At 49.7% G+C, this 69,754-nt stretch overlaps 6 protein-coding genes across 6 annotated transcripts in view; 3 read left to right on the top strand and 3 right to left on the bottom strand.

The window, feature by feature from the left end:
- Positions 1-10,512: 10,512 nt before the first annotated feature.
- Positions 10,513-22,915, top strand: ngfb (nerve growth factor b (beta polypeptide); the record flags this gene model as incomplete). Its single annotated transcript, XM_079748061.1, has 3 exons — positions 10,513-10,591; positions 21,242-21,402; positions 22,212-22,915. The coding sequence occupies exon 3, from the start codon at positions 22,223-22,225 to the stop codon at positions 22,913-22,915; it is 693 nt and encodes a 230-aa protein (XP_079604187.1). The 5' UTR covers positions 10,513-10,591; positions 21,242-21,402; positions 22,212-22,222.
- A 1,883-nt stretch (positions 22,916-24,798) lies between these two features.
- Positions 24,799-27,677, top strand: cUnh1orf50 (chromosome Un C1orf50 homolog). Its single transcript, XM_079748062.1, has 5 exons — positions 24,799-24,927; positions 25,584-25,699; positions 26,184-26,270; positions 26,579-26,710; positions 27,463-27,677. Exons 1-5 carry the CDS (start codon positions 24,879-24,881, stop codon positions 27,646-27,648), a joined length of 570 nt encoding a protein of 189 aa, XP_079604188.1. The 5' UTR covers positions 24,799-24,878; the 3' UTR covers positions 27,649-27,677.
- A 752-nt stretch (positions 27,678-28,429) lies between these two features.
- ap5b1 (adaptor related protein complex 5 subunit beta 1) lies at positions 28,430-32,486 on the bottom strand. The gene is made up of 3 exons (XM_079748048.1): positions 32,179-32,486; positions 30,807-31,607; positions 28,430-30,401 (listed from the first exon to the last, which is right to left on the bottom strand). Exons 1-3 carry the CDS (start codon positions 32,314-32,316, stop codon positions 28,431-28,433), a joined length of 2,910 nt encoding a protein of 969 aa, XP_079604174.1. The 5' UTR covers positions 32,317-32,486; the 3' UTR covers position 28,430.
- Positions 32,487-32,922: 436 nt separating this feature from the next.
- Positions 32,923-40,684, top strand: nuf2 (UF2 component of NDC80 kinetochore complex). Its single transcript, XM_079748054.1, has 13 exons — positions 32,923-33,122; positions 34,034-34,108; positions 34,212-34,288; positions 34,405-34,466; positions 34,589-34,686; positions 35,091-35,164; positions 35,480-35,573; positions 35,697-35,759; positions 36,183-36,320; positions 37,475-37,615; positions 38,300-38,475; positions 39,431-39,566; positions 40,394-40,684. The coding sequence occupies exons 1-13, from the start codon at positions 33,000-33,002 to the stop codon at positions 40,499-40,501; spliced, it is 1,365 nt and encodes a 454-aa protein (XP_079604180.1). The 5' UTR covers positions 32,923-32,999; the 3' UTR covers positions 40,502-40,684.
- Positions 40,685-41,362: 678 nt separating this feature from the next.
- On the bottom strand, positions 41,363-56,273 carry efcc1 (EF-hand and coiled-coil domain containing 1; the record flags this gene model as incomplete). The annotated part of the gene is made up of 8 exons (XM_079748049.1): positions 41,363-41,604; positions 41,885-41,954; positions 42,745-42,903; positions 45,116-45,290; positions 46,018-46,153; positions 46,328-46,482; positions 54,843-55,324; positions 55,563-56,273. 8 exons carry the CDS (start codon positions 56,271-56,273, stop codon positions 41,471-41,473), a joined length of 2,022 nt encoding a protein of 673 aa, XP_079604175.1. The 3' UTR covers positions 41,363-41,470.
- An 11,349-nt stretch (positions 56,274-67,622) lies between these two features.
- acad9 (acyl-CoA dehydrogenase family, member 9) overlaps positions 67,623-69,754 on the bottom strand; it is a 12,030-nt gene continuing 9,898 nt past the window's right edge. Inside the window, exons 17-18 of the mRNA XM_079748050.1 lie at positions 68,926-68,998; positions 67,623-68,675 (exon numbers count right to left, since the gene is read on the bottom strand). Of these exons, the coding sequence (XP_079604176.1) occupies positions 68,575-68,675; positions 68,926-68,998 (174 nt within the window). The 3' untranslated portion in view covers positions 67,623-68,574. The remainder of the gene's footprint in view (positions 68,676-68,925; positions 68,999-69,754) is intronic.

Raw genomic sequence — 69,754 nt, forward strand, 5'->3', positions numbered from 1 at the left:
GGAGGTGCGAAGCAGCCGAGATCCATCAGCAGCACAGTTTCATTCATTACTATCGGCAATAGTAATGAAGTAAGCTGTTGTCAACCATTAAGTTTGAATTCAAGATTTAAGAGTACAGTCACATCTTTCTTCCTCTCTCTCTCTCTCTCTCTCTCTCTCTCTCTCTCTCTCTCTCCAGCCAGCCAGCCAGATGTATGAATTGATTGATCAAAGTGAATTGATTGACAGTGTCCCCAGAGTAACAAAGTACATTTTCACTTTGACCGATCACTTTGACCGGTTGACCGGTGGGTCATTCACCCTGCTATAAAGCTCCATGTTAACTCAACCTAACCAGTTTTCCTCTGAATAATTTCCCTTCCCAGCCACAGGAGGGCAGGGCATGGGTGAGTAAGGAAGTTGTGTCGCTCTCTCGCTGAGGGGATGTGGGAATTCCTCTGAGGCACGTCGTCCCCCTTCTCAACATCTTCAGCGGAAGATCACCCCCCCCCCCCCCCCCCCCCCCCCCCCCCCCCCCCCTTCACCCCCCCACGTCCACATCCCTCTTACCCACTTACTGTATGTTGAACATCCTGGCACTTAATATACACAGTTAAAATAGTACTTAGCATTGTGTAGCATCTTATCCTAGCTATCTTTGTTACCCATTCCCTGTACGCAGGAAATGGGTTAACCTGATAATTTTTAGTGCTTGGCACTTGGTTCTATGAGCATCCTTACTGTACCGACAGAGATATATTGTTTCTTCTCTTTCTTCTGACAAATGGACTTTTTCTAAGTAGTTTTGGATAAAGGCGTCTCCCTAAATGTAAATGTTAATTTAGGACAATAAAAGGAGAAACCTGAAACCTGATTGGTTAATAATCACCTGGACATAGGTATAAAGCACCAGCACTAATCCAATGCACAGGTTAACCCGTGGAAATGTACGAGCTGGAAGGACCCAAGGATATGAACTGTGACCCTTCCATTCTGTAATAGCATGGAAAGGTCAAGGGTCACACGGAGGAGTCATGCAATTCAACATATTATAGTAGTGTTCGAAATGTCCTGCTATGCTTGGTATGTAGACACACGCACGCACACACACACACACACACACACATGCATATACATTGGCTATGCATTAAAGATGATACTGAGGAAATGGCTATGTACGCAACCACCCTCCCCAACTCACATGTGATGTGTGCAAACACATTTTACTATTGTGTGTGGCAAATTGTAATATATATATATCGATAGTAAGTTTGCCTTGCATATACATTGGATATAAGATGATATGGAGGAAATTGCTTCATACATGATGCACACACATACACATAGAAACACACACACACACACACACACACTGAAACACTAACACACACAACGACACACACACACACCAACCCACGCACACACATACGCACACAAACACACACCAACCCACCCACCCGGCCAACCCCCCACAAACACACACCCATTGCCGTGAATAATAATAAGTGTATCCCGAGATGCTTATGAAACACATCAGACTGGCTTCCCATGTAATACCTCCCAGAGTACAATGTTGACTTGTCACTCTACAAAAACAGAAACCCAGACTGTTTCCTGTCGTCCAAAAGTGTACGGGTTGTGTGTGGGTCTCTGAATGATGGATTCACTAACTTCACTAACAGTTGGCCGCTTTTAGAGGCTGGAAATCGTGTGGTTCCTCAGCTCGGAGATAAGGATGTGGAATTATGGTGTGAGGGGACCCACACCAGTGCTCGTGGTTGTTTTTCATGGCATGGAGACTCAGGGACCCGGGGAGAAGCAATCAAACCCGAGCACGCCCTCGATGATCCATCACTCGTTCAGAAGGCTCACACGCCCACCTGGGAGCTCAAGACCTCATCCGTCTCTGATACGATGGAGACGGACATCCCAGCTGAAGACCGTCGCAATGTCAACAGCACAGCATCCGTAGCCCGGTATCAGAGACACACACAGGAAATGACTTCATAGCCGCCGCCGAGGAAGAGAGAGGGAGGCAGAGAGAGAGAGAGAGAGAGGGGGGGGGGGGGGGAGGGAGAGGGAGAGATCGAACGAGACAAGGAGGGAGACAGAGAGAGAGAGGGGGGGGCATAGGCAGAGAGAGATAAAGATAGGGGGAGAAAGATGGAGAGAGAGAAAGATGGAGCACGACAGTTGAAGAGAGAGCACTGGAATAGAGAGACAATGGGTGGGAGAAGTGTGAGAAACACAGACTAAGACCAAAAGATGAGAGATGGGGAGAAAGAGAGAGAGAGAACCATTGAACAAGAGAAAGAGAGACAGACACGACGAGACACTAATGCTTTTGGCTTAGGCGTATCTACGTATGTCCCTAGGCACGGAACATAGTTGGGGAACTCTTTGGGGGCCACTTGGGCTAGAAAACAGGACTAATTACACAGGAATGTCCCTCCGCCTCCTCCCAGCGGCCATCACTGAACAATGAACAAGAAAGGGGGGGAAAGGTATCAGGGGAGGGGGGGAGGAGGAGAGAAAAGGGGGGAGAGAAGGGGGAGGATGAGAGAAGGGGGGAGGAGGAGAGAGAAGGAAGGGAGGAGGAGTGAGAAAGAGGGGAGGGGGAGAGGATGAGAGAAGGGGGGAGGAGGAGAGAGAAGGGGGGAGGGGGGAGAGAAGGAGGCGAGGGGGAGAGAGAAGGGGAAAGGAGAGAGACAGATTACAGAGAAGGGGGAAAGGGGGGAGAAAGAGAGAGAAGGAGGGGAGGAGGAGGGAGAATGAAGGGAAGAGGGGGAGATGGAGGGGAGAGAAGGAGGGAAGGGGGGAGGAGACGATGGAGGAAAGAGAAGGAGGGTAGGGGGGAGGAGGCGAGCGAAGGAGGGAGGAGGAGAGGAAAGATAGGACAGGACTCCAGGGAGAGCACGAGTCAGTTCTCGGTGCTGCCGATGGATCTCGGCTGCCTCGCACCTCCACGAGGTTTGAGATATGAACAGAAAAGCTCTCTGAAGACGCCGTCATCCGAAGTGACACCCTGGGGGGAGACGGCGAGGCTCCCCACCTCGACCATCACATCCCCGCCGCACGCCCGGGTGTGAATCACACAACCGCTGAGCCAGATAGCACCAGTTCTAGTGGTTTTCACAAGTGGAAAATAATACTGTTTTTCTTGTTTCCTTTGACATTTTCAGGAGAGAGACGGAGGATTGAGAAGGAGGGAGGATGAGAAGGGAGGAGGGAAGAGGAGGAGGAGAGAGAAGGAGGAAAGAGGGGGAGATGGAGAAGGGAGAAGGAGGGAGGAGGGGGATAATAATGATGATAAATTATAGTAATCACTTTTAGTTGCAGCACCTTTCATCAAACCTAAGAACGCTGTACCTAATGAAGGAGGTAAAAACCAACACAGGTTCAGGCTTACCACAGTTACCACAGTAATGGTGGTCGACAGGTCTCGCTAAATAAAGATGGGTCTGGTTAAGGCTGTTTTTTAGACCCTGGTTTCAGATTTCAGATCAAAAACACGTTTACATGAATTGCTAAGTTGCTCCAGACTTCCTGTGAGCCACTGACACTAACGCACACGCATTCAGTCTTGGGGTCTCACCAGCCTCCCAGCGGCAATCGGGGGGTGAAGCTAACTACAGGAAGAACTCCTCCTCATCGCCGCTCCTTGTTTCGGCCGCCCCGGGTTCCACTCGGGGGAAATATCCCCCGGCAAACCCACGAATATTTGATCACATCCACAATTTCAAAAGGGGTGAAAGGTCAGCCGAGCCTCTAGGTGGAGGCGCTAACTCTCCCCTCCGCTGTTCTCGGGGCCTTCCCGCTATAATGGGAGCCCACCTGGAGGGGCCAATCAGCTCACTGCGCCCGCCGTCTCCCACACACCCACACAAACCCTCCCGCCATATTTTGAGGCCGAGCTACGTGCTAGTCAGCGCTACGTGCTGCTCACCGCTAATGACAGCCATTGAAGCTACATTGATATTTCTCTTTATTCACTGTTGTTTTTAACGGTGGGACTTTTGGTTGGGGATGTGGTTGTTTTTTAAAATATAGTGTTTATTGTTTGGCGTGACACGTACTCAACAACAGTAACTACCGAAAACACTAGATGTAATTTTTCAGTTGGGGTTATTTAATATGTCATAGATTGATATAAACATGTTTTAACATGTTTGTTGAGAAGATTAAATTGAACAAATATTTAAACAATAAATTATATCATGACTCACCCAAACTAGGATATTTTATTCTTGTCAGTGTTTGATACATTTCCCCATCAAACATAATCTCTTTTATTTGCTCTTCAAATACCCCAGAGCTTTGCAATCAATCTGTGGCTTTATAAAGCAAACAAAATGGCGTCATCACATTCTTCGTCTGACCGCAGAGACTAAGACTTCTGTTTATTGGTCGTTTGTTTCACTGGAGCTCAAAAGTGAGCAGTGCGTGTGTGTTTTCCTAAACACACTGACATTTGCTGACATTTGAGTTGTGCACAAGGGAAGTGGCATTTGAGTGGATGTGCATGTATTGCACTACTATCTGAAGTTGTCATCGTTATGCTAACACATGCAGGGATTATATTTTTTTATCTGGATCACTTGTGAAATTTTACAGCCTACATTAAACTGTTGTTTACCAGTATTTGGAACCAATTGGAGACATTTCCGGGATTAAGAAAGAATATGGAAAAACTCCAAAAAAACACTTAGCTACATCCCATTCCTAGCCTTCTCTCTCACTCCAGGCGGAAATGGGATTTGGGGATTTCTCATTGGTGTCCGCCTTTCAATAAGGTCTTTTGATATGTTGGCTTGCATTCCAATCAACAGTGAAACATTCATAAAGCTCTCTTTGAGCGAACGTCACATACCCACGTCTCCCCGGCCAATCAGATTGTTTCCCGCCGATGTGTCACCAACAACCAACCGACATGAACTTGACATCAGGTCATCGCCTCGGGGAAAACGGGCAATTTGGAGCTTTGCCTAAAAACGCAGATTGAGTGTGTTTCGGGGTAAAGGTGTCTTGGGGTAGATATTGTTGTGGAGTGAAGATTGTTGTGGGGTGGTGAGTGTCATGGGGTGGATAGTGTCATGGGTTAGTCAGTGTCATGGAGTAGGCAGTTTGACGGGGTGGATAGTGTCATGGGTAAGTCAGTGTCATGGAGCAGAGAGGGTCACGGGGTAAAGACTGTCTTGGGTTGGTGAGTGTTGTGGCATAGAGATTGTCGTGGGCTGGAGAGTGTTGTTGGCCCAGACTGGCCCAGAGGCGGGCTGTGTTCTCAGGGAACACGCCAGGGTCTGAAGGGCCTTTAGGGCGTTGATCCGCTGGCTGGGAGGGAGCAGGGGTTTAGCGAGGCTCTCTGGGCGGCGGCAGGGGGAACGCACGGCAAGGCAGAAATCTGTGAGCTGCTGGCAGCTCCCTCTGGCCGGAGACCATGGTGGCAGGAGACCAAAGTGGCACCACGCACAAGGAGCACATTTATGAATGGAAAAACCCAAAAGGCAGGTATTTTGGGCAATGGCTATTTCCAACACAGATCTGTAACCTCGGGGTAGAAGGACCACAGGGGGGTATAATGGTGACTCCCGTCTCAAATGTGCTGTTTTCAATCCTTTGTGGCCACATTCTACCTGGAAGCATCCTTGAGACGAGACAGCTTATCCCTAGATGCTCCTAAATGACATGTCTCTCAGAAAGTCATGTTGAATTGAAGCATCAACTAAATGACTCAATAGTAACTAGTATGCATAATATACATGCCAGCATATTAAGTTATTAGAAAGAGTAGGATTTTGCCCAATCTTGACGTAAGGTGGCTTTTAAACAAGTCCCCAGCTGTCTACAGTGACGTCCTATTTAGGCAGACCGCGTCCTACCGACAGACAGATTTCTAAACAAACACTGCGTTAATACATTGAATCACCAGATCATTACGCAGCTTCCTACACAGATGTGCTAAAATCTGGGTGAGTCACAGCAGCACACAGGACACAGACGTACAACAAATGGACATGTATGTTGTGTTATTTTCCTAAAGTCTGACTGTACTGGTTGTGAAACTAATTGATAAAATCCAGCGAAGTCTCTCGTGATTATGGTGTACAAATCCCAGCCAAAAGGTTCGGGGAGTTCTGGATTCAAACCTGCAGGCACCCTTGAGCAAGACACCCTTAGCCTTACCTTCTCCTGAATGATAACACATCTCTGTAGCCTGTGGCTCAAAGCTACAACACAACATGAAGAAATAGTAAACGCTAAATAGATCTGCTCGAGCATAACTCAACAGCAGCCAAAGTATTTGTGAGGAGAAATGTGCAGTTTAACATAGGAACATAGTTTCACATAGGAAGGATTCTGGAGCCGCAGTAATAACGGCGTGTAACGGTTGCATGCGTCATGGGACCATTGGGACAGTAATGTACGTTTTTTATGAACGCGATCGAACACCCTGGAGAATTACCAAGTGGCACACACAAAGACTCAAACAGGCTGACATGGGCAACAAGCTAGGAGATTTGCAGAATTTTTCCACGCAATGAGAAATCTAAGCCAGGCGGAGAAACGATCCTTTCTGTGCGAGACAACCCGGTCATTGTGTGTGTTAGGACTTACGGGAGTCTCTTTCTGTGAGCTGAAAGGCTATCTGGCTACTAGCCCCAGGGCAGTTGGGGCCGCTGGTCTGGGGGGTGGGTGGGGGGGCAGTAATGAGGGGTGAGAGAAGGTCACCGCAGGGTAAGGGTGGGTCATCGGGCGGATGTTTAGCCGGGGTTTAGCTGGTGGTCCTGAGCTGCGCTCCCTTAGATCAGTTGTTAGGTCAGGTGTTCTGCTGGAGATAATCTGACAGGGCAGCTCACACCCCTTTGAATGCCTGGCTCTCTCGGCTCCCTTCGCCCTTCCTTTCCTCCTTTCCTTTCCGATGTTGTTGTAGGAAGTGACAGCAGGGAATCCTCGGGTTGAGGAAGAGGATTTAACTCGGTCAAGCTTTGCTGCTTAACTGTGTTTTAGGAATCGGGATTATCCCTCAAATGTACCCGCCTTTTGGAGCGCTATAAAACTCATTTTATAGCGCTTTAAGTCTCTTTTTTTTTACAGAGATATTAAAGGCCACCCGTTTTTCACATACTATGCTAATGTGATCTAAGAAAACTCTCTGGTAGACACTCTCCCCCAGACACACAGCACAGCCAACCCTTATAAGCTTGATGGCCCATTTTCCGAGCACACTTTTGAAATACACCACCATGATCGCTATGTGAATTGACGGAAGAGGGGAAAACGAAACCACTTAACATGGATCTGACCCTTTCCTGATCTCAGATGAGTTGCGTTTCCAGGTAATCTAATCTCTGTGTTTCCTGCCTTGTTCCGCCCACCCCTCCGTCCTGGCCAGCCGCGGTTCTGATCCACTGTGGCTGAGGAAGCCCAGATGTAAACAGTTGGATTTATGCCGCTTTTTTATGGAGCGGCAAGGATTGTTCAATGGCCCTACAAGAGATTCTTCCCATGCAACGGGCATCACAGTTTAGTAACTAAGTAAGTTAAGTAGCAATGTTAGTAACACAGCCGGATATTTTTTTTTCAGATTTAGTTTTCTCTTTTGAGATAGAGTAAAGGTGTAATATATTTACAACATCTGGTATAAAAGCACACAACATTAGTTTTGTGTGTGAACTTAACCTCCTACTATCAACCCTTGAAATATTCAACAAATATCAATCACTGTCGGCAGTAAAGGGTTTGTATCCTAAGTGAATAAGTAGAGTGTTGATTCAGGTCATTGCAATCCCTCTCTTACCTAAACCATCTGCACATCTAAAGCATGCTAACGACACGGCCATGTATACACCCCCCACCATGCAGACCTGCAGAGCTACCATTATGACTATCTCCTGGTCATCTATCGTGCACAGAATCCTACTCCCCACGCGAGGCCTGCCAAGTCCTTCTCCCGGATACGAGGAAACATTCAGATGCTAGGGTTTCAGGTTCCTCTAATAAAGACGAATGCTAGTCCCCGATGTGAATCAGGATATTGTCATTTTGGATATTGACGTCAGTATATCAACGTAAGTGGGACCACTTGGTGGACGTTAAACGCAAGCCACTCACAGATGGCTTTCGACACTTCCAGACTCCACTTCCAGACGAAAAAACTGTCAACGCTGATTTCCCCAAGCACTGTTCGGCACAATCCCAAAATGAATAAAATAAGGACAGTTGTCTTCTGGGCCAGGCCTTTAATATATCCCTTTTGAATCCACAACAATTGGTTCTCAAGTGACTCTCAAGTGCCATGAGTGGTCAGATAAATATCGTAAACATCGTTTACACAGAGCTCACGTCTGAATCCGAGGGTTGTAGTGGATCAAACCCTTGATGGTTCTCCATGATCCGTCACACAGGGCTTCTGATCCCCGTCACTCCACTCTCCTCCCAGCCAGTCGGACGCCCCTGAGCCCCCTGGTTAACTCTCTGGACCGCCAGGGTCAACACGATGGCTCCAGCAAGACGCCATTCACAGGCTAGTCAGGACGAAGACTTGAAGGAAGATGATGATGAGGAGGAGGAAGGGGGAAGGTGAAAGAGGGGAAAACGCCGCAGGGGCCAAATGATTCCAGATAGCCCTACAAGAAGTTCCTCTGCTGGGTTCTTCGTGGGTCTCATGTGGGGTCTGACGGGACTCCGAGGAGCACCAGGCCCAGGGAGGAAGGGCCCTCAGGTGCCCTTGAGCGAGGCCTTGTGGGTAATGGGTCGGACGGGGTGGTGGAGAGGTCGAGGCTAATCCATTATGTCATGAGGCAGGGGGCCACTGTGAAGAAGCTCCTAGTCCAAAGCATGGTGGCTGTCGGATAACTATGGGTTTGGGTATAGTAGCTGCATCGTTATTGTGACATTGCAATTGTCATTGTCCTTTAAGAAGAGATAAAACCGTTCGATTTAAATGAACACGGCGATCAGTCGCTACTCTTCACGTGGTTGCAGGAGGGGATGAAGCTGTGTTCATTAGGTCGGACGGTAATGAGACATGGATGTGATTAAGCCACCAGAATGGCTGACGTGACCTCCACACAGTCCACCGTGAAGAGGACGGGCCCAAGGAGAAGAACCCGGCATCGGCGCGTTGGTCTTAGTGGGAACCTCGATTTGTGATACCGTGAGAAGGTACCAGATGTTCCGACTTGGCCCCAGATGTTGAAGGGTGGCAGTAGTTTAAATGGAAACACATTTCACATTTTTATTAGGGGAAAGAATTAAAAAAAAAGATTTCCAATATTTAACTTACGCAAGGCAATATCAAGAAGGTCTCATATTCTATCCAAGAAGACTTCTAAATAACCCTTCCTCCAAGGGCTTTAGAAGCACAGTTATACAATCACACACACACATGCACGTCTATATATAAGCACACACGCAGACACAAACACACACACACACACACACCCACCCCCCCCACACACACACACACACACACACACACACACACACACACACACACCCCCCCACACACACACACACACACACACACACACACACACACACACACACACACACCCCACACACACACACACACACACACACACACACACACACACACACACACACACACACACACACACACACACAAACACACACACACACGCACATTGCTGTACGTTGCCTCCCCACCTGGAATAGCTTAGCTTAGCTTGTGGCTCCCTGTCCTTACAGTTCGCATATCCACTCACACAGCAACGCTGGTGTCTATTAAAACCGCGCAGGGAGTCCCTCCCCCATGGGAAAGTGTCTGTGATAACCCGGGTAGCTCACACCACAGGGCTGAGGGCATTAGCCTGTCTCTCTCCTGATTCTAAACACAAACACCTGGGCTAATCTGAGCATGAGGGGAGTAGGGAACGGCTGGATGGATGAAGAAGTACATTGGATATGAGCTGGCCATGTGGTGAGCGTTCATTTACAATACAGGCGGTCATAAATCTCGGCAGGGCACAGATTTACGAGCTGAAGGCTCAGATGTCTGGAAAACCTATGCAGATCCAAAAGAAAACCGGATTTAGATGTTGATGAATTGGTTCTGTAGGACTACGTTCACAACTGCAGCGCTTGTTTCTTAAGGGTATTTGTTTTTTAAAGAAGAAAACAATTCTTCTGCAGAGAAGAGCAGAATTCGATCATACTTCAACAAGGTGTTAATAGAATAAATTAATTCATGACATTTAAGCAAACACCAAGATAGATACCCAATAATGATCCAACACAGCAGTTCTTACCAGTGGAACAATAGCTAGAATTTGTATGGATATCCAATCTGTGTGAGTTAAGGTTGATTATCCTTGAATCTGGATTCCAAACAGCAGAGACGATCAGGCACTAGGACCTGCAGGATTCCTCACCAGAGGCAGAAGTCAAGGAACTTCTCTCATCTACTTTTCAACACAATCATCCTTCTTGCAAGTGCAGGGACCAGAGAGGATTTTACAGGACGAATGACGACACAAGTCGGTCTCATTGACTTATCCTGGGAACACCAACCCATCCTGGAATATTCTCTCAAGCTGACCTGAACACACTCACCTTCTGTGGAAGAGCCAGGACGGGGTTGGCTAAAGAGGTGAGAGACTTTACTGTAGCTTTAACCAACGATTCAGCTCTGAACTAAGCAGAATTATCCTCAAGTTAATTCTTAGATGTTCACCTTTCAAAGTTTAGAGTTTTAAAACTGGCTATTAATCTTCACTATTTACTAAGAAGGTTAAATAAGTTTGACATGTCTTTACCACACGAGCTGGACATTTTTGAAAACGTTCAAATGTTGAGTCCCAGAAGTCTACTTTGATGAAGGCATCTTTCCAAACTTCGTGGCCCTCTTATCTAAGCAGGTCACTGGGTGACGTGAGGTTCTGGAAAACAAATGTTCCGTTCGGAGAAGCCATGGGTAAACTATGTCATGTCTGTCGAGTCTTTAATTGGAAAAAGAAAGAATGGAAATGAAAGGGATACGATTTCAAGGGACCCTATCATTGCTTTTCATTTGTTACACTAACAATTCAAAAACGTTCAGAAACACATTTGATTAGGGATGAATATTCCATGATAGGCATATATATCTATTTATATTCAACTTTAAAATGCCCAGCAAAGAAAATAGACAAATATAGTTATTCTGATTAACTTTGAAGCTGAACTTAACATAAGCATAAGTATAATTAAAACTATACAATTCACAGTAAAATGTTCTTTCCCTAAAGCAGTTCATTCACTGTGTCACTCTATTGAACCACAAAACTCTTTAAAAGTTAAAGTTATTTTCATGGGGGGAAAAAAAACTCTTCAAATGAGATTCAACATTTGATCCCTAAAAACATCCGCTCGCATCAACAACAAGCGACGTTTTCCTCTCCATGTATCGATTGCTTGCGCCTCACATGCCTGGCTGACAGATGAAGCCCATAGGTGCTCCGACATGTAGAGTCAACACCTCAAACGTCTCCCACTCCTTAGCTCAGGAGATGCAGCTAATCCCTTCTGTCCCTCTCCTATCCATGTGTGTGTGATGTGTGTGTGTGTGTGTGTGTGTGTGTGTGTGTGGGGGGGGGGGGGGGGGGGGGGGGGGGGGGTGTTTGTTTGTTTGTGTGTGTTATGCGTGTGTGTCTGTGTGTGCTCCCATAGGCGTGTGGGTGATATGCGTGTGTGTGGATTCTCCCACGTGCATGCGCGCGTGTGTGTTTGTGTGATATGTGTGTGCCTCCACGTGTTTGTGTGTAAGCGTGTGTGTGTGTGTGTGTGTGTGTGTGTGATATTTGTGTGTGTTCATGCTCCCACGTGCTTGTGTGTGTTTGTGTGTGTCTGCGTGCTCCCACGTGTGTGTGATTGTGCGTGTGTGTGTGTGTGTGTGTACGTGCTCCCACGGGTTTAAGCGTACGCATGTGTATGTGTGTGTGCGTGCGTGTGTGTGTGTGTGTGTGTGTGTGTGTGTGCATGCTCCCACGTACGTATGCGTGTGTGTGTGTGTGTGTGTGTGTGTGTGTGTGTGTGTGTGTGTGTGTGCACGCTGCTCCTCCATTGAAGCAAGGTAAAGCCATCAACGGGCAGGATGGAGGGATGATGCTGTGGCCCCCGAGGGGGGAACAGGGGTGTCCCTGGGTCATTTAGGCTCCAGCAGACTAATCAAGCAATTAACCAATTAACCAATTACCTGCTTAGCAGTATCCCAAAGATCTGCTTTCCGGATTAAGCTGTGGAATTGCGGTATTTAAAAGCTGGGTGACTAGCCTTGTATCCTCCGATGACATATTTTGCTTTCCGGCATTCAGTGTGTTAATATTGTGGTATATTCTAGGGAAACATAACAGCGGTATTCGTATTTGGTCCAAGGAATTTCCCCAAAGGCACCCGTATTCAGAAGCATGAAGTGCATGTAGATATATGTATGCTGCCAAGGTGTGGTGTTTTGGCTTGGGATGGGGAGATATTGTGCGTTTGTCTTTCAAACTAGTGTCTTTCTACTACTCTGGCTTGAAATTAATGAACACATTACACACCTAGTAAAAGTAGAGTGATTCAATTTGCCGGGGTTGTGTTTGTGTGGGTCAGAAGGAGATGTGAGGGGGAGGGTATATTGCAGGTGAGGAACATGAAATACAAGCACCCCCAAACACTGTCACTGGGGAAATCTATACCTGGTTCATCATCGCCTCACGCTGGGATGTGTTTTATGACGTCTAGGGAGGGATGCTGGGTGAAATGTCCCCAGCGCTAGGGCTAGGCGATTATTCGAATTTTGATCGTGGTTTAGCGTCAAACGATCAGAAAATTAACACAATCAAGTTTTTCGATAAAAAAAGATAAATAATAATAATATCTATATTTTTTAATTTCATCTTTTATAGAAAGGGCAGAACAGCTGGATACATATCTTTAGATTTTTTTAGAAAAAGAAAAATTTTCTTTTTGACCATTTTGTGTTTTTTTTTTAAGGCGAAATTTCAAAGTTCTCAGTTCCAAAGTTGTTTTTGGGAGAGAGATGCTAAAAAAAATTTCAAACTCAAAAATAATCATTTGAATAATGGTGATTTTAATATTGATCAAAATAATCGTGATTATGATTTTTCCCGTAATCGAGCAGCCCTACCCAGCTCTGGATTATATTTCTGTCCATACATCACTGCGGGGGCTGTCACATCCTCATTGAGCGTACCGTACAAATGTATGGTCCTGCATTCCACAGAGCTGCTGTTGGGGTGTTGTCTCAGGTTCCTGGGGATTGACACTGACTTTGGATGACACATCATGTACACCTCACTCACCTAGCGATCTCTGACCCCAACTCTTTAATCCTATTATTAATCCTAATCACTTGGCCAGAGGACAGTGGAGCTTGACCAAGGTGTGTGCTGTATTTATGTCATGTATATCAAATGTTTTTATGAAATGTTAATATTTATCATATATCGTGTTTTGCACCCATGCATCGATTAAACTGTATTCATATAGCGTGTACGAGGCGCTTGACAACACCATGAATACAATGAGTTGTTTATCCCAGATCAACATTTGAGGGATGTGTAGTTTAGAGGGACAGTAATAATGTGTACAAACATGGAAGATAGGTACAGCAACAGTGTGTCGAAACATGGAGAATAGGTACAGTTATCGTGTGAACAGTAATAGTGTGCATAAACATGGAGAATATGTACGGTTATAGTGTGTTTAAGCATGGAGAATATGTACGGTTATAGTGTATGTAAACATGGAGAATGGGTAAATTAACAGTTTGTATAAACAGGGAGAATAGGTACAGTTATACTGTGTATAAACATGGAGAATAGCTACAGTTATAGTGTATATAAACATAGAGTGTGTACAATAACAGTGTGAATTAACAAGGGCTGTCGAGGTTGTGTGTATAGCCATGCTGTGTATCTCACCGCAGGTTATTGTCATCGTGTTAAACCCAGTGTGAGACCACGGTGTACCTGGGAAACACCGTCTGTCAGTCCCCTCCTGCCAACACACACCTTTAGATTCAAAACAGACTTCTCCCAGTTCTCCATCACTGGCGGCAGACGCTATCGATGACCAAGGACCCCACAGGCCTTCCAGGGGGGAGCGGTCGTCGGTGAAGCCATGGGAACAGACCCGTGCCTGCTCACCTTTCTCTGGGTCTCCAGCGTGCGAATGAGTAGCCCCGCAGCTAGGAGAGAGAGCGGGTCAAAGCAGCTAGGAGAGAGAGAGTCAGAGCAGCTAGGAGAGAGAGTCAGAGCTAGGAGAGAGAGAGGGTCAAAGCAGCTAGGAGAGAGAGAGTGTCAAAGCAGCTAGGAGAGAGAGAGGGTCAAAGCAGCTAGGAGAGAGAGAGTCAGAGCAGCTAGGAGAGAGAGAGAGGGTCAAAGCAGCTAGGAGAGAGCGAGTAAGAGTAGCTAGGAGAGAGAGTCAGAGCTAGGAGAGAGAGAGAGGGTCGAAGCAGCCAGGAGAGAGAGAGTCAGAGCTAGGAGAGAGAGAGTCAGAGCAGCAAGGAGAGAGAGAGTCAGAGCAGCTAGGAGAGAGAGAGAGTCAGAGCAGCTAGGAGAGAGAGAGTCAGAGCAGCTAGGAGAGAGAGAGTCAGAGCAGCTAGGAGAGAGAGTCAGAGCCAGGAGAGAGAGAGTCGGAGCAGCTAGGAGAGAGTCAGAGCTAGGAGAGAGAGAGTCAGAGCAGCTAGGAGAGAGTCAGAGCTAGGAGAGAGAGAGAGTCAGAGAAGCTAGGAGAGAGTCAGAGCAGCTAGGAGAGAGTCAGAGCTAGGGGAGAGAGAGTCAGAGCCTGGAGCTAGGAGAGAGAGAGAGTTAGAGCCCAGGAGCTAGGGAAGGAGCCAAGTTATTGTAAGGCCACACAGGCATTCCGTGTGTTAACAGACCCATAATTCAAACCCTCGCCCTGAGAAGCCAACCGTAAGCCCACTCGCACTTTTTCCACCACAGCCGCTATAAATCATGTGTTCGCTACGACACACAGAACGTGTTGCCGTATGTGGCCCGGGTTTCACACTCAGGTTAGGCTATTCATGGGTTTAACGCATTGCATATTTGGGTCAGAAATGGGATGTGAATGATTTGATATTGTTTATTGTCAATGTGAGAGAGTTATGCTTCATAGCATGGTGTGGAAAGTCGCGGTCTTTCCCATCGACATCATTAGATACTCCCTTTTCGATCAGGGAGCAGATTTGGACCCAATTCTTTGGGAGGAGATGCTCACACTAGACATGCTGACAGGACTAGTGGGAACTCAAGTCAAACAAGGCTTTACAAGTGAGGCTGATAACAATCAAAGCATACGATCGATATCGTAGTCCCTACACAGATTTCAGCTGCTTCCCAACCGACTCTCTTTACAAGAGGAACTGCCCAGTGCAGTGCGGAGCGTCAACGGGAATCAGAACACAGGCTCCGTAGACTTAAGCACGTCAAAAATGATCTAATTTCATCTTCCTTCTTCCATTGCAACCTCGTCCGGTACGGAGGGAGGAGACAGAGGCCACGACCCATTTAATTCATCATCATTAACGTCGTTTGACGTGGTTGTGAGTTCCAGCGCACCTCCACCAAACCCTCTGCCAAACAGACGCGCAGAGCCAGGACATGCGGTTCATCTCAGGCAAGCCCTGCCCGACCTCTTGCCAAGATTTGTGCAGCTGCTTTAAGAGCATAATATAAACTCTGTGTGTGTGCGTGTGTGTGTGTGCGCTGCTGAGTGTGTGTCACCAGACAATGACTACAGAACGGTCGCCCTTGATGCTATGTCACGGTTGGTTGAGCGATGGCTCTGCCTGTCAGTTGAATGTATGGATGGGCGTTGTGTGCTGTACGGCGCTGCTCACACCCAACACCCCCCTCAGACCGGAACGAACCAGTAATGAACCAGTGATGAACCAGAGATGAATCCGTCCTTGTGTTTCCATTGGGCTCTTCACATTTTTGTGCCGTATCAGTGTAGGGTATCGTATTCAGTGAACCTAGAATGGTTTTCACACCAGCACTGATTTTGCTTGTTTATTTAGGTTGATGTGTTGCGTTGGTCACTTGGTTTATCTAAGCTTAGCAAAACACTTCACAAGAGTTTCACTAGACTCCACAACTTAATGAAGATTGGCTCTCATTAAGTACGGATTAAAGGTAGTTTCCTGTGACCTTTGGAACAGGAAGTATAACCACATGATTTCCCGGCCAACACCCCGGGTAACACTATGATCCCTTCCTAGAAAGAGTCGGGTTGCTAATCCCGAACCCAAACCCGTCCGAAACAACCACCTGTAAAACCCGATCCAGTCTGTGGTCTCCAGCGAGCGGCCGGCTGTGAGACGTCTGGGATTCCGCTGCGCTTCACAGTGAAGACCCGGTTAGTTCTGGGCGCCCGGGCGTTCCGCTGAGGTTGAATAGGGCCCCCCTGCCGTCGCGCTGTACGGTCTGGGCTGGCTCGGCTAGGGTTTCAGCCTGGTCTGGACGCTGGCCCTCACTCCGCCAGACACTCTTTCACACATCTGTCCAGTGATGGAATCAGTCTGGATCCAGCCGGGGCTCCACGGCCGCCGGTGTCTCCCGGGCCGCGGCCATAAAGCCTGCTGTCTCTTTCCTTCAAATGATTTTCCGCATAGTTGTCTGATAAGAGACACAGAGAGAATTACCTCAACGAGATGCAACAGGACGGCTGTCAGAGAAAAGGGAAATTATATGCTTGAATAGCACGCGATTATCCATTTTAAACCGCGCCGTTTGACTAGAGGCCAAATCACAGAAGGAGGATATTTCAATTCCCCCTCGTCTCTGAGACATGCGGGGGCATGCGCACATCAACGCAGACCTGTATAAATGTATGCCTGAGTGCCCTTGAACAAAGTGGATCCGGTTTTGGACTTGTGTATGATACATACCGTTCAGAAGAAAGTGGCTCTTCCTAAGTGCAGCCATTCCAGTAAACTGTCCTGTGTTTTGTCATACCGCTGTATGTGTTGGCGGTATCCATGGAGCCTCCAAAACAGAGTGCTTAATCATGGGTGTGCTCCCGAACAATTAGCAAAAAGAACGCCTCGTGCTAGCGACTGCTTCCGATGCGTATTGGGCCACAGAAAAGAATGGCATAAAATTATAACCTGAATGAGTGTTAATTGAATCATACAAATTCACAATGCATTAATTGACAGCTCTGATTGTTTAGTTGAGTGTTGATTCTTCAGATTCTTATATTTGTTGTGGGCTCTTATGCTGGTATATGTTAAAGTCAAATGCCAAGCATATAATTGGAAAGCGATTTATACCTGCGGAACAACATTTGAGTTAACTGTAAGAAAGGGGGGAAGCAAACTCCCATCAAGACGTCTTAGTTTGTGTTTGATTCCTTTTTGCCCACCACCCGGGATTAGCCGTAGCATCCTGGAGGTGATAGCCAGGCACCAGTGATTAGCACGTAGCCTTTCACTTCAAGGTATTAGCTGACAAGCCAAGCCTGATCAAAGGTTTTTGGCAGGGCATCAACAACAGCATGAGGAACGGTTATTATGAGTATTGTGTTCATTGTGGATGTTTATTTGTGTGTTTATTGTTTTTACATACTGTAAGCGTCTGTCTAGAAGATGATTGATTGAGTGTGTCAACAAAGATGCAATCTCTATTGATCTATAATCTATTAATAAAGCAATAGATTATTACAATGACTTTGTCTGCACCCATGTGTGAGTGGCGTGGTGTGTGTGTGGATGTGTGTGTGTGTGTGTGTGTGTGTGTGTGTGTGAGTGTGCTTGTTGTGTGCACACACACACACACACACACACACATGTGTGTGTGGTCTCTGTCAATGAGACACACACCAACACTGATGCCTCACATTGTGTGTATGTGTGTGTGTTTCTGTCTATGTGTTTGCGTTTGTTTTTGTGTATGTGCGTGTGGTGGGTCTCTCTGTGTGTCTGTGTGGTCTCACTCAGAGATGCCAAAACAAGCAGTAGCAGAAACTAAGGATGTGTATTCTCTGGAACCGATCCGACAGGAGAGGCGAGGCTGGAGAATGAACTGACAGTCACCTTTCCAGCAGACCAGACTCCTCCACAGTTATTCACAGTTATTCTCGAGGACTAGAGTCCTCCACGCAGTTATTCACAGTTATTCACACAGTTATCCTATTTAACTTACTGTCTGGAGGACCAGAGTCCTCCAGACAGTAAGTTAAATACAGAGGTGTCCACTATGCAGTGAGTTATTCTAGAGGCGTCCTCTATACAGTGAGTTATTCTACAGGACCAGAGTCCTCCAGACAGTTTGTTTTTCCTATAGACTACAGTCCTCCACAAACCATGGTTCACATCCAGTAGTCCATCTCCCACTCCATAATATCGTGATGAGCTTTGACGAGGAGCCAAAGTAAATTGGCCACGGTTGTAAACGGCTTGATGGCAACCGAAGTTCTGCTGGATTACAATCACCTGCTGCCGTCCAAGGAAACGCTAGCTCTGATGCTGGAGTTTGAATATATTACTGTAGTAAACATGCACAAGCCAATTCGGGTAGGTACACATCTATTCAGTTAGACTATGCTGCAGTTATAATTATGTGACAGCACACGTTGCACAAAGGACCTCCAAACAAATCCAAACACTGTCCCTTTGCTCTTTGAAACCACCAACAACTTCCGCAAATACCCTCCATCCGTGTTTTATATTGCGGTTATCCAGGTCACCCAGAGACCTGCATCCTAACAGCACAATCTCTTCTTTCCTTATTTCCAATCCCAGCGCATACAGCTTGCCCCTGGGTTCCATAGTGCATCAACCACACGGTTGCTGTGACTTCAAACTCCGCACACTGCATTTCTGGCGAACAGCAGCGTGCAGGGTCGGGGCGACGGCCTGCGGTCTCATCCCACCCTCACAACCCCTTCGTTACCCTCAGGCCCATCCCCTCACCGGCATAACAAGGTCCGTCCAACCTCCACACCCGCGCCTGGTTCTGGAAATGGGTCAGTGTGTTCCCACTGGGAAGGGGGTACGAGGAGGGGGGGTACACACCGGTACTGGTAATTAAGCAGAAACAGAACCCCAGTAGAATGACGCCATGGGCTAGGGCTGGCAGCCAAGGTGATCAAACCTCATCTTATCTCGGTGACGGGCCAATGACAGTCCACGACAGTAAATCCCTCAATGCTGCATAGCTTTCATTCCTGGGGAACCTATAAGTACCCAAGGTGTGTGTGTGTGTGAGTGTGAGTGTGTGTGTGTGGGTGTGTGTATATGTGTGTGTGTGTGTGGAATGGGGTGGGGTGGGAGGGTAGTTTGAGTACAAAGCTCTGTTTCATCCACTGTGAGCAGTTTCGCACAAATGCCCAAGGAGAGGAGCGAAGAGGAGGCGCACGTCCCTCTAAGGCCCCCCCACGGTGGCGCTACGATACTCAGTGACCCCCACCCACCTGCTCCGTCTTTCCCGAGGGTCCGCCCCATCGCAGATCGGCTTACTGGGCTAGTGGACTGGGGGCCACTGGGCCTGAAGTCTGAAGGGCTGAAGTGTGTTTCCCGGGGTGTCCTCCACCTGTTACTCAGCACAGGGGGTTGTAGGGTGGCTGTTCAGGGCCATCGGACCGTGTCCCAGAGCAGGGCGGATGGGTCAGGTCAGGTTCCCCCCCCCCCCGCCCAGTCCAACCAGAAGCCACTGGGGGAGGATGAGTGGTTTCTGAGAGCAGTGAGGAGTATTGTATGTATTGTATGTGTGTGTTTGTATGTGCTTGCCTGTGCATGCCTTCATCTGTTTGTGTGTGTGTATGTGTGTGCAGTATGTGTGCTTGCCTTTAATGTCTGTTTGTGTGTGTGTGTCTGTGTAGGCATGCCTTTATTTGTCTAAGAGTGCGTGTGATTGTGTGATTGTGTGTGTGTGTGTGTGTGTATGTTTGAGTATGCATTTGTGTGTGCATGTGTATGTGTGAGCAGCATTTGTGTGTGTTTTTGAGAGAGTGTGTGTGTTTGCATGTCTGAGTATGCATCTGTGTGTGTGTGTGTGTGTGTGTGTGTGTGTGTGTGTGTGTGTGTGTGTGTGTGTGTGTGTGTGTGCATGCTGGAGTACGCGTGCATGTGTGTGTGTGTGTTTATGCGTGAGCATGCATGCATGTGTGTGTGTATGTGTGTGTGTCCGTGAGCCCGCCTCCTTCCCTGCAACAGGGTGAGAATCCACAGTCCTACGGAGCAGTGTGTGTGATCTGCTTTATGATCCACTGCCCGGTAAACCTTACATATCACTCGTTGTATACCTGTCCCCTGGGCTGGCAGACAGAACGACCAGGAGAACGGACCATTCTTTATGGAGCTGTCACGCCCCCCCCCCAACCCCCGTATGTCCAGAAAACATATAGAGGATCAACGGATCCAGGGATCAGACCCTGCTCACCATAACCCGCGTGCCGCGCGTGTCTGGCTGCGTTCGGAGCATCTGGGTCGTGTCCACTTGCGGAAATAAACACATTAACGTTGACACCTCATTTACCAAAAAACCCCTTTCAAAATATTTATAGCAGGTTTACAAGTGTTCTCTTCCCGCCTGTATCTCTCTCTGTCCACCTGTCTCCCTCTCTCTATCTCTCCACCCATCTCTTACCCCCTCTCTTTCCTCCTGTCTCTCTCCCTCTCTCCACTTGTCTCTCTCTCCCCACCTGTCTACCTCCCTCCCCCTCTCTCTTTCTATCTATCTCTCTCTTTCCTCCTGTCTCTCTCTCTCCCTCTCTCAACCTCTCTCTCTCTCTCTACCTATCTGTCTCTCCAACTGTCTCTCTCTCTCTCTCTCTCTCTCTCCACCTATCTCTATCTCTTCAACTGTCTCACATTCTCCCCTCCCTTTCTATTTCTCCCCACCTCTCTCTCTCTCTCCCTCCCTCTCTCTCTCTCTCTGTCACTCTCTCTCTCTTTCTCTCTCTCGCTCCCCCCCTCTCTCCCTTTCTCCCTCTCTCTCCCTCTCTCTGTCACTCTCTCTCTCCCTTTCTCTCTCTCTCTCTCAGTCCCCCCCTCTCTCTCTCTCCCTTTCTCCCTCTCTCTCTATCAATCTCTCTCTCTTTCTCTCTCTCTCTTTCTCTCTCTCTCTCTTTCTCTCTCCCTCTCTCGCTCCCCCCCCACTCTCTCTCTCCCTCTCTCTATCACTCTCTCCCTCTCTTTTTCTCTCTCTCTCTCCCTCTCTCTCCCCCCCCCACTCTCTCTCTCCCTCTCTCTATCACTCTCTCTCTCTCTCTCTCTCTCTCCCCCCCCCCCCCCTCTCTCCCTCCACAGGGGCTGAGGGGAGATAAACCAGAGAGAAGATCAGCCATCAACAGTGACTGGGGCCCCGGGCCCAGGGGCCAAGATGGCAGCACTCCAAGAACCTGTCTCCTATAAACACGCTGTGTAGCGGTTGGCCCCAGGGCGCCGGTTCCCGTGGATACACGATATAGGTACAACGGCACTGTATATATACTGTACGCAACGGCCTTGTGCCTTCGAGCAAGCACCGCTCAAATCCCAGGCTGTAATCGGTCCGGATCCTCAATCCTCCTTAATTATCGAATTCCTTGTCTGCTGAACCCTTGTTGTTCCGTGATCCCTGTGTTTCGGTTTGTTTATAAAGGCCCTGCAAAGGTCGACAGAACCCATAGGTCTACTAGGTCGTGGTAAAAGGAACCTGTGGGCTGTTACGCCACAGAACACATCTGCAGATAGACTATCAGGTTATTGATCGTTCAGTCAGGTAGCAGACTTTATCCGAGCCAAAGAACACATCTGCAGATGGATGATCAAGTTGTCTTCAGATTATTGACTATTTAGTCATGTCGCAGACTTTGTCCGGGACGTTTAGGGACGTCCCAGAGCCCACAGGTGGATGATCAGAGCCAGAACCTGTGGACTGGGGGTCTCTCCACCCTGACCGTCGGTCACGCGCCGCTCTCCGTGAGACCCTCCCACCAGGAGGTCTGAGTCTCTAACCGCTGTTGCCCTTCACATTTACATTACGGGCATTTAGCGGATGCTTTTATCCAAAGCGAATTACAACGGTTCACGCACACATTCACACACCGATGGCGGTGTCAGCAATGCAAGGCCACAGCCAGCTCGTCAGGAGCAGCCAGAGTAAGGCGTCTTGCTCCGGGACACCTAGACGCTCAGCTCAGAGGAGCCGAACTAGCAACCTCCCGGTTACAAGTGAACCCGCTCTACCTCCTGAGCTAAGGCAACCCCTTGTTTCCCTCCATTCTCCCCACACCAGGTGTTTCTCCCATGAGGTCGTCGATGCTGGCCTGGCTCCTCTTCATCAGCTCCCTTCAGGCCATCCCCGCGGGGGGCTCCTCCTGCCCGGACCACCGTGTCAGGACCTCCTCCTCCTCCTCCTCCTCCTCCTCCTCCTCCTCTGGCGCCTTGCCCGTCGTGGACGCCAAGCTCTTCACTCGGCGCCGCCCCCGCTCGCCGCGAGTCCTCTTCAGCGCCCAGCCCCCGCCCTCCGCCCCGCCCGGCGTGGGCGTGAGGGCGGGGTCCGGGGGGGGCCGTCCCTCGCGCTCCGCGGGGGGCCGGACGCGGCGCGTGGCGCAAGGGACGGGCCCGCACCGCGGCGTGTTCTCGGTGTGCGACAGCGTCAGCGTGTGGGTGGTGAACAAGACGCACGCCACCGACATCTCGGGTCACGAGGTCACCGTCCTGCCCGACGTCAACGTCAACAGCGTCAACAAGAAGCAGTACTTCTTCGAGACGTCCTGCCTGGGCGGCGGGGGAGGGGGGATGGCGGGCGCGGCAAGGGGCACGGGCGTGGCCAGCTGCCTGGGCATCGACGCCCGCCACTGGAACTCCTACTGCACCAACTCACACACGTTCGTGCGGGCGCTGACCACGTACCGCAACCTGGTGGCGTGGAGACACATACGCATCAACGTGGCGTGCGAGTGCGTGGTCAGCCGCAAGTCCTGGGCGAAGTCGTGACGACTGCCGTGCGCGTCGCACACACACACACACACACGCACACAAACTGTTGACACTATACTTAAACGTGGTTGTGTCCGTTCCGTTTCTATGAAACTGACCCAAAGCCATCACCTCATCCTCAGCACAAAGGGAGCTATTTAATATTTCACATTTGACCTATACTGTCTATGACTATTTTTAACATTGGACTCGTTTTGGGGGCATGAAAGGGTCCATTCTTACCACCTGGGACCCCCATTGTCCTTCTGGTGCTGCTCTACGGTTTTCTTGCTGCCACGGAGTAAGCTGAAAAGTATTTTAGAACAATTCAATTTTGTACTATGTCCGGTGTTAACATATATTTTTCATGATCTGACATAATTGATGATATTGTTATTTATTAAACATTGAAGTTGATTATCCCGATGCATTGTTGCTGTGCAGACGACGAATGAGCCGTAGAAGCCAAACAAGAAGGCAACAGTGCCCTCTTGTGTATTGAATCGGTAGTGAAATACATGAATTAATGTTAGTCATTACAGTTTTTCCAATCGTTGAAACACATTCCCTGAAACCACAACTACATTTTTCAAAACTCTACACACAAAACTTAATACAGTTAACCATTTTGTCAAAACTGATCTTTCCACCAAAACGATTAACACAGCTATCACATGACCTCTTACAGAGCATCAATTACACACTGGTGTGATATATTTAAAACACCACCATCAAAAAAGCTTCAGGAGGCCATGTTACATATGCAAATGTATACAATTGTGTAGAAATTGTTTCCTTTTTTATAGTTTAATAGGTTGCAATTGTATGGTACATACAGTATGGCTGTTACCATATTGTAATACAATACTATGAATATATCATATAAATATTGCGTTGAAACAATTGTATCAGAATTGGATACAATGCATGTCTATCCAATGAGGTCCAATGGGCTAAACTCACAACCCATCTTCCCAGAGTCATACTGGACTTTTGATACTGCAACAGAGTGGTAGGAATACACAAATGTTACCTATAAACTCACTGATGAGTAAAATGAAAAACATTACAGTAAGAAAATGTTTAGACCGTCTTTTAGGGGATGTAATGATGAAATCAGTGCACAACTACACAAAGTTAACAAAGATAATATTTATTTATACCTGTAATACAGTAAAATGTTCAGCTGACCTGACTTCGAAAAAAGTCTTTCGTAGGCCCAAAAAAAATAAAAATAACAATATAAAATGTGGTGAAACAGATCTACATGTAAACCAGTCTGCATCCCGCCTCCAATCCTGATCAGGCCAGAGGTCTGTGTCAAGTTTGCTAAATGATGAGCTTAAAGTTTTCTGAATTGTGTGCATAGTTCCCTTTTTTCTGTGAATGCAATGGAGGAAACTGTAATTAACAAAGAGTTATTGCCGTATTATGTATTATATGTATTGGCCTTATGTATAGGCATACACCTATACTATATGTGTAGATACCAAGGGCTGTTTGATGAGAAACATATTTGAATAGTAAAACATAATTTAATATAATCACTGGGAACAGTTTTTTAGCGTAGATCATAAACGGTATGCGATAGGCATGAAATGTCTAGAGATCGGTTTTTCCCTGCAGTTTTCGATTATTAATTAATATTCAACATCGGTGAAATTGGGGCAGTATTGCAGAGAAATTGGTTACTTATCACCGAGAGGTTCCAAGGTTTGAAATCGATCATCTGTATCATCTTCTAGTTTTTTGCGTTCATAAGTCATGTATATGAAGTCATATTTACGCAAACGTTTCTCATTGGACGATCTTGTCCAATCAGAACGCGGGGCGGAGTCTCTTCACATGCTCGTGCCTTTTTACAACGCTCTTGCCGGTTGCTGTTGTGCAACAAACTGGCTTTAACTCGATCAATCGGTGGGTGGCTGACGGATCGGTGCTTTCATTTAGCGTAATAATTCTAAAGAACACAAAAAACAAAATGGACAGAACGGTCAGCCTCCCGAATCAGCCTGACAAAACCGCTACAGGTAAGAAAATAAGGATCCGTGATCTCAATGCAATAATGAATTGATCAATACTTTCCTGTAAGGTATGTATTCGCCCTTAACACATGGGACAAGTAGGACTATCTACAACCAGGCTTTTATTTGAGTAGCAATGAATAACGCTGTCAACACGCGGAATGATCTATTTGGTTCCAGAACATATGGGGTTCTGTAACTTGTCTCGATGGCTGGTCACATAATCACATAGTCACATAGTCACATAATAGTTGAATGGGGGCATGCTGTTTACTAAAGTGCGATCAAATAAAGGGTATTTCTCTTTGGAGTGACAGAAGATAGTTTCGGAAACCAAACTGCAATACAGGGCAGTTTCAGCGGTATGATCTGTGTATTTGTATTGTCATGTGTCCTGACTGAGCCACAGCAGCTGCATGTCCAGCGTTACCTAACTTCAGCCCCCTGCTATTTACGTTTGTTTACATTGAGTTACACCCCATTACCCACTTTCTAATGCATATCCCCGTTTAGACTGGTTAGCCCTCCTCCACCAATGCATTTCATATGCGATTATTAGCTCTATATCTTTATTTCCTGCTGTGATTCTGTTTAAAACTGGGTTTAAATGGCTAAATGGCCATCATTGTAATGGATGGTTGTGGCTCTGACTTGCTTTGCAGTGACTTTGGTGGAGAGCAGCAGCGCCCCCAGTGGCCTGGAGCTGGTCAGCGCCTACCAGACCAACCGCCTCGGAGAACCCACCGACCTGGTGTCGCTGGCCGAACAAGTGCAAAAAGTACATGTTTATTTCTCTGCGCTTTTAACCGCGTGATTAAGGCAGAGGGAATATAATTTATTATAGAATGTATGAATTATCAAGAATGGCTGCTATTACAAGCAGCAAATATTGATTGATTAAACTGTGGAACTTGGGAGAAATAGCAACTTTAATTCACATATGCAACTGACACATTATTACAAATTTCTCTTTCTTTCTGGCCTTGCATTAAACCTTAACTTCAAAGGTGAGCATATGACCACTCCCGAATATGAAGGGAATTTACCTAAATAAATCTGAAATAATCTGTAATAATAATAACTGATGCTGAAATGACCAAAGTGCTTCTAATGACGGCTCACTTGATTGTTTGCATTGGTGTCGTTAATTTGGTGGCTTACTACAATTTAATATTTTGAGATTTATTAAAGGCTTGTAATTATCCATGCGCTCCTGGGTATTAATCGAGTTATACCATGGCTTGTTGTGTTTGCTTTTAAAGGGAGATGATTTCATCAAAGCTAACGCCTGCAACAGGCTGACCGTGATCGCGGACCAGATCAGATACCTCCAGGAGCAGGCCAGGAAGGTAGGCCTTCGGAACTTGCAGAACTGTGGTTAATTGGTTCAGTTAAGTGTCTGTCACCTAACAGAACCACCTTGACCTCTGCAGAAAGGTCCTTGATACTGACATCGCTTGACGCTGAATACTCATGTCGTACAGGTGTAATAAAAGCTTTTGGTGCCAGGATACATGGTTGTGTTTGAACTTTATATTCCATCCAGAGGTCACCCTCCTCTATATGGAACAAAAACCTGAATATAATCCCTAGTGGATGATAAATGAATGTTGTTTGTAACAGTGTTTGGTTTCTTGTGTCCACTCTTATTGTGAAGGTTTTGGAAGATGCCAAGAAGGATGCAGACCTCCACCATGCAGCCTGCAACCTTGTGAAGAAGCCTGGAAACCTCTACTTCCTGTACCAGCGGCCGTCTGGACAGAAGTACTTCTCCATCATCTCCCCTCAGGTGGGCCTCAACAACCTTTACTCTGTGTATTGCAATCAGCCTGCAAACGACGAAGCCACCTCAAAATGTGACCGGAAATTATTATTTCCTGGCACATTATATATTATGACAATTATCTATGTCAATCCCTAAGGCTATAATTCCTGAAGGCCAATACTGATACTATCAACTTTACATGTTTTACCTGAACAAGGAAATGTGTGAACTATGTGTATCCAAGAGTACCTATTTAGTCATTTTAGGAGACTTTCGGCTCCAAAGCAACAATGAAGATGCTTGGCCCTAAGGCTGAGGCCTCAAAGATGCCCATGCCTACAGGCAGGCTGCAAAAATGAGTGTCCGAACCCAGAGCCTTTAGGCTTGTAGACACGCTGATTACTAGATTATCAGGGCCGAGTGGGTCTTACAAAACGTTTTGAAATTACATGTTACACACACACACATGCTACAGGGACATGTGTGTGTTGTGTTATGTTCAGAGTGGCAGGGTTAAAGTCTAGCTGGTTGACCTTGGAGTAAGTCAATAATGAAGGCCAGAAAGTGTGGGTAGGGGTTGTGTTTGTGTGAAAATGCTGCAGACGTCGGCTTAAACAAAGAAGGTTGAACAGGTTTTACATTAGAGCCGATATGAAATTCGTAAAAAACAGGTGTCACCCTACACTCCGTGTTTGCTGTTCTGCGGGATACTCTGTTGAACTGAAACGGAGGATGCAGGCTTTACTTAAACCTGTTTTCCCCTCTCTGCCCCCTAGGAATGGGGCGCCAGCTGCCCTCATGAGTTCATCGCCGGCTATAAGCTCCAGCACGACATGTCGTGGACCCCTCTGGCGCAGGTGGAGAGGAAGGACGCGGAGCTCGCAATCATGAGCAAGCTGATCAACAGGCAGACCGCCCTGCCCGCCTGCATAGAGCCCAACTTTGAAGGCATCGGAAAGTAACGACACAGCCGGAGAAACTGGACTGGGGGAATAATGGTTCTGAATGGATGAAAATGTTTAAAAAATAAATTTTAATTCATTTTAAATACGTTTTATTTGAGTTCAAAGCATACGAGCTCCGGGATCTGGACTGTGGCAGCAGTTTTGGGTGTCAACGTCTCTCTCGTTAATGTAGCATTGTTAGGATCGGTCTGTTTGAATCACTGCCAAAATCATATTGTCATGAGCAAGTTATAGCTATATTTATTAATATTCATCAGCATTCAACAGCAAACTTTTAGTTTTCTTCAACGGTCAGGTTTAGACATCTGATTGGATCAGGGAGAAATTTTACTTGCTTACTCATTAGTGTTGGTGAAAGGAGACTTGATTATGGTCGTTGTATGTGATGTCATGTCATGGCGAGTAGGTCAATAATGAATTCACAATGTCTTAAGTTGCACAATAAACTATCCAGTCTTAATCGAAAGTAATTTCTTCTTAATTTAAAAAAGATTTTTCACAGCATTTCTTTCACTCATGTTTATTGAGTTAATCAAAGTGCAAACAGTTATCTTTAAATCATCCTACTGGTTTTAAACAAAATGGTCGAGGACACAAAGCGATCGGGGTTAAAAGTATTCAGTCATTAAAAACAGGTGAGGCGTTCCCGTCGCTGTCACGGCGTCAACTGTCCACGCCGTCAAAGTCGTCAACGTCGTTAACTGTCAACGCTGTCAAACTGTCAAAGTCGTCAACTGTCACTGCGTCAACTGTCAACGCCGTCAAAGTCGTCAACATCGTCAACTGTCCACGCCGTTCCGCGCCTCCCAGTCGGTGATGCTCAGCAGGAAGTCGTTGATGTGGGGGAGGAGCCTCCAGTTGTCGGTGGCCATGTGGAACTGCACCGCGTCCTCCTGGGGGCTGACCCTCAGCAGCATGTGCGAGCGGGGCGGGAGGTAGAGCAGCACCTTGTGTCCCGTTGCGTCCCGGGGGTCCGCCACGCGGAACGGGGCGAAGTGCTCCTCCAGCAGGGCCTCAAGCTCCGCCTCCCCCAGCCGTCCGCAGAACAGGCTGCTGGCGCGGTCCGGTGACGCGTCCCCCCCCTCCTCGCCGCCGCTCCCCCCATCGCCGCCGGAGCAGAACTCGTCCCAGAGCCGCTCGAACGCCCGCAGCCGGAGAGCGGGCCCCCAGGAGGCGGGGACGGGGAGGGGCTTGAACAGCTGGCGGAACGCCACGTGGACGTCGGGCAGGGCGGCGTGCCAGGTGAGCTCGTCCTGCGTGGTGAAGACGGCGCTGCAGCGGAGCGTCCCCGGGCACGGCGCCCGCGGCGTGAGTGTCAGCGTCACCGCGGGCGGCGCCGAGGCCCGCTCCCGGAACAGACAGGGCACGCAGACGTCCGCCAGCGCGGCGAAGCGCCCGGCGGCCGGCTCGAAGTGCAGGCGGAGGCTGAAGAGCCGGTCGAAGCCGGCGGGGCCGGCGTCCAGGTACCGCAGCTCGTAGGAGAGGGAGATCTCGGCGGCCGAGCCGGAGCTGAGGAGCTGCGACCTGTAGGACGACAGGACGTCCGCGTGGAGTGCTCCCGGGTCCGCCTTCGCCGCCTCGTCGTCCCCGGGTGCTGGGGTCGACTCTGCCCGGCCGCCCGGGTGGCCCTTGGCGACCAGGTGGAAGACGGGCGCGCGGGCCTTGTGGATGGTCAGTGCGCTGGTCAGGTCCTGGCTCTCGACCACCATGGAGGATAGCGCGCGCTTCTTGTCCTGCCGGTCACCGTTGGCGCCGCCGCCGCCGCCCAGCACGCCGCCCAGCTTCTCCCGGGACAGCGCGGTGAGCAGAGCGTAGTAGAGACGGCCGTGGTCCCGGATGTCCGTGTCGCCGTGGTGACGGGCCACGTGCTGCAGGACGTCGGCCAGCGGGCAGAGGAGGGCGTCCAGGCCCGGGTGCGCCAGCAGGTGGCGACACACGGCCAGCAGGTCGCCACCCAGGCGCCAGTCCTCGCTCCGGGACGCGGGGGACGCCGAGGTGGCGACGGCGAACAGGAAGTCGACGGTGCTGCCCTGGCCGATCTGCCCCTCCTCGGCCACGCGCGCCAGCACCCGCAGGTGCCAGTGGAGGTCCGTCAGGGAGAGGGCGCCCAGGTCGTCCCCTGCGGAGACGGCCGCGCCCTGCAGGGACCGGAGCAAAGCCACGGCCCAGCCCGGCCTCACGTCCTGGGCGCGGTCGGCCAGGTTGAGGACGTGCGGGGCCAGCCGGCTGTGGCGGAGGTAGAGCGCGCAGAGCCGGCGCTGCAGGTCGGCGGCGTAGCGCTCCACGCGGCCGAAGCGGCACAGGAAGAGGAAGGACGCCCGGAAGAAGGTGACCACGCCGCGCCGGTCGCCGCCGTGCTCCACCACGTGCAGCAGCAGCAGGAGGTGGTCCCAGAGGTACGCCAGCCCCCCGCCCTCCTCCTCGCCTTGCTCCTCCAGGTGCACGAGCGCCGACACGTTGAGGCGGGCCAGCATGGTGGCGGGCTCGTCGAACGCGGTGGGCACCAGGGCGGCGGCCAGCCGGGGGGTGAACAGCACGGGCAGGGCCTCCCCGCCGTCGGCCGCCCCGACGGGCCGGTTCTCGGGGAAGTGGAGGAGGCAGTCGGTGTAGAGGAGCTTGGCGGCCGTGCTCATCTGGGGGTGCTGGCAGAGGGCCACCAGCCGCTTCAGGAGGAAGGCCTCGTCCTCCGGGCTGAACAGGCTGTCGGTGAAGGCCGCCTTCATCAGCAGGGTGGAGTGGAACAGGCAGACCTGGAGCACGCGAGCAGAGGGATGAGAGACCGCGCTTCGCTTGCACACGTCACAAAGACTCACTGTTGCACGTTTGGCTCGCTGAAAATGACGCACTCGCGTTTTTTTAAAAAAGGCCGGTAAAGGCTAATGAACGTCACGTACGTGACGTTCATTAGCCTTTACCGGCCTTTTCAAAAACCGATCCTTTAGTCACCTATGAAGTGAGACTGGACCCGCGTGCATATGATCGGCAGGCCAGCCTGCCGGTTGCTACCGTGCACCGGCTGGCCCGGTAGGCTGATCCACCCGTCCGACATCTTAGTGAACACACCCCCCTTGTGATATCTCTATCAGTCAACGCTAAAAAATGCCAAGCAATAGATAATCAAAACAAAACAGGGGGCTCCTTCGAGTCAAGAGTACCTTGCTGGTGCCCAGGAGCCTCAGGAGCTGTGCCTTGAATATCGCCGGGGAGACGCCGGAAACCATGGCGACGACCTCCGTCAGCGCGTGGAGCAGCGCGGCCTGGGACAGCGGCGTGAGCAGGTAGGACTCCTCCAGCAGCGAGGAGAGCACCGAGCGCAGCTCCTTACAGTCGGGCCCGGTGTGCAGCGTGGGCCCCGGCCCCGTGGGCCCCAGCACCGAGGGCAGCGGGGCCGATTCGGGCCTGTCCGTCAGCGCGGGCGATTCGGGCTCCGCCTCCCACGCCACCGCAGCGTTCCCTCCCAGCAGCGCCTTCAGGCCCTCCGGCCCCGCCCCCGCCTGCCGGGCGAGCAGGTGCACGCCGTTCCTCAGCACCACCGCGTACAGGCCGCTCAGGGCCTGGTGGTGCCTGGGGTTTTCCTGCTGCCTCAGCCCGTTCAATAGCTCCAGGTGCTGGGAGAGGAGGCCGGGGCAGCAGGCCTCCAGCTCACGGAGGCACTCGCAGGCCGCGGCCCGCGTGGACCGCAGCGCTGAGGGCACGTCGGCGGGGTCGTGGTACGTGTCCTGGGCCAGCTTGAGGAGGAGATCCAGGAAGTCGCGGGAGGCGTGCGAGTGTGCGCTGACGCAGCCGGTGCTGACCAGCACGGTGGCGAGGGTGAGGAGCAGCTGACAGCGGAACTCTGTGTACTTGGGAGGGCAGTGGGAGAACACGGACATGAGCTCCAGGCAGGTCTCTTCCCCCGTGCAGGCAGACGGGCACAGCAGCGTTGGATGCTCACAAAGCGGGGACAGCATAGTGAGCTACGTCGGGAGAAGAGAAAAATCATTGAATAAAAACGTTGATTGGTTGATTTAGTGGTCTCACAAAAAGCAGCATCTTCTCGAAAATGTACACACCTTTTTTTTTTACATGTAATTATTTGCATGCACTGGACGCTGGGAACCACAACGCGACTTGGCAGCCTTGAATATAGATGCCAGAGTAGAGATCATGAATCTAGGAGTTGTCATGCGCATCTAAGATAGAGCCACTGCTCTTCTGCTTAGAAAAGAGTCAGTTGAGGTGGTTCGGGCATCGGGTAGGGACGCCCCCTGGGCGCCTCCCTAGGGAGGTGTTCCAGGCACGACCAGCGGGGAGGAGGCCCCGGGGAAGACCCAGGACTAGGTGAAGAGAGTATATCTCCACACTGGCCTGGGAACGCCTCGGGGTCCCCCCGTCAGAGCTGGTCAATGTGGCCGGGGAAGGGAAGTTTGCCCCCCCCCCCCCCCCGCTAGAGCTGCTGCTCCCGCGGCCCGACCCCGGATAAGCGGTTTGAAGATGTGCTGAGAGATGAGATGAGATCAAAGAAGTGCAGCTGTGATTGTGGTTTACCTTCACGTCGTAGGTGACCCTTTCATCTCGCTGCTCCCGAAGCAGCTCCACCAGGAACACCTCCGCCGTGGTGGAGGAGAGGAACCGGGAGGGACTGCGGAGGAACGAGGCGACCCTCTCGACCCAGCTGACTGCCATCGTCAAAAATACAAAACCTGAACTACCATCAAGGAGATCAATTCAACGCATTAATCCACACGTCTTTCTACCGGTTTGACAGTGTATAACCCGGCTATATAATGGAATGCATTTAAAATAAATCCGCAGAGTTACTCCTCGCTGGTGAGGAAACAGGAATAAAATACTGATTAAGCAGTGGGTCGATATGTCAGCAGATGTCAGTGACTTCCCTATTATGTCATGTGGTTCTTCTACTTCTTTTGCTGTGTGTTCGGACACGTGATTGTGATTGACAGCGTCACCGTGTGGCCTCAGAATGAACAACGACGCCACTCAACTTTTCATATAAAAAAAAAAGATTCATGGGAAAATAAAAATAAATGTCATAGCTGATAATCGGTAACTGAAAACATTCTTTGTATGATTATTTATCTACGATCAAACGAACAAACAAAAAAACGCGAATACCATCGACGGTCTTCCACGTACAGGGGGATGCTAGGTTGTTACTCACCACCAACGTTTCAACCACAGAAAAAGACAAGACAGCCAATCAGAACCGTCGATCAACCACAACACGGAAGTCCTTTTTTAGGCGCCAGTTTTGTTGTCTTTCAAAATACTCGTACCGGGTGTCGCCGTCTGACTCGTACATTCACTCACCTACAGTGGAATTAGTGGATGCTTTTTGAAACGCCGACATGAGTGAAATCATATACCCAAATTACAAGGCCGATAGCATCGTCAGCTTTTTCCGGACCGAGGTGCTCACGGCGCAGGAGGCGAAGCACTTCACCAAGGCGGACCTGCTGCCCTCTCCCAAGGTACCCGTACCCCTAAACCCCTCTCCAAATGTCCTATACCCCCTTAACCCCCTTTCCCAAGGTACCTATAACCCCTAACCCCTCTGCCAAGGTACTATACCCCCTAAAGACCCTCTCCCAATGTACTTTAACCCCTGAACCCCTCTCCCAAGGTACATATAACCCCTAAACCCCTCTCCCAAAGTACTACATCCCCTAAACCCCTCTCCCAAGGTACTTCATCCCCTAAACCCCTCTCCCAAGGTACCTGTACCTCTAAACCCCTCTCCCAAGGTACTATACCCCCAAAACCCCTAACCCAAGGTACTACACCCCCAAAACCCCTAACCCAAGGTACTACATCCCCAAAACCCCTCTCCCAAGGTACTATACCCCTAACCCCTCTCCCAAGGTACCTGTACCCCTAAACCCCTCTCCCAAGGTACTATACCCCCAAAACCCCTAACCCAAGGTACTACACCCCCAAAACCCCTATCCCAAGATACTATACCCCCAAAACCCCTATCCCAAGATACTATACCCCCTAAACCCCTCTCCCAAGGTACTATACCCCCTAACCCCTCTCCCAAGGTGCCTATACCCCCTTAACCCCTCTCCCAAAGTACTATGCCCCCTAAACTACCTCTCCCAAGGTACTATACCCCCTAAAGATCTGATGCCCTCTCCTAAGTAGCTATACCTTCCTTTAGGTCAAACAGTTAACATTTAAAGAACAGTTGGTCTCCTCTTAATTTGTCCCTCTCTTATACTCTATAAACTACTTCCTAGATGAACCAGTTAAGATTTAAAGACCAGTTTTGATTCGAGTTGACAATTCATTGTTCAAGTGTGAGAGAGAGCATAGTGGTGTTGATCACCACAGTCATCATTTATTGTGTGTTAACACACCTGCTGGTCTCTCCCCCCTCCAGCCCGAGTTGGTCCAGAGGTTGTACATGAGGATACTGCAAGTGTTGTTCCGCTTAAGGCCCGAGTGTCACAACATGGTACGTTAGTCTTTCCTGATACAGCACACACACGTTGAAGAACAGACGGAACCCCTCCTTGTATTAGTCAATACAACTTTGTATTTTCTGTTCACTTAAACAGGTTCCGCTGATGGAGAATATCCAGAATCCGGCCTTTCATGAGGGGACCACATCGATCCTGAGGATCTACCTGCTCATGTGAGTTTCTTTGCACTTATTATATATCATTAAGTAATATATTTATATATAGATGAGGCTAACCCTAGAGAATGATGACAAAAGAAAAAAAACATGTGTCTGTGTGTACCCACCAGGCGTCAGGCCTCAGCCATGTGCTTCGTCAAAGATTTCTCTCTGAATGACCTGCTGGCACCAAGTAAGTTGGTGAACATCAATGTCCCCATAGCTCATCGTAGATGTGTGTGGGTGTTGCGGGATGTGACTGGATAGTTTGGAGAGCAGGGCTTTACCTTTCCCCTCCTCTCTGTCCTTCACCAGAGGCCAAGAAGACGATATCGGTCCTCAGTGGGTTCATGAACTTCATCTTCTTCAGGAACATGAGGATGCAGATGTCCCTGGAGAACGTGGCCAGATTTGTGAGTTTTTGTCAAACCGTTCCCAGTGTTGGAGTGGTCACAAGCTGGGGCTCTTGATCTTGATCTGGCTCTCTCTCTGTCTCTGCCTCTCTTTCTCTAGCTCTATGCCTCTCTCTCTCTCTCTCTCTCTCTCTCTCTCTCTCTCTCTCTCTCTCTCTCTCTCTCTCTCTCTCTCTCTCTCTCTCTCTCTCTCTCTCTCTCTCTCTCTCTCTCTCTCTCTCTCTCTCTCTCTCTCTCTCTCTCTCTCTCTCTCTCTCTCTCTCTCTGCCTCTTTGCCTATCGCTCTGTCTGTTTCTCACTCTGTCTGTCTTTCCCTGCCAGAGCCTATCCTCAGCTGGGATAGGCTTTATAGTTAGTGTGTAAAAAGTGGATATTGTTTTTTGACGGTTGCTTTTTCTCCACAGAGAGTCGACGTGGATAGGTTCCAGGCTTGTACCCGAGGCATAAAAGAGGCGGAGAAGAAGATTGACATTCTAACGTAAGTGTCCCAGGTGACCCCTTAAGATGAGGCACTCGTCAGCTCAGTTCAGATGATAGTCAACGTTTGTTCTTCAAACCTCCATCGTGAGGCGAGGCTGAGTGAGCAGAGATGGAATAACTTTATTATAAAAATGACGTCATGTCCCTGCATTCACTGCATGCCCCTTGACAAAAGCATCTCCTAAATGACCTAGGATTAAGTTGAAGTCGCTTCTGACATGTACTACAAAACCTAATTTGTGACCCGATCCACTTTTTTGAGCGCGGAGATGAGTGGTTCGGTGGGGATCCTCACAGTGTTTTACTCCACCAGCACCATCCCCCCGGAGAAGCAGGCAGAGTCCAGGGAGCTGTCGGCCGCCCTCACGGAGCTCCAGTCCGCCATCGCCCAGGAGTACCAGGAAGCGGTGGGAAGACACACAGAATGCCGCACAGGCTGACAGACACACACACACACACACGCACGTACACACACTGACCGCTGTATTCAAACCGCCGCTGAAGAAGGACATTGTTCTTTGTTGCTGCAGAACGGGCTGAACGAAATCGTCGCAGAGTGGAAAACCAAGATAGCCGAGCGGACTCAGAAAGTGGTAGGTAGCGGCTCCCAATGCACTCTTTCCTCCTGATGTAACTTTTCTTTCTTGATTACCGATTCTCGCTTTGTGAATGGTGATCAGTGCAAACAGTTGTGCTCTGAAAGGCATATTGTTGTTCCTTTCTTCTTACAAATTAACTTATATATTGTAAGTCCCTTTGGATAAAAGTCTGCTAAATGTAAATCTAAAGGTAAATGTAGACGTGTCATGGCAAAACCACCGTTATTCCTGTTCCATTATTCAACCATGGCATGGATGCATCGCAGCAGCCCATGAAGACACGCCCATCGCCATGCAAGGTCGATGCTTAAGATCACATGACGAGAGAACGCAACGCCCCATCAGGGCCTCCCAGCTGATGGGGTCCACCCCCGTCAGCACTGCTTTACACCTTCACTTGGCTTCCCCCCCACTCAGGCCCGCACCAAGGTGGAGGTCAGCACCCTGAAGGAGGACATCATCCGGCTGCGCTCCCAGATCGTGGAGTCTCCTGAGGAGCTGAAGATCCAGATGGAGAAGATGAGGGAGAACCTTCGCGTCATCAAGACCTCCATCGTGAGTCAGGGGACGGCTGTAGCCAGAGGGGAGGGCTGTAGCCAGGGGGGACGGCTGTAGCCAGAGGAGGCCTTTCATGTCTGTGTTGTTCTTCTGCGCTGGGTGTTGTGTTCCTAATATCTTGTATCCATTGGATTATATTCTGGTATTCAATTATTGTGTATTTATGTCCTTAAAAGTGTGAATGTGTTGTGAGAATGCCTCGTCTTTGGCTGTAAATCATGGACACGCCTACTTTGTAGGGCTCGGTAAAAATATAGATTCATCAATGCACTGCAATTTATTTGTTGTGTCAATTTCGATTCAGAATATTTTTAAATCGATTATTTCCATAAAAACAAAAAGAAGCATACTCAGTCATTGTAATCTAGAAGCAAGTATTCCTAAATGTACATGCCCTTTTACATTTGTCCATGTTATGATTATTACTTTTATGCTGCAAGTTTAGCTCAGGAACAATACTATACAATGATGTATTCCCTTTTTGCTAGTTAAAGCACAATGAAATGGTTCACTCATTATGAAATGGTTAATTCTAAATAATATTTAGATATTTTTGTCATCTGCACGTATTATTGAATCAATATCGAAGCAATTGGATCGATATCGAATGAAGACCTAAAGAATCAAATTTTTATTGAATTGTGAGGTACCTGGCAATACACAGCCCTACTACTATGTAAGCTTTTTATTATTTGTGTACTTTTTTATTTAGCTGCACACTTTTGACAAGCACTTTACATGAAGTGTGTTCAACAATGAAGATGCATCTCAAAGTTCAGGAATCATAAGCTCATAAAAGGGTATAAATTCAGATCAAATGTGTGCTTAAAAAGCACCTTCCAAAAATGGAAGGTCACAGAGTGCTTCGGTGACAAAGTGTCACTTCTTTTAAACCGGTCAGTGGGAGTAAGTGTCGGCATGGCGATGTGAGGGGCGCTGACGCTGTCTTTGGGCGGGGTCGGCAGGGCGATGTGAGGGGCGCTGACGCTGTCTTTGGGCGGGGTCGGCATGGCGATGTGAGGGGCGCTGACGCTGTCTTTGGGCGGGGTCGGCACGGCGATGTGAGGGGCGCTGACGCTGTCTTTGGGCGGGGTCGGCACGGCGATGTGAGGGGCACTGACGCTGTCTTTGGGCGGGGTGGTGGGAGACAGAAGGCGGCTGACGTGCGGCTGGTGGAGCTCCAGAACATGGTGCAGGGCCTGGACCAGAGCGGGGGGGAGATCCAGCTGATGCACGGCCTGCTGCAGGACCTGCAGAGTGCGATGGGCGTCAGCAAGCAGCTCAACGAGGAGGTACAGTATGGGGGGGGGGTCGGCCCTCTGACCCTCTGGGTCCACAGTCTACCTGCCTACTAGGTGGACTGTTGGGGCTTTAGTAAGGTGCCCTAGCTATTAGGGCTGGGTAAAAATATCGATTCATCAATGCACTGCAATTTATTTGTTCTCGATTCAACAGCGATTCAGAATTTTTTTGAAATACTTTTATTTCCCTAAAAAAATAATAGAAGAAGAAAAAAAGAAGCATACATTGTAATCTAGAAGCGAGTATGCCTAAATGTACATGCCCTTCTACATTTGTCCATGTAATGATAATTACTTTTATGCTGCAAGTTTAGCTCAGGAACAATACTATGCAATGGTGTATTCCCTTTTTGCTAGTTAAAGCACAATGAAATGGTTAATTCATTATGAAATGGTTAATTCTAAATAATATTTAGGTATTTTTGTCATCTGCACGTATTATTGAATCGATATCAAAGCAATTGGATCAATATGGATTCGAATCAATATCGAATCAAGACCTAAAGAATTGAATTGAATTGTGAGGTACCTGGCAATACCCAGCCCAACTAACCATCTTGCAGCAAGAAGACTTTCCGCCTACCTGCGCCCTAATTTCTTTTGTGTGTGTGTGTGTGTGTGTGTGTGTGTGTGTGTGTGTGTGTGTGTGTGTGCGTGCACCTCGTGTGTGAGCAGCTGCAGGAGCTGCTGGCGCAGAACGAGAAGCTGAAGAAGCAGCTGAAGAACCTGAGCACGGAGGAGGTGCAGATGAAGAGGGCCGAAGGCATGAAGATGGACAAGGCCTCCAAGCTCTTCATCCGCCGGCAGAAGCACAAGGAGAGCAAGGACCTCCACGTTCAGGACGTCCTGGGGTCAGTAGCACACATTAACTACTCCCACTCTTTGTCCTACTGCTATTATGTTACTGTTATTATCATACTTCTACTTCTACTATTACTACTACATGTGTTACATTAATGCTGCCAGGTTGTGCTAATACTACTGCTGTTGGTTAAAGGCATGGCATGAAAATCTCACTTTATGAGGTTTTCTTACATAAATATGAGTTCCCCTAGCCTGCCTATGGTCCCCCAGTGGCTAGAACTTGCGTTTGGTGTAAAACGAGCACTAGGTGTTCTGTTCGCCTTTGAAAAAAAACGGAGGCTCAAGCGCGCTGATTTGGAATGTGGTCCCATATGTCGTCATAAAGGATCTAAGCTCCTCCCCTTTCTCTGCCTTGCCCGCCACGAGAATTTGGCCCGCCAATGAGACGTGTGTGTGTGTGTGTGTGTGTGTGTGTGATTACACACACTGTAACGCAAGTGTTTGCTGTTGGTGTTATGGCGCATAACACGTCAATAATAATATATACGATAAAAAGGTACAATCATACGATGTACGATTGTACCTTCTTTTTTTTTAGGTTGTGTTCTTGTGCTTTTTGTCATTCATTATCGTGGTGACTATGTTTCGAAGTGGGGGTTCGGATACAAGCGTCTCAGTGGCTGAGCGGGGCGACCATGACCAAGGCGTACGCAGCGTGCCCACTGCATCCGTCCGTCAACTGACGACGGAAGGTGTGTCTGACGGATGGGGGAGTGGTATTTTGCAGACAGATCTGTTGCAGCCTGAAAAGTTACATTTTTCTCAACTTCTGAACGCAAGAGACGGGGCTCACGGAACGGACGGACCCACGATGCATTTCGTTCGCCCCATGCAGTCAATGAGATTCGTCAACGGACGGATGCAGTGGGCAAGGGGTGTTACCCACCTAACCACAGATACCAACACGACACCAACAGCCTGTGTGTTTGTCGGCCCCTGCAGGCAGTGTGACCAGGTGTCCCAGAAGCGTGAGGAGAAGGCGGAGCAGATCCAGGAGATCACACGAGACACCATGCGGCTCAGGGCCAAGATGCAGAGCCTGAGGGACGTCTGCGGCCAGACCACGGCCAAGGCACAGGTACGGCCGTTCAAACCAGACCCTGGTGTGTGTCAGCAGAGCCCAGCCGATGTATCGGTTGACTCGTTTCATCGGCCGATATCGGCCTGTCAACAATAGATCGGTATCTGCGCCTGCCGATATGAGAAGTTCAGGGTCGGCTTAGTTCAGGAAGAAGAGCTGGTTGACTTGTAACCCAAAGGTTGCTAGTCCAATCCCGGGCTTCTCCTAGCTGAGTGTCGAGGTGTCCCTGAGCAAGAAGCCCCACGAGCTGCTCCCGACGAGCTGGCTGTCGCCTCGCGTGGATCAGTCCGCCGTGAATGTGCGTGTAAACCGTTGCGCGTCGCTTCAGACAAAAGCGTATGCTAAATGCAAATGTAAATAATAGGGATCGACCGATATTTGCGTTTTTTTACGTTCATCGTATCGGCCGATGCCTGTTTTTTTAACCGGCATGATTTACAGACACAGTTCAATAAATGTACCTTTTTTTAATTGAGACTTTGAACATTTGTTAACATCTTTGTGTCATTTTTATGGTGTAAATTGAGGAAGCAAAAGCAGTATCGGCTCAAGAATCGGCAGCCCGTAGCAGTCATCGGCTAAGGCTGCCGAAAATCGGTATCGTCATCGGCCCTAAAAAAAAAAAAAATCCCCATGAGTCGTTCTCTCGTAAACAAGCCCCCGGTGCTGACTCTGGGTACGGACGTACGTCGCGGGAGAAACGGCCGACGATGCGCTGCGTCGTGCGCTGCAGCGTTTGAAATGCGTTTTTCTCCTGGCTTCACCTTGACTACATACTGATGACCGACGGCCTCCGTCTCGTGCCACCGGTCCCCTCGCTCCAGGTGCTGTACGACATGATCCTGGCCTCCCTGGACAACTTCCACAAGGGGATAGAGAAGCACTTTGCGGAGGTCAACATGGAGATGGAGAATGTGGCGGCAAACTTCTAGACCTCCGCCTGTTGATTGGTTACGATGTACCCCCCCCCTCCCACATCGACAACGCCTTCGCCACGCCCTCTCTGCTTGGCCTTGTGAATATTTTTATTTTTGTGAAACGTTGTTACTCTGCGAATCTTTATTCAACTTTCTGTATTGGACTTCTCTGTTAGCAGTGTTTACTAATCGTACCATCGGCAGTGGTTCTCTGATGTATGTTTGATGTTTTGGAATAAATACGTATTTGATGTAAGTAATGTGCAAATTATTATCAACCAATCGGTTTCCTTAGTATAAAGAAGAGAACTTGACAAGCATGAAGAAGACACAAATGCTTTTAATTGTTTTAATTATTGTAAAATATACTGGTTAGCTCGGCCCATTATAAAGCATATTTCAATACAACAAAATATTACATCCATATTTAAGCTTATTCCATTTTCACATGTAAAACCAAATACTATCGGGGCGAATCTCAGCAAATAAAACTATGCTGGAACATGCAAAGTTATTAAAAGTACCTGCAATTTATCGCCCTACAGAGAGTGATAAGCTACAATAAGGACCCTGGGCTAATTCCCTTTTCAGAGCTTCCATGCCCGAGTTACATATGAATTAGTAGAGTATAACATTATCTACAATTACTCAACCATCACTGCTATTATTGTCCATTAGGTCCCTTTATCATAAGAGCATATAAGCTGTGTTTGTATCATGCGCCGTGTCTAAAATCACTTGTTCACTCATTGCCATCATGGGCAGTGTTGCATGATTGGGCAGGGAAACGCTGATCACATGTAGTGTAATCGTGCGTCATGCACTGAACCAGATTTGTGACATCGAACAATACACACTACCTAAAATGGTGCTCTAGACAGTGACCGAGCGATTTCAGACACGGCCATGGGCTGCGTATAAAGGATTCTCATCTGCACATAAGTGCTATAGCGCCGATGGTCCAGCAGGGGGCGGCGGCGGTGTTCAGCAGGAGATGACGAGCCCCTCCGGGGACCGCTGGCTGGGCGTGCGCTCCAGCGAGCCGGCTGAGGAGAGGACCTCACAGGCCGCCAGCTCGTGATACAGAGCGTTCAGCACCTCGAGAATGTGGGCCTTCCCTGTTTGGGTTGAACACAGACAGCCGAAGTGTGAGTGACGACACGATAAATAGGCGTCCACCAACACCACAACAACAAAGTTTGTCTTTAATAACATCGCGTTGTTTTTTTTTACGACGCTTGGGAGTAATATTGTTCGTGAATGAACGTGAACCAGAATTAACAAAGTAACTTGTTAATTCTGCGATACACGGGTTTACATGTTTTTATTGGCGAGAGAGAGTGTGGGTGTGTGTATGCGACGTGACAGTTTATTACAGTCGGGTTAACAGCCACTAACCGTGCAGTGGGTCGCTGCAAGACTCCAGAGTGCTGAGCAAGATCTTACCCAGCGACCGCCGGGACACGTTCTGAGAGCATACAGAATGGAGACAGCTGGGAAATTAGCATAAGAGCAAAATACCCAGAAGAAAAAAACCACACCCGACTAAAACCATGTGTTGTACAAGCCCCTAAACCCTCCTCCACACAGACAGCTACTATTTGCTCATTTAGCAGACACTTGTTATCCAAAGAGCTTGGTGATTCATTTACAAATCCTTCTAGAGATATTCGTTCATTCCAAGAGCAGGTGAGGGTTAGATGTCTTGCTCAAGGATGCCCACAGGACGAGTGCAGACATTGGAAGTCGAACCCACAACTTTACTGAGAGAAAGTTCTAGAGATGTAGAGGAGGGTGGACAACTTGGGATAAAATGGATCAATGCAGATCAACCAGCAGCAGGAGTGGCCTGCTCTATTAGAGTGCTGGGTTCTCTATCTGGGTTTCTATTGGGGAGTCCTTCATGACAGACGCTTTCATGTCCTATACGGCCAAAGCTCACAGCTCAGGTCAGTTTCAGAAAGTCAAAGGAAGGAAACCAGTAGAGTAAGTGTTTGTTTTTTACGTAGCGTCTGGTGCTATCTAACAGAATACTGAGAATTTTGTAGCTGTACCTTTCGAAGGTTAGCGTCCTTCTTATCAAGTCCTGCGTGACTTTTCTGACTCGATTCCTTAAGTCAATTTTGCCATACAAAATGTATCCCACTGAGATGTTCATGTCGTGTTGTTCCCCTTGCCCCACACGTTGCATCGCTGCGTTGCGCCGGAAGGGCTGTACAAATAAAGCTAGACAGACTGATCCCCGAGGGACGACTGACCAGGTCCCTGAGATGCTGCAGGAGCTGCAGAACGTCCAGAAGCTTCTCCTCCACCAGGGACAGCCGGACGCGCTCTGTCTCCAGCATCTGGAGCTCCACCTGCAGCTGCTCCGTCTCCTCCTCTTTCTGCTGAAGCTCCTGCACCAACGAGTCCTTCATCTGGGAGAGGAGGACAAGTCAGCCCTGGATGTGTTGTAGGTGTCGGACAAATTATCGATACGGCAATATTTCGTCGCCCTTCTTCGTGCGATACCATATTCGATACACTTTCGTTTGAACCATGGATAAAGAAAGAAATCCAGAACTTTACCATTTCACGGTCATTTTGTACTCATAGTTAGACATATATTGTGATGTGTCGTTATAGGATTGACTAACAATATATAGATTGTTGCAGAATCGCTGTATCGTGATATCATCGTATCGTGGGCCATGTTACGCGAATCGTATTGTATCGGTAGGTACCCTGTGATTCCCACCCCTAATGTGTTATAGAAACTGGACGCATGGAAAGAGACATCGACTTTTGATCTGGGCTACAATCTTCACACAGACTTCATAGCCAATCAGGTTGGTTGCATGTGGCCATACGGTGGCGTGATTGGCTGCATTTGTGAACATGTGGCGTGGGCTTGTCCGAAAAATGTTTGCCGTATCCGGGAAGAGGCAGTTCAGGGCCATTGCATGAAGCCAAGGGTCACCTAGGCTGAGAGGTCAGGAGTTTGTTTGGTTACATGAGGTCTACAGAAATTGCAATTTTTGTTCTCCCAACGATACTGACAAGAATTTTGGAGCTTTTGGACGCAGCAGTATCGGAAAATGTGAAGTCCACGATACTTCTTCGCTGAAGCCACTGTTGCGCTGTGACCGAAGAGTTTACTGCAAGACTGGGACGCTCGCCACCGGAAGTCCAATGCACGCACATTCCAAGCACCTCGTTCATCTTGTCCTGGCATCCAGGTTTGGGGCTAACCTTCTGGGACAGGACGACATGTCCAACCGGCAGGGGTTACGGCCTCCTCGTAAATGTAAATACATTTAAGGGCCGACGTTTGAAAAAAATGTCCAGAGTTATTTCGTAGTTAACTGTGCTCTCGTGGTAGCCCTAACATCAGCGCTGACATCGGCCCAGCATAAACACATCAACCTGAGGTGCGTTTCGAGCCTCGACACTAGCGGTAACTCGTCGACCGCAGGGCAGCGTCTCAGCCTGCCGGAGGGCCTCCGGGAACTCCAGCCCCGCCACAGAGCTGATGTCATGCTGGGCTCCGAGGGTCTGCCTGCCCCAGAGCTCGCCCTCACATGGGGCTCTGTTCAGGTCGCGCCTGGCTCATCTCCCACCCGTCCCACAACCCTTCTGGGGACGTTGAGGTAGAGTTATGGTTGGACGTTGACGCAACGCAAAAGACCACTCCGTCGTGAACCTGTTTTGGTTCCAAGTCGGGTTTACCCTATCGGACCAATCTCAGCCCTTGGTGCTGCGTCGCCTCGACGCAAGGATACGGTTTTTGGGAGGCGCACGTCAGGCCCCTTGCGCTGGACGCAAGGAGGGTCCGCAAGGACTTAATGTGTCCGTAAACCCCCTTGTGTTGCGTCGACGTCCAACCATAACTCTACCTTTATGTCTCAGCCCACCCGTGGAGATCTGTCTTGTTTTCCCTGCGTTGTGAACAACAAACTGAGGAAGGAAAACTCCTCTGAAGTCGGCGGTGACAAATGAGCCCAGGGCATGAGGCCCCAGGGATGGGATTCCTTCAGAGGGCGAGGGGAGTGTCTCTGTGGTCACAGCCCGGTGGAGACACAGCTGCACCCTCACCCACAGGCACACACGTGCACACGCACACACACAGGCACATGCACGTGCACACACATACACACACGGGGGGGAGCCCTCCTTGTCGCTGGTCGCGGAGCACGACTCCATGGTGTCTGTTCGGCGCTGCGGTTCACTGCTTTGAAGACCACCACTTTCATAACAGCGCTCCCAGAAGTCCCCTCTAATCCAGTTTAACACACACACGCACGCACGCACGCACGCACGCACGCACGCACGCACGCACGCACGCACGCACGCACGCACGCACGCACGCGCACGCACACACACACACACCCTGCAATAGATCCCATTATCTAGGACTTTGGGTGGGTGGGTGGATGAAGCGTTGGACGGGTGGTGTTCATGTTCACTGTACCATACCTAGGACTCTGTGGCCCAGCCTAACAGCGACTTAACCACCGGGCATCACACCTCCTCACCACCCACAGGTCTGATGCCAGCCTGCGGTCCCGTGCCACACATCGTCGCTCCCCCCCCCATCTTTCATCCCTGTCCGGTTCCCTGAACACACGTGTATATTCAAACTGAGCTGACCTGGTCCATGTCCATCTCCGCCCGGCTCTCCCTGAGCTCCAGCTGCTTGTGGAGCCTGGTCACCTTCTGGAGGAGCTCCACCACGGCGCTGCGACTCTCCTCCCCCCGCGAGCTGCCGCCGCCGCCACCGCCGAACGTGGACATGAGCTTCCTGAAGGCCCGGTCGTCACACCTGCTTCAAAGGGTAAACGGTAAACGCACTGCATTTATACAGCGCCTTTCTAACCAGCGGCCACTCAAAACGCTTTACAATATTTTCTCACATTCACCCATTCATGCACACATTCACACACCGACGGCGGAGTCAACCAGGCAGGGCGACAGCCAGCTGGTCGGGAGCAGCTAGGGTTAGGCGTCTCACTCGAGGACACCATGGCACTCAGCTAGGAGGAGCTAGGGATCAAACTAGCAACATGAAGACTTTCTGGGCTGTTTTTGTGATTAACATTCGAAACCCGAACAAAGGCATCTATTTGCTTCTCTGTAAATAACTATAAAGCATGAATGAACAAATAGATAAATAAATAAACCACGCCAGCTGCTCAAAGGATCTTCTCCATCTGGTTCACTTCTCAGTGTCTCTAAACATTGTTTTGCCCTTTCTTCTTAATACCACTGCATGCAACTAGAAAGCCCAGCGTTGCATGCCAGCATCAGTTTCACCCTCCAGAAGAGAGACTACACACAGATGGTTAGGATGCTACTTAACTTGGACGGAAAAAAACAGTCTGTGTCTGATTCTAAGGTGGTTGTTATGTGGATCTAAGGGTTTCTAAGGTGATTCTAAGCTTGTTGTGAGGTGGTTCTGAGCTGGTTCTAAACTGGTTCTAAGCTGGATCTGAGCTTGTCCTAAGCCTGTTCTGTGCAGGTCCAGGTGTTTGCGTCGAGGCGCTGTACTGTACCTCTCCTCGCAGCAGGACAGTCGGCTCAGGATCCTCTTGACCTCGTCCACCTGCCTCTGCTGCTCCCCGGTCCACTTGTCCTCTTCCTCGTCCGAGGCGGCCTGGCCCTCCACCGAGCGGAACATCTGCTCCTCCGCTGAACGTCGCCACGACAACCACCGTCATCATCAGTACCCCCGTCATCATCATCATCATCAACATCATCCAAACAATTACCACTGTCACCATCGTCATAATCCTCTCCCACGTCACCACCCACGTCATCATCATCATCAGTTCCACAACACTTTGTTTGTTTTCACAGGCGGACCTTTGTCGGGGTTCAGGTCGTCCCAGCCGGTGGGGGAGCAGCGGTCGTCGTGTTGGGGGTCCGTGTCGGATGGGGGTCCCGCCTGGCTGCCCACCCCCTCCTGCAGGCCCGGGACAGGGCCGCCGATGGGGAGCTGGAGCTTGGACACCTCTGACCTGCGATCCAGGGAAGGCGTGTTTGGTTTGGGGTGGTGGGGGGTGGGGGTTCTGGTGGAACTCGTTGTAAGAGGACGTTCTCCTCTCTGTGGGACAGGAGCCCTGCTCCAACAGAGAGGCCTCCAGCCAGCAAAGAAAAAGGCCTCATAAGTTGTCCCCCTTTTTGTCTAATCTTTAATTTGGTACAAGTCAATTGCGGAGATCAAAGCGCGAATATCAAGTAACAAGAAAGCGGCGCGCTATAAACCCACATCGACAACCGCCGTGGTATTTTCATTCTTTTTTTTATAAGTCGGTGATACAGTCCTTGAAATCTGGGAGGAGTAATTGAAGCCAGACGCGGCATCTTTTACGCATTTTTACAGTAAAGTGGGTCAATGCTAGCCGGGCGCCCGTTTTTGCGAGATGTGTGGTAAAACAGAGCTGTGAGTTACATTGGGTATGAAACTGGAAAGAGATCCAAGGGTACTCAATTCTCATGTTCCTTCAGCCTGCAGGACACACAGAGCATTTGATCCTGTTCGTGTTTATCCTGAGTATCCTAAAACACTATCACACTATCGAGAGAGGACTTGTAGTTTTGTAACGGGAACGCAATCATCTCCTAATGGTTTGAATTCTCCAGCTTTCCTCCACGGCCCAGCTTTCCTCCATGGGGGAAATCCGGGCAGGGAGCTTTCTTAAATCACACACTAAGTGTTTCCAGATGAGCATGTCTCGTTGCGAGAGAAAGCGAGAGAAAAAAAACAAAAATATTCAACAGCTTGCTTCTCTTAAAAGAAAAAAGGAAAAGAAAACGAAGAAAAGGTAAAAAAAAAAAGAAAAGAAAAAGATCTGCAGTCCCGCGGTACTGGGGCACTCTTCGACTGAGGCGCTGCTGGCGGTGTAGTGGGACGCGGCGCTGCGTGGTCGATGACATTCTATCGGACATGCTATACATCTGCGCTCCATAGAGCTCCTTTGTGCTGTAAGCCGTGAAGAAAGGGGTGACTTCAGCGCAGAAGGTCGGGGAACCGTAGAAGAGGTGGGGAGGGGGGGGGGGGTTTCGGGGCAATCAATCAGTTAGTGTATGGAGACGTGTTTAAGTTATAGGGTGGAGGAGGGGACGCCGTGCATGAAGCCCGCCAGCTGTAGTCGGAGCATGGGAGACGCCGCGGGCTGCGACGGTGGACATGCATGCACGCCTGCATGCTCCGACCATGCCTGCGCGCACACACACACAGGGACTAGACGCTGCTGTGGTTGCCGTGGACACAGCGGCCTGGGCCGGTGAACGCGCGGCGCGCTGGTCGTTGTGAATGCGGACCCCAGCGTGACTAATGACACGTTGACTGGGAGGGCTGGGTGTGTGTATGTGTGTGTGTGTGAGGGAATGTTTACATTCAGCCAGTTAGCCGGCGCTCGTAGCCAGAGAGACTGGCAGACATGGGTGAGCACAAGGAAAGCAAACAAGCCAGGAAGGTCCTGCACGACCTAGTGTCTAGGAGAGAGCGCGGGTCAGGGGGTGGAGGCGCGGTATAGGAATCAGGAACGGAGTAAATAGGATTCAACAGAGATAGGGTGTCGCAAACAAGTGTGTACAAAAGAAAACTTAAACGATCACACGAGTCTGTTTGTGGGACGATTCTAACAACAGCGGAGCAGGACTCTATGTATGACTTCAATATAGGGATAGAGTAGGTTACACCCACACACACACACACAGACACACACACACACACACTTCATTCAAAATTCCCAACCTGGCTCCTATACCAACATGGTGACCTAATCATCTCTCGGTCTCTAGTCGGCCTGGACTAGAGACCGCTAGCTAGTGAAGTGATGTGGGATACCACCCCCACCCCCATCTCTTTATATAAAGTAAAGGGGGGGGGGGGGGGGAGCCCCTGAGTTCAACACATACTGCAGCTTTAATGAGTGTGCTCTCTGCTAAGGTTTCACAGTGGGCTTACATCCTGCGTTATAACGAGAGCGCTGACCATGAGAAGTCCTCCCTCACTGGGCAGAGCGAGCACCGTGGACCTCCGAACGTCCTCCAGACATCCCGGTGGTTTCCACTGAGGACCCGAGCAGACATAACACAACGATCCCAGGCAGCGAGGGACAGTGCCAACGCACCGCAGGGGAAAACCAACGACAATGATGATTGTAGACCGCCGGCAACAGCCCTCGTTTATTCAGTGCTGAGTCAAACAAGACATGACAAATAATAATGTCCATAATGCAAAATATACACATAATATTGTCTCCAGCCTGAGAGGGTTTGACAAGGCAAAGGGCTGTGCGGTTTTCGATTTTCAACAGAAAAAAAAGAGTCACTTAGGATGAAGACCTAACTTGATACGTCGGAGCGAATCATTTTCAACGCTGCGTTTATCGCCGAGCTCCGTCACCAAGAACTGGTCGCCATATGGGCTCCTCTGAATCAAATAAGGAACATTCTCGTCGTGGGCCTCTAAGCCCTTATGCAATCAATAGTCACATTTCGGGCGTTTGCCAGGATTGGTTCCCGAACCGCGCCGCTCTGGCGTGGTGAGATGCAATTGCGGTGATTCAAATTCCCCCCCCAAGGACGTAAAGTTGAACACAGACTAGAGGGAACTAGGACAGGACATATATAATCCCCACGGACGCCCTCTTGTTCCCAGCAGAACGGTCCTCTCCGATTGCGTTCTTGTTTCAGCCTAATGGGGATGTGGGAGATCGGGGGGTTTCAACTGCTTGTGGTTAGGAGCCAAGACATCCCGGATACTTCCTGTGTTTATCACTGGACGAGGCCCGAGCGGACCCAACATCCTCCCATCTCTCGCTCTCTCTCTCTCACGGGCCCCACTTCCTCTGTAGGGTGTCATCCGTCAATGAGGTTATGTGAGTGTGTTTATGTGTGTGTTCATGTGGGTGTGTGTGTGTGTGTGAATGCTCATGTGCGTTTGTGTGTGTTTGTGTGTGTGCGTGTCTGTGCTGGTGTGTGTGTGTGAGCGCTCGTGTGTGCTTATGTGCACGTGTGTTCTAATTTGTGTGTGTGTGTGTGTGCGCTTGTATGTGTGCGCTAAGGCGTGCGCTCATGTGTGTGTGTGCGGTTGTGCGTGGGCGTGTGTCCCGCACAGTAGACCTGTGCTTAGGCTCCAAACCCCCCCCTCTGAAGCACGCCGGGAGAAGGTCAGAGGTCGTGTTGACACAGCAGTCGGTTATTAATCAGACCCTCCTGAGATCCCACGGTGGGGCGTACTTTTAACAACCCCGGCCTTTATAACGCGTTCCCAAAAGCCCCCGTTCCACGTTGACAGTAACTTCAGCGCTAGCGTTCAGCTGCCATTTTCCAGGCGCTCCAAGCGCCTTCGAGGGCCGCGGCAGCACCAGAGGGGTATTTAAAAGGAGCAGGAACGTGAACGAGGAGCGCTCAGACACGTGTTTATAAGTCCCAGGGTTGTGCTGACCCCAGCACGGTGTAAATACCTCCGCGCCACGAAACTAGAGGAAACGCGAGAGAAAACCTCAATCGAAAAGGGAAAACACTCTCACTGCATTTTTGCGTTTTATATCGTAGTTTAACGTTCGGGGGGGCAGGGGTAACGGCCTGAGAACTCCCCCCCCCCCCCCCCCCCCCCCCCCTTCCTGGGGTCTCACACGTACCCCTCTCACACATACATGCCCCTCGGTAGGTGGGTCTATGGGGTAGTTTTTTGAAGTGGTAATGTTGTAGTCTTCATGCCTAAGGGGAGGAATGCAGTGAGCAGCGGCACCTGCTACTCTAAGTGCTCGACAGCTCTCCATGAAAAGACCTCCAAAGGCCTTCTCTTTCTCCCTTCCTAACTCCCCCGCCTCCCCTGCCTCCCGCCCCCTCCATCTCAAGAGCCACCCAGGGAGAATTAACAGAGAGGGAGAGATATTCTGTTGGCCCCGGGGCCAACAGGGCCCGGAGCGTGCAGGGTTGAGATGTCTGCCTGAGAAAGGTGCCGTGAAAGCAGAGTTTTACAAGCCATCCGCACAGGAAGGTCTGAGTCTCCGGAGGAATTCCTGCTCTCTAGGAATACACGTGGCGTAAATGGAGTGCGTTTATAGAGCGCTTTTCTTACCAGTGGCCACTCAAAGCGCTTTACGATACTGCCTAAGATTCAGCCATTCATGCACACGTTCACGCAGCGACGGCGGAGTCAGCCACGCAGGGCGACAGCCAGCTCGTCGGGAGCACTCAGGGTGAGGCGTCTCGCTCAGGGACGCCTCGACACTCACACGCTAGGAGGATCGAACTAGCGACCCTCCAGTTATCCACTCTACCTCCTGAGCCACATGCAGCACCTCGGGAACCCGATCAAAGATGGAATTCTCGAGATCACGTGAAAAGAACGCGTCGACAAGAAGGGACTCTGTGCCGTTGTGACTTCCAACGGAACAACAACCACAAAGTGGAGTCGGCGGTTCAGAAGAGGAGACTGTTCCTCTCCTGGAGGACCTGGAGGGGCCGGTGGGGGTGGGGGGGGTCGAGGTGGACAAAAAAACAAAACATGTCCGTGGCTTTTCAAGAACAAACAGCAGAGTATTTGCTCCTTCCTCCAGATGGCGGGCTCCCTCCCCCCCCCCCCCCCCCGCCGGGCCCCCGGTGGTCTTTGTTCCTCTCCCTCCGCTGCCTATTGTCTCCGAGCCGCGGGCCCACGAGCAGCATGGAGGAGGAGGAGGAGGAGGAGGAGGAGGAGAGGGAGGAGGAGGACGAGGAGGAGGAGGAGGAGGGACGCGCCGGAGCGCAGCCTCTCTCCCACCTCGCCGTCCCTCCAACCAGGGGAGCCGAGCGAGCCGGCGATGGAACTCGCGACGCTTCCAAACCGGACTTTCCCTTTTTTTTTAATCTGGGATGGAGTGAATGAATGAACAGGCAGCACCAGCCGCTCTGAGGTCGCTATTCCTGATGACTCCGGCTCAATTCTCTCAGCGCCTCGCCGGACCGCCGCCCACCTCCTCCTCCTCCTCCCTCCACCACCTCCGAGACCCCCACCCCCTCCTGCCTTCCTCCACCACCACCACCACCACCACCTCCCAGCAGCAACACCCAGCTTTAGCATAAGATCCAAAGAACTCCCTCACTCGACTGGGCCGGGTTTCAAGTCCACCCCCTCCCCGGGTTCAGTTTCAGAGCAGAGGAGGAGGAGGAGGAGGAGGAAGAGCAGGAGGCTGCGTTGGAAGTTCCGCTCGCCGGTAGAAAAATGAGTTGGGGGGGGGGGGTATTAGCTAGAGAGTCAGACTGGATGTCATCCCCGTGTTACATAAACAGGTAGTGATAGGAAAAACCGAAGCGTGACTGAAGGCCAGCGCCAGAACGCTTCTCTGAGGAGTTTTTAAAAAGTGAGATTGTTTTGTACACTGGAGAGATGCAAGGTCCTGTGGAAGCCCTTCACAGCAGTCTCTCTCTCTCTCTCTCTCTCTCTCTCTCTCTCTCTCTCTCTCCCCCCCCTCTCTCCCTCAGTAATCTATCTGAGATAATCCTGCTCATCATTCACTCCGTGGGGCCTCAGAGAGAAGGTTCTCCTCTCTCTTCTCCAGTCCTCACATCTGGCACGCTTCGACATGCGACACCACAACAGGACCGGGTGTTTCAACGGTCAACAACAAGCAGACTCATTCAGGAGAACAATTCAATGTCCTGATTCCGGTAAAACGTATGACTCAACGGAGCCGTTTGCACTGAAGGCAGTGAAACACGTGGGTGTATTGTACTTCAATCACTGGCCCGCAGCGCCAGAGACTGACACATGAGAATCACACACACACACACAGGGAGACACACACACAAGTCCGAGGAGAGGAAAGAGGAGGCCTCAGATTCAATAGGATAATGGAGGGATGAAATATATCTCACTTCAAGTCACTTTTTTCGGTTTCTCGGCCGCTGGCGTGACACAAAGTAATATATGATTAAAAAGATATATAATTATTTTATTTACCATTGCGAAGCCATTGCTTGATGTACTTTTTACTCATTAATCTTGTCATGCCGTCACAATAACTCCCACCTGCAAACAAAGTGTAGGATCTTGATGTTTAAGCAGAATGACAGATGACAGCCAATGAGAGAAGAGTGAAAAGAATACCCCACTGGAGCTATGCGTTGCTGGGCAGGCATTGAGGCTCTGAGGAGGTTTTCACCCACCCACTGGTTGCAAAGATCCATAGGCTGGGGGGGTGTAGCTGGTATTGTTCAGTGTGTGTGCGTGTGTGTGTGTGTGTGTGTGTGTGTGTGTGTGTGTGTGTGTGTGTGTGTGTGTGTGTGTGTGTGTGTGTGTGTGTGTGTGTGTGTGTGTGTGTGTGTGTGTGTGTGTGTGGCCAGTCTGTTGAGTTTCCCCAGTCAATGGAGTTCTCTGGGAGAGTCAGGCCCTTTGTGAAGGTTGAATTATTGGGCATTAAAGTATCAACTGACGCGGACTGAAAAGATTTCCGGGCCAGAAATAACTTTTAAGGCTATCAAAGCAAAGTTTAATCTCACTTTAAGAAACCTAAATCTATGTGTGTGTGTGTGTGTGTGTGTTTGTGTGTGTGTGTTTGTGTGTGCAGTGGACCTATCTCTTAAAGTTCAAAGTCCCGAAAGTAGTAAGTAAGTAACACACATGCACACAGACACACACACGGACACACAGACAGACACACATATGAACACACACACACACACACACACACACACGCACACAGACCCACATGGACACAGACCCACACACACACACACACACACACACACACCACACACCACACAGACACCACAGATGGAGGGGGACGGACAGACACCAAAGGTAAACTCCTAACCCAGCGCTCTGTGTGTCCGATGTCCAATTACAGCCGAGCTCGGTGCAAATGACAAGCTAGCGTAGCGACAGTAGCTGGCCTGGCCCCACCACACACGACGACAGCCCGACAAAAACCCGTCCAAAACAAGGCAGAGGAGTGGGAGCGCCGACCACACCAAACCTTTAGGAATAGCCAGGGCAGTTTTCCAGGCAGGGAGCCAGAACAGGACAGGGAGTCATTTTTTAAGGATTCCTCTGGGAGTTATTATTCATTACTGTTTCACTGTGGCCACTACTGCCTCCATCATAGCTATATAAAACCCTTGCCAAAACAAGCCAGCCCTTTCTCCCACGGTGCGGTAGCTAGCTGGTTTAGCTCACCTGTTTCACATTGTTTTTAATGGGAGAAAAAGAGCTACGTGGAGCGTTTTTCGCTGGCCTCTCCCTAGCATGGCGCTCTCTTCACAGCGCTTCCAAGGTATGACGCTCTCCGTTCCACAGACGAGCGAGGAAGGGAGGGCGTGTGGAGGAGGATAAGGTTTTGCAGTGATTCAGATCACATTTTTTTTTAAAAGCATGCATAGTAGTAGTTAGGAGTGGGACAAACGAGGATGAGGGAAACTCGACCAGAAGTGAACTACCCAGAGACGAGTAACTGAAAAACTCAGTTTGGACCATGAATAAAGACAGAAATCTATCCACGGTCATTTTGTATTCATCGTAAGACATATATCGTGATGTAACGTTATATGATTGTCTAACATATCAATATATCGATTACTGCATTAACACTATATTATCTGTATTATGGGCCATGTATCGCGTGTCGTATTGTGAGGTACACTGTGATTCCCACCCCTAGTAGTAGTGCAGGAATGCAATGGTACCCTGGAATTGAAACGCACGGGTGCTTTCGCCAGGTTTTCAGCCTGGTGTTACAATAGTCTTGATCTTCCACCTTCTCTTTTCCGTTTCTGTTCTCCTTTCATCCAACGCACCCTCGCCTCAATGCCAGATGACAGCAGCCTTTTGTGTTGGAAGTGGAGCCTTCTAAAGGCCTTGGCAATGGAGTTAGGGTTCGGGTTTGCCATACACTGGAGGAAACCTGTCTCCCGCTACATAACGCCGCTGCTATTGTCGTCATTAAACGTAGCATATTCTCCTCCCACTAGGATACAAGTCCTACAGTGCTGCGCCCCATGAAGTCTGCAGGTGTGGTTTCACCTGTGTGGACCGTACCATGTGATCCATGCAGGTGTTGGTCTAAATGGACCACTCCATGTACCCTGCACAGGTGTGTTCTCACCTGTATGGACCATACCATGTGATCCATGCAGGTGTTGGTCTAAATGGACCACTCCATGTACCCTGCACAGGTGTGTTCTCACCTGCATGGACCATACCAAGTGTTCCAGACAAGGTTGTATCTAACCTGCATAGGCCGTACTAAGTGTTCCATACAGGTGTATGTTTCCAATCAGAACGGGCAGTACCATGTGATCCATCCCCCCCCCCCAAATAACCGCTGTACCCAATCAGAACGGGTGGTCCCATGTGATCCATCCCACCCAGGTGCGTATGCCTCACCTGTAGTAGCAGAGCTCCGCCTCCAGCCGCAGCACGCGTCTCTCCAGCACCGGTACGTTCCCCGCCTTCTCCTCCAGCTGCTTCACCTTCCCCATGCCAGTGAGCACCGCCTGCCGGGCCTCCTCCATCCTCCGCCTCGTGCCGGCCTGCTCCCTCTTCAGGGCGCGGTTGCTCTCCTCCAGGGCGGCCAAGGCCTCCCTGGAGCCGCGCACCTCCCGCTCCAGCCGCTGGTTGCAGAGCACCACCTCCTCCATGCGGACGTCGGTGGAGCTGCGGAGCTCCTCCACCTCCCTGATCAGGCACTGGAGGCCGCTGAGGTCCGCCTGGTCCGGACTGGTGGTGCCGGGGGGGTTCTTGGAGTCGGCCGCGTCGCAGAGGCTTCTCTGGGCGGCCTGGTGGTGGTGGTGGTGGTGCTGGTGCTGGAGGGCGATGAAGCAGCCCTCCTCTGGTTTATGCCTGGCGTGGCTTTTCCACAGACCAACCTGGGGTTGACAGGAGCGGAGGAGTGGGAGGGGGATGGGGAGTTACGATCACTCACAGGATACGACGCGTTATTAAAAAAATCGGACAAGTTTTACTTTTTTCCAACAGGCGTGCGTTGAACCGCCCCACGCAGCCTGCGAAGACATGACCTCACCTCCGACAGGTATGGGCCCGCCTACCTACCCGGCGCGCCACCGACCTGACCCCTGACCCGTGTCGCGGGAACCACGGACTCACCTGTAGTGCCAAGCACCGCGCGTCGCTGCTCTGCAGAGCGGCTCGCATGTCCTCGACCAGCTCCCTCAGGCTGGCGTTCTCCTCCTCTATCTTGGCGATGCGGTCCTCCGCCTCCTCCAGCGCCACTATCTCCTCGTAGCACTCCCGGGTGCAGGAGCCCAGCCTGCAGGAGGAGGCATGCCTCCCTCGGCGCTGGCCTCCCTCCTCCGGGCTGGGGGACGCGGTGCCGCTGCTGCTGCCACCGCTCACCGACAGCAGCCTCTCCCTCCGCCGCAGGGGGCTCCTCAGGCGGATCTGGGTCTCGATGTGCTCGCTCTCCTTCCCCACCAGCAGCCGGCCGTTCTCGTACTGGCAGCCGGCCTTCGTGCTGAAGTGGCCGCAGAGCAGAGCGTGGAATTGACGGAAGGTTAACTCACCGGGTAGGTTCTCGGAGACCTCCTCCTCCCCGCACTCTGACTCTGAATCCGAGTCTTTGTTTAATCCCAGCACCTCACGCAAGACGTGGAAGTCCTCCGCGTGGACTTTGCCGCTGCCCTGGTAGTCCATGTGATGGAAGATCTCCTGTAGGTACTGATCCAGACCCGTGGCCAGCACGATGATCTCGTTCTCCACCCCGCGGTCCAGCCCGTAGTGGAACGCCAGAGTGCTGACTATCCATTGCGTCCTCCGTGCGGGTCGACCGTAGGGATCGTTCACGTCAATCTTCTCCATAATTTCCAACGAGAAACATTCTATTGGGAGTGAGGAAAACGCAGAAGTAGCCCGTCTAACTTTGAGAACGCCTCTGCGTTTTGAACGTTTCCATTCTGGTGTGCAGGGTAATGGTGATGACACGGAGACGCACAGCAGCTCTGCAGAAACCCAGCAGGGGAGGATTGAGCCGTTTTGGGGTCGGAGCCGATTTGAGTTTTTTGGTACTGCCCCCAAAACGCAATAGGAGCGCCCCCCGTTCCTCTACATGTTGGTCTAACGTAAACATGGCGAGCCCACTTTTTCTTTATATAAATTACATTCGAAAAGATATTCCCAAACAACGCATAAGTACAACTTTTCGTTTTGCATTATTTAGAAAAACGCAAATAAATCCCGATTAATCAGGACTGTTCGTTTGCATAGGCGCTTTTTTTTGCAAAATGTAGTTTTGGCCCATATTTCCATATGATCCTAATAGATTTACCTCAGAAGTTCAGAGGTGCGTTGCAGTGCACCGCTCGCATGGTTCCTGGACGTGGGTCTTCAGACCTCCTCCGGACGGGTCTGGTTACCAGGGCGACGCAATGCACTTAACCCCTGGCCGGAGCGCCGTTCTCATGGGTCTGCGTGGAGACGCCAGACGTTTCCTTCTGCTCCGGTGAATGAGGGGTTCGATTGATTGCGCGGACGTGGGACCTGAAAGCTGATCCAAGAGGCTTACCTGTCCTATGTAAACTTGCTTTATAAGGTAACTTGGCAAGGACAAAAGTACAACTTTTACTTGACTTTAACTGAGGCAACTGTAGCAAATACGTTTTGTTTATTTCATTATGTTCAAACTCAAACTATGTCCCTTCAAAGCATGTTGTCGTTAGCGATGTAATGTGGATTAAATTCCAGACAACAATTCAAGTGGATAAGCTGCGTTACTGCACTTTCCCATTGTTGGTGTGCACACAAAAGTCTCCTGTTGCCTCGGGAGCCAGGAAAACAATAGGCCTATCTGATATAGACGGTTCAGAGTCCATACATTGGAACTAAAGAGTAATTATTTTCCAAATTGTTGTGCTTTTACCTTTTTTCAACACAGCCATCAAAATGGACGTCGTCGCCGCAGATGTCGCTGACCCCAAGTCTGACATCTGTCTCACGAGCGACCCACAGCAGTCCCAAACAGAGAGTGACCTCACATCCTGTACAGCTGATGGAGTGCTGGACAAAGGGCCAGCAGAAAGCCTTCCCCCCCAGACCGGTCTGGCCCCTGGGGGCCAGGCACTGGTCCGTGAGACTGGTTCCCCTGGTCGGGTACTGGTCTGTGAGACTGGTTCCGCTGGTCAGGTACTGGTCCGTGAGACTGGATCCCATGGTCAGGGCCTCACTAAGAAACCTCCGGTCGGTATGGATGACTCCTATGAAGTCACCTGGACAGTAGACTTCGCCGTAGCTGTCCCCAGAGGTAACAGACTTTAATCGGTGATCAATGGGCGTTCAGTTGAAACAGGGTTGCATTGTAGTGATTATATTGGCGAGGACAGAATCCTGTATTTACGGTGTTTGACTCCTACATTTACATTTACATTAAGGGTATTTAGCAGACACTTTTATCCAAAGCGACTTACAATAAGTACATTTGTCAGAATGTACTTAAGCCGAGAGGTTGTGGGTTCAAGTCCCAATGTTCGTAGTCTACCTGTTGACCTCCTTGAGTGAGAATCCTAACCCCTACCTGCTCCTGAATGACCTGGATCTAAAAAAAGCGATCTCTGTACGCAGCTTGGATAAAAGTGTACCAGGAGTCCAGCATCGTATTGTCGATTATACTGGACTATACAGTACTGGTCTTTAGAAAACCTTTAACCTACATTTACATTCACATTTAGGGAGTTTAGCAGACGCTCTTTTATTCAAAGCGACTTACAATACGCACATTTGTCAGAAGAAAGAGAAACAACAATATATCGCTGTTGGAACTGTAAGGATGTTCATAGAACTAAGGGCCAAGCACCAACAATCGCAAGGTTGACCTATTCCCTGTTTGCAACAAAGATAGCTAGGCTATGATGCTACACAAGGCTAAGTACTATTTTTAAGTGCAAGGAGGTACAACGTACAATAAGTGTGTGAATTAAGTGCCAGGGAGTACAACATACAATAAGTGTGTACTTTAAGTGCCTGGACGTACAACACACAATAAGTGTGTATATTAAGTGCCTGGACGTGCAACACACAATAAGTGTGTAAGAGGGTTGTGGGGGTGTGGGGGGTAAGGCTATGCAGAGTGGAGGTGAACTCTGAACCAGCGCCTCTTGAGCCTCTCACCTGGTGATGAGGATGGCTCCTCCCGTCACTCACCGAGCCGTTGCCCCCTGCAGGTGAGGAGGAGGTGAAGCGCGACGCGAGGGGCCCCCGGGCTGAGGCCCCGTCCGAGGGGCCCCCCAAACCCCAGTCCTACTACCACCTGGAGGCCCGCCTGCTGCCGGGGCTCACGGAGCCGCTCAAGGCCGACCTCGTCGTGATGGGCCCCGTCGTCAGGATATACAGGGACAATGAGTCCAAGGTAGGTCGTCATGGTGACGGGGTCAAGGGGTCATGGTGACGGGGTCGTGATGACGGGGTCCAGGTGAGGGGGTCGAGGTGACGGTGTTAACGTTAGTGTCCCATTCATGGGAAAACCAATGGTGGCATTCAAAGGAGCCAAGACAAGATTGATTAATAGAGTTAATATGGATCTTTTATATAACGTTTTACTAATACAACTACGAATACTAATGTATGCATACAATGCTAATATAATACCAATAATACTAAGGCGTTTGAATGCTAATCACATTTCCATCCTTCCCATTTCGATGGAAGAGCAAGCTCCTCTGCTGCAAACGGATCTGTCTCCGATGTGTCTCCCCCCCCCCCCCCCCCCCCCCAGACCTTGAGGACGTGGTGCGAGGGGGACCGGATGTGGGTCAGCTGGACCCACTCCTTCAGGGTCTCCGTCACCAGAGAGCTCCTGGAGGCCCTGCTCTCCCACACCATCCTCCTCCGTGTCCTGGAGGGCCGGGAGAAGGTGGGCAGCCGGGCCCGGAACGACCGGCCCAAAGCCTTCAGGCCCCTGCTGGCTCGCCCAGAGGACGACGCCGACGGCTGTGGTGAGCGCCGCGCCCCCCTGGGTGGACGTGTGCTCGTGACGCAGCGCACGACGCCTGTTGTTGTGTCGTGGGTGGGGTTTTGGGTTTACAGGGACAGTGCACATTGACGAGCACACGTCCACTGCTGGCCGACCGGCTCGCTTTCAACGGTTGTCCCCCCGGTTGCATGTGACCGTCATGATGTAGTTCTGCTGCAGTGAGTGTGAAGTAAATGTTTGAACTCTGTGTGAACTCTGTTTGAGCTCTGAATTGGGGCTAGATGGTGTAGTGGTGAGGGTGTGAGACTTCCAGCCGAAAGGCTCTGGGTTAAACTCCTAATTTCCATAGACTACCTGTAGGCGTCTGTGGATGATGGATGGCCTAACCCTCAATCGCTCAATAAGGACAAACGCCGAACAATAAAGAGTAACCTGATGATCATTTGAACGATAACCTAAAAAGCTAAATTGTCCATAAGTTGTTGTCAGGGATAGGGTGTCCTGGCTGAGGGAGGTTACTGAGAGAGACCCCTCAAAATTGTCCAAGAAGAAGAAGAGCCATACCAAAGCAGAAATACAAAGGTAGGATTATTATGTCTTTTAGATGATTCATAGACCCAGTGCTACCTGCAGTAAAGCTCTCATGGAACAGGGTAAAGAGTATTCAAGTACATGCTTTCTTTCTCATTATGTGTAAGAACAATATGCATTCTAAACTGCAACCAATTATTTGACAATCTGAAGTAGGAAAGTTATAATTCCATTTCAAGGTTAAGATTACATTGATTGTACCCCTTGAAATCTAAGTCATAATAGATTCTAGATCTGTTATTGTTAAACTTGTAGAAAATTGACAATTTAATGAACCAAACAATGTTTTTTAAGCAATATAGATGGTTGAGTGGAAAATGTACTTCTGTGTGTTTGCTGCCATCTAAAGGTTAAATTATATCTTAGCACAACCCAAACAAATTTAGATTTGCCTGCGTTTGTCTAATAGTCAGATTCAATGGTAGCTAGCTCTTTTTTAACTGGTGAACCAGTAATGGTTTGATTCATATTTAATGTAACACATATATATGTGTGTTATTAATGTTTGTTTTGTTGTTAAATTGAGTCCCCATGTAGCTTAGTCTGTAAAGGGGTTACAAAATACACGGCAGAAGATTAACATAAAAACAACACCAACGAATACACGACAGACACACTTTCTATTGTATAGTATTCCATATACTTCATCACCTAGTCTTTTTGGTGTGTGTGTGTGTGTGTGTGTGTGTGTGTGTGTGTGTGTGTTTCTCAGACCTCCCGAAGAGAAGAGCCACAAGCTCGGGCGCAGTGTGAAACTACAGGAACAAGGCAAGGACACCATAACATTAGGTAGGCCAGACTTCGGTATACAATTCAAAATACAACTATCGCTTTGAACCAATGTATCAAACAACCTACTCCATTACTAAGGTCATTTCATTTGATTTATTGATGTATATTTCAATATAAAATATTTATTTCTGTTATTATATCTTCTCCATTAACATAGCCAATCAAAACGACAAGACTTTGGCTGCATCTTACAAAAGTGGTCTTCAGCCATACGAAACAGCCTTGGACCTTGAGAACATCAAGAAGAACAGCCTCGCTTGGGTTGAGTGTCGACCACTTAGTCTTGTGGCAGGTAACAACCTTCTTTCACCTTCACACAAAAATTATACTAATGAAAGTTCAAGGAATGCTTCTCAAAGAACAGTTCTATTTTTATATCATTGCTGTGTCTATTACATGAATGACATAAAAATGTTATCAAATGTGATTTCAGTCATTAACTCCATGATCCAGAAATGGATGGAACGGCACTCATAGTCAACAAATAACCAACATAAACATATTCCTTCCAAAGCTATAGATTAATAATAATTATTTTTTTTTATTCCATAAGATCAAATAAAATACATATAATAAGAGAAAAGGAAATCAAATAATTGACACAGATATTAATGTTTATGTTTCCAGTGAACCGACAAAGAGATAAATACTCTTGTATTGCTTGCTTCTCAGGAGCGACCTCATTGGCTGAGAGATTCTCTGTTGTCCGTCCATCTGCTGTGTTTGAGGCGCTGTGTAACATCTCACTGGACCGGGCCTTGATGTCAGAACAGCTCAAGGCCGAACTCAACCCGCTGGTCATCACAATCCTGTCGGCCAACTCCCTGCCTTCCACCCCCATCCCTTTCCCCGTGCTCCAGGTATGATGAACTTTGTCCGAGTGGAAATAGATATGAGTCAGCCGTGTGTTTTAATTAATAATGCATGGGAGGGGGGCAGGGTAGGCTAGGGGTTAAGGTATCTTTGAGAATGATGCCCCTAGCCCCAACCTTCTCCTTAATGACCTGTGGACCCTTTATAGACCTCCAAAAATTCACTGTAGGTGACTTTTGATTGAAATGACTAATTCGGAAATAAGGCATAAAACTATTTTTCACTAGATTGGCCATTTGTTCATGATCGTGACAGGGCTGTCTGCTATGTTTGTGTTCTCAGGAGAAATGCCTGCCCGTGTACTGCCAGTACCAGTTCCACGAATCAAAGATGCACAAGACGAAGCCTCAACGCCACGGCGCGCACGTCCACTTCGACGACGTGCTGGTGGTCCTGGCGGGCTCCATGGGTCGGGGCGGGCTGCGTCAGTACCTCACGGGCCCCCCGCTAGAGATCCAAGTCCACGACCGCGACAGGAAGACGCAGCAAGCTCCCGTTACCTCCGGGCTTTTCGGGACCCGACCGGACGACGGCCAGCTGAGCAGTGTAGCCTTCGTCGCTCGGAAGCGCACCGCCCAAGACCCTGCTGTCAACCAGGTGTACGAGTCTTACGGCGTGGCACACCTGGACCTCTCAGGGCTGGTGTTGGGCCAGAGGAGCTTCAAGGTGACCCTTCCGATCAGGAGCGGCCCTCCGCCTCAGCTGCTGGGCAGAGAGAGGCCCATGTGGGAGAGGAAGATGATGGACCTGCCGGGCGATGCCGATGGCCGTGGGAAGCAGCCCTTAGAGCAGGGGCATTACTTTGACTCCAACGCTCACCTCAAAGTCAAGGTGGAACTGGCGCATCCCCTGTTGTGGGACGCAGACCCCGCCGTCGGGTCTGACGAACATCCGTTGTTCGGCCGCATGGTTTTCGTTTTCGGTTCTAACAACGTCGACGTGCTGACCAAGCTGAGGTCGGAGATTCTGAAGATCAACACGGCGGCGTTCCACATCAGCTCTTGCTCTTCCGTGTCCCTCGACAGGGTTCTGTCCGAATACCCGTTGAGTCCGGAGGAGAGCGAGAGCAAAGAGCTGGACTTTGTCACAGGGTTCCACGTGCAGGACGAGCAGAGGCACCTGGTCGTGGTCGAAGGACTGAGACACAAAGCAGTGAAGCTCCTCTGGGAGACCATCCCTCAAAAGTATGTGAGACCCAGAGGTTTTGTTTTTTTGTGTTCATCCTCTTTCCCCTAACGTTGTTCAGCTGTGGTGTCGTCGTGGCCAGAGAGCATCAAGGCCGGAGCCTCAAGGCCGAAGCCGCAAGCAGCCACTTGTGTGTCTGCTCTGTGATGTGTTGCAGGCTCGGCGGATGCCCGGAGGAGCAGGTGAGGGTTCTCTACTCCTCAGCCATGGGTTTCTTCAAGCGTATCTACGGCTCACTGGACGTGGGGCTGAGTCCTGTTCATCTTCACCGGCCCCTGGAGGACATCATGGGGAACCCCCAGGTCTACGTCAGGGACATGCTGCCCCTCACCACCTTCCAGGCCCTGTCCCGGTACTGCTCAACGTACTCTGTAGCAGCATCTGTGGAATGGGTGGAAAAGTGAGGGAACTGGCCTCAAGACCTGGGTTTGCAGGTTGTCTCGTCCGGGGTTGGGCTGTTGGTTGGCAGCAGAAAGGTCTACTGGTATACACCCTTGAGCAAGCCGCCAATCCTGCTCGTTCACGATATGTATCTAAATTCAAAATAAAGGACTGCTTTGGACAGACGCGTTTGCTATTTGCTACCGTATCTAGACGGTAGTTAATAGTAAGAACTCACCTGTTCGGTTAAGGGCTGGTTTAATGTTTGTTTTTATTGTCATTCCTAAAAGGCCCATTACGAGGCATAAAAAAGGGCAATGTGCTGAACTGAATCACCGCTACTGAACTCCATTCAGTAGCGGTGATTCAGTTCAGCACATTGCCAACATTGCCCTTTTTAGCGCTACTGAACTCTACCGTGAGTTAAACCCTCCCGTTTTCCGTAGGCTGAATCAGCTGTGTCAGGCGAGCAGGTTGCTGGAGGTGGTGCGGTGCGACCTGCTCCCCACAGCGGACATGATTCGCAGCGTCAGCAGAGACCTGGGCACGGTTCCTGGGAGGAAGGAGCAAGAGATCCAAGTGGAGGAGGAGGAGGTGGTGGGGAACACAGAGGTCTCCTCCTCCCTGTCTGCCAGGGAGAGGAGGTGTGCGCCCCTAGACATGAATAACACAGAGTTCATGGAATGGAAGAAGAGGATCAAACACACCCTCGACTATGTTAAGGTTTGTCAAAACGGATCTACAGTATTCCATACGAGTACTATCTAGTGTCTTGTAGTATAGCAACTTAGGGCTAAGCTAGCACTGACTATGTTAAGGTTTGTCAGGTCTACAGTATTCCATGTGTCTTGTCTGGTGTCTTGTAGTGTAGTAACTAAGTAACTAAGCCATCCATCCACGGACTATGGTCAGGTCTGTCAAATTAAGTAATCTAATCCTATCGGGGGTGTCCTATTGACCTCATTGATGTGACACGATTATGCAGGAAAACATCAGGGAAGTCCAACTCAGGAGCGGCCAGATTCAGAAGCACAGGCGGGCTGAGTTCGGCCCAGAGCCTGCCGAGTTTAGCCAGGTGCACAACTACAGCATCCAGACCTTCAACTCACACAGGAGGGGCTTGGAGCTGCTGCGTGAGGAGATGGCTAAGGTCTGGAAACGAGTGATATCCATAACACGTAGCATATCTTGACCCTCGAAGGCAGCATATGTTCAGAACACGGCTGCAGGATAGTGAGGTGGCCTGGGGGGTTAGACTGCCAGCTCGAGGGTTCTGGGTTCGCTAGCTTTATCAAATGTGGCCCAACTTGTTAGCATGGATCCCTGATAACAAAATACCGAACCCCTCAATGCTCCTTGATGACTGTCACTTTGGAGTGGATAAAAATCAGGGTATCCCCAAATGTTCTTTCTGTGAACCAACTGGAAGTATTTTTGGCTAAGGACACAATGATCGAGTGAGAAGTACAAGGCAGTGGCCTGCATATCTTTTAAAATTTATTTTTAATTTAAAAGACAATCCCCTCTTTTATAGGATGTGTGCGGTGGGTCCACAGATAAAAAACACTGTGCCAAAGGAATCTATTGTACATCTGTCTTCAGGAGCCCGGTCGAAGGTTCACGTACAGCCAGTTGTACCAGAGTGCTACGCTGGAACCAGGCGGTTTCACCCACGTCCCTCGGGGCACTGGCGCCGCCTTCGACTTCTACTCCCCCCGCGAGTACCCCCCACACCCAGACCAATCGCGTGTGGAGGAGCTGAGAAAGGTGATGTCATGCCCCCCTCACATTCTGACGCAACTCAGAGGAATGTAGATTGTATGGGCGACCGTAACGGACACGATGCCGGGGGTTGATTTAGATGATTAGCCTCTCCTTTACCCATGGTGCTCTGCAGAGCTGATCGTAGAGTAACAGGATAGCACGTGACTAACATGGCTGGATTCAGGGCCGCAGAGGACTGAGTCTATCTGAGGCTCCAGCACGGATCAACTATCAGCCATTTTTCTGGAAATGTTAATTCTCTCCAGTCTCCGGTGTCTATGAAACACTGTTTGAATTGGTGTTTTTTTTTTATAGAGACCCAAATTTACCAACAGGTGTGAGGATCTTTTCCTTAATTTATTTTATTGAACTGAACACTTCCAAACAGCGGCTTTGCCCTAAATTTTCTAAACAGAACAGTAAATACAACACTGCACATGTGCCGACAAGATCAGAATTTCACTCCTAAATGCAGAAACATTCAGAGTCTAGGGGTCCGTTGGTGGGCGTCTCCTCTCCAGCATAAGAAGGGAATTTGTAAAAAGTCGCAAACCAAAAAACTGCGAAGGGCGGGGTTCCACCTTGTGTTCGGTCGTTCTTAGTCCCACACGTTTTCCTGAATACGTTGGCTATGTTTTTGTACTTTGTTTAGTTTTATTTCGAATAAATGTCAAGGGAAAACTTGCACATACTGCATGTTTCATTTTTTCCATACTTTATAAACGCAACATCCCACTGTTATGTTTAGTCCCATTTATGATGTAATCTGTGGATAGGTTTTCAAAACCTGTCCAATCTCCCCTCACACCTGGTGGCATGGTGGAGCCTGTCAATTAAGCGCCCCCGCAGTGGGGTTTTTAAAACTAGGTCATGCAGCAGCACTATGGCTTCTACTTGTGAAAGATCTGTGTGGGAACCGTCACATTGAGATGTGTGTGTGGACCTTCAGGTTTATGTTTACCTTCACGTTAAAATGTGTGTGTGTGTCCGTCCGTCCGTCCGTCCAGCCCTGGGAGGAGAACATCCTCCACGCCAACACCCTGCGGCCCCCGCTGACCCGGGACCGGTGGCCCTGGTGCCGACGATCGCTGGACTTTCAGCTCTACCCCAGCGCACCCCCCTACTTCGGACCGCCTCCCCCCGTCCCCGCCCGCCTGGCCGGTACGTACAGCGCCTCGGTCGGGGTGTCAACTGTTGTGTTGTTGCGGTCTTCTGTGTTTTGGACCGTGGGGACAGTATACATATCCATTGAGCTCAGTGGTACTGCAATGCAGGGGCAGCTATTGGATTGTCCAAAGGCGAATGTACTCTTACTTCTGTCCTTAAAATGTTTTATAGTAGCCATTGACAGTGTGAGAAGATGTTTTGAGTCTACCATGCCTGCCTGTTTTCTCACCGTCTCATTTCTGACCAATGAGGGCAGCTCTTCCCTGATTGGTTCTGGGAATCCATCTTGCCTGTCATTCACTTGAGTGTGTGTGTGTGTGTGTGTGTGTGTGTGTGTGTATGTGTGTGTGAAATCAAAACCTCAATGGGGGAAAAATGTGGAGGGAGATTAGAGGTTTTTAGTTTCAAAACCTTTCTCTCTGTTCTACTCTGTCTTACAACTCTCAAATCGTACCTGCTACAGCACCTTTTGAAAGAAACCCACTAACTAAAGCAGTGTTCAGGTTCAACACTACAAGAGCTATTGACACTATGTAGAACATGCTTTCTAAACCTTGTGGCCGTGGTTTTAGGGTTAATCCCGGGATTGGGGTTCAAACCCAGATCCTTTGAGTTCTAACGTTCTGTGTCTGTCTACCTGCTGGTATCTGGAGCCCCTCAGCTGAGTGTTGCTGCCCCCTGCTGGGCGTTCTCTTCCTCCTCAGGGGAGGGCCTTGAGCCGGTGCATCTCCTGCAGGTCGTAGGACATCAAGGCGGCTGGACTCGCGAGGTGCTGCCCTCAGTCCCCGACGACCACAGCCAGCGGCCGGACTTCAGGTTCTACAGGGGAGCCGGCTCAGGGAAGCTTCGGGACATACTGAAAGACGAACCCCGGAAGTACTCGCTGAGGGCACCGGGATTGGCCCTTCAGGTAGGCCTTTGTGTCCGGTGCTTAAGGCCTTTGTGTCCGGCGCTAAGTGTGGAGGCTGGTGAGCATTTTCAACTACACTCAGGCCTGCCGAGTTTTCTGAAAAGTGACATTTGAGTGTTGATGACTTCTTGAACCCGTTTGCCCACACAAGAAAAAGGTTCAAGGCCATTTTGATTCCGACTTATTCTTAATTATTTTTAATTATATTTGGACACCCTTTGCGCCCGCCAGAAGGTGGCGTACACGAGGCGACCCGTGTGACCAATGCCTTTAGCCGGCCCTGGCCTCACGCTCAGTGCGAGAGTTGGCCGCTCTGAACACTATGATCTAGACCCTGGTTAATGCATAGAATGTTTTAATAAAAAAGTTATTCTGAAGTTAAATTAAACAAATGAACGCATAGGGATTTATGTTATACTGGTCAGCGTCAGGTTTGAACCCAGAACCTTTTGCCTTCAACACAGGAGCGCTGATCATCCATCACATTTTGCTCCTCTTAACATTAACATTAAGAGTGTTTAGCAGATGCTTTTATCCAAAGCGACATACAATAAGTAAGTTTATCAGAAGGTGAAACAACATATCACTGTTGGCACAGTAAGGATGTTCCTCTACAGTGGACAGCCCTTGTTTATTTGTAGAAGCTTTTCAGTTCCTTAAATGAAAATCGAGTACCTTACCATTTAATTTTAAGTGCATGTTTTTAAGCTTTTATCTGACCCCAATTTTAATACGTTTATTCTCATTATGTAAAGTTTGTCCTTATCTTTCCAACCATATTTCCGTTCATAAAGTAATAAACAAATCGCTATGCTGCCCTGGATGTTCACTGCTTCACCTTGTGTCCCACTCCACCGCAGACCCTCCCTGCCCTGGCCGTGCTCGGTGGGGGGTCCGACGAGGACCAGGAAACCCAGTGCAAGGCCCTGGGTCCGGGGCCGTTCCCAGAGAGGAACCTCACCGCCGTCCACAACGCCATCCCGCGACGCCACTCCCAGTACCAGAGATACAGATTCATGTGAGCTCCAGACAGCGAGTCCACCTCCTTTATTGATCCCAGGGACATGTCAGCTACAACACTGTGAGTGTCTCCTGTTCCCGCCGTAGGAGGTACTGTGTTCCGCGCTCGCTCCTCCACAAGAGGAGATCCGCACCGCTGGCTGAACCGGAGAGGGCGGGCCACAGGGCGGTCGCCAGCCCCGCTGCGGAGACACACCGAAAGAACCAGAGCACAACGACCGGCCCCTTCAACACCATCGTGGAGGTCCGGACACACAGAGAGGTCGCCTGGTACACCCTGTAGGCTCATAAGCCCCCCCACCTTAACACTTTTCTGAATCATACTCAAACCACCTCTTTAAAAGATAATTGGCACTTACGGTTTCCTAAAACAACACCACCATTAAACAATGCAACACACCCCCTCTGCCTTACTGCGTTATCTTAAGCAGAAGATTGTTTTTTAAACTTTGAATATAAATTAGTATGTACAAGCTAAGGAGGGAGTGTCATCTGGCGTCGTTGCACGGAGGACGTCAGAAGGTTCTGTCCAGGGGATGAGCGCAGATGTACGCCCTCTTCTCAAGGATCTGCTCGGCGATCTTCTTGATGCTGGCGTCGTTGTTCTCTGGGGCGTCTGCAACACATAGGCGTGGGGTCGGGGGAATCGTGAGTTTGTTTGAACTTGACAACACGGTACATTTCTGTGCTCCGCATTGTTGTGTGACTGGTGAAGTGTTTTATTATGTACAAATGAAAACAACATGACCATAACAGGTGGTTGCTGACGGATGCCATGTGGATGGAGGAGTTCTGTTCCATTTCCGCAACACATGCCGGTCGTCTGTATGTTTGTCTGTTTCCGATTAGCTTCAGCTTGTACTCACGTTTCTGCAACTGGGTCATCATGTAGTTGTTCTTGAAGAACGCCTCGGCGCAGAACGTGTTGGCGAGCAGCACCTAGACGAGAGGACAGAGCAGGCGTCAAATAGGGAAGGCCCAAACGAGATGGGATGATTGCAGTCCTGGTGATCAATGTGCCTCGTTCACCTAGCCGCCATCTTGGTTCTCAATGGGTGGTGATGGAACTGAATGGGGGAACACCCAGCTAGCTACCTTCAGATCCAAAGATGGTGGCTAGGTCAATAAGAACCATTCAGTCGAAGTTTCCAAACATTTGTTTTAACTGTAAAAATATATATACGATAAACAAGATAGGATCTCGCCCAACTATGTGGGATTGAGGAGCATGTTTGGCCTGACGGCCAGCACATTTTGTTTGGTTTCCCTCTCCCTGGAGTATTTACCAGAAGAGAACCTCCTCAGGCCAGAACATACACAACACAGTCTGCTTTATTTTGTTTACAAGTACCAGGCCACAACAAATTTGGAGCCGAATAAAAAAGCCACTGGCTTTGGTTTAATCTCCTTCATCATATTTCCCTCCTCTTTCCTCTGCTCTAAGGTTGTGTGTCTGATTTAATAGGAACCATACCACCTTACTTGAACACAAACCAAGGCACCACCGTTTTATATTTTCAAACAACAGTACACAAACAGTTGTGTTGCAGTACACCACGGCAGTGTAAAAATGGTAGGCTTTAGCCGACACCATTCTTTAAACCAGAATAATTTATTAGTCCATGAAGACTCTCCTTACCATCAGATACGTTTATCGAAAATGACTTGCAGTGAATGGTCCGATACAGGTCATAA

Source organism: Pollachius pollachius (genome assembly GCF_949987615.1).
Source record: "Pollachius pollachius genome assembly, chromosome: 12".
NCBI lineage: Eukaryota > Metazoa > Chordata > Actinopteri > Gadiformes > Gadidae > Pollachius > Pollachius pollachius.

Bases quoted from the DNA above. Each gene is read 5' to 3' on its own strand.
- cUnh1orf50 (XM_079748062.1), top strand. From the start codon at position 24,879: ATGGACAGAACGGTCAGCCTCCCGAATCAGCCTGACAAAACCGCTACA. The intron at 24,928-25,583 runs GTAAGAAAATAA...CTTGCTTTGCAG, and splicing joins GCCTGACAAAACCGCTACAG to TGACTTTGGTGGAGAGCAGC. The intron at 26,711-27,462 runs GTGGGCCTCAAC...TCTGCCCCCTAG, and splicing joins TCTCCATCATCTCCCCTCAG to GAATGGGGCGCCAGCTGCCC.
- ap5b1 (XM_079748048.1), bottom strand. From the start codon at position 32,316: ATGGCAGTCAGCTGGGTCGAGAGGGTCGCCTCGTTCCTCCGCAGTCCC. The intron at 31,608-32,178 runs GTAAACCACAAT...CTCCCGACGTAG, and splicing joins GGGTCACCTACGACGTGAAG to CTCACTATGCTGTCCCCGCT. The intron at 30,402-30,806 runs GTACTCTTGACT...CGCGTGCTCCAG, and splicing joins GGCTCCTGGGCACCAGCAAG to GTCTGCCTGTTCCACTCCAC.
- nuf2 (XM_079748054.1), top strand. From the start codon at position 33,000: ATGAGTGAAATCATATACCCAAATTACAAGGCCGATAGCATCGTCAGC. The intron at 34,467-34,588 runs GTAAGTTGGTGA...GTCCTTCACCAG, and splicing joins GAATGACCTGCTGGCACCAA to AGGCCAAGAAGACGATATCG. The intron at 35,165-35,479 runs GTAAGTGTCCCA...TTACTCCACCAG, and splicing joins AAGAAGATTGACATTCTAAC to CACCATCCCCCCGGAGAAGC.